General features: G+C 56.0%; 4 protein-coding genes across 8 annotated transcripts; 2 read left to right on the top strand and 2 right to left on the bottom strand.

Annotated features, from left to right (window-relative positions):
* Positions 1 to 3206: 3206 nt before the first annotated feature.
* Positions 3207 to 9277, bottom strand: USH1G (USH1 protein network component sans). Of its 2 annotated transcripts, XM_025362782.1 has the most exons (3): positions 8924 to 9277; positions 5459 to 6676; positions 3207 to 3747 (listed from the first exon to the last, which is right to left on the bottom strand). In XM_025362782.1, the coding sequence occupies exons 1-3, from the start codon at positions 9085 to 9087 to the stop codon at positions 3744 to 3746; spliced, it is 1386 nt and encodes a 461-aa protein (XP_025218567.1). In that variant the 5' UTR covers positions 9088 to 9277; the 3' UTR covers positions 3207 to 3743. The 2 variants fall into 2 exon arrangements, with proteins under 2 accessions (XP_025218567.1, XP_025218568.1); XM_025362783.1 differs by lacking the exon at positions 3207 to 3747 and having other exon boundaries at positions 5455 to 6676.
* Positions 9278 to 10297: 1020 nt separating this feature from the next.
* OTOP2 (otopetrin 2) lies at positions 10298 to 20835 on the top strand. Its single transcript, XM_025363194.1, has 7 exons — positions 10298 to 10356; positions 10629 to 10974; positions 11585 to 11721; positions 13539 to 13597; positions 13980 to 14113; positions 16609 to 17483; positions 20300 to 20835. Exons 2-7 carry the CDS (start codon positions 10662 to 10664, stop codon positions 20468 to 20470), a joined length of 1689 nt encoding a protein of 562 aa, XP_025218979.1. The 5' UTR covers positions 10298 to 10356; positions 10629 to 10661; the 3' UTR covers positions 20471 to 20835.
* A 1854-nt stretch (positions 20836 to 22689) lies between these two features.
* OTOP3 (otopetrin 3) lies at positions 22690 to 37489 on the top strand. Of its 2 annotated transcripts, none has more exons than XM_025363151.1 (7): positions 22690 to 22911; positions 28538 to 28954; positions 29045 to 29181; positions 30439 to 30497; positions 30758 to 30876; positions 34145 to 34959; positions 36761 to 37489. In XM_025363151.1, the coding sequence occupies exons 1-7, from the start codon at positions 22893 to 22895 to the stop codon at positions 36929 to 36931; spliced, it is 1737 nt and encodes a 578-aa protein (XP_025218936.1). In that variant the 5' UTR covers positions 22690 to 22892; the 3' UTR covers positions 36932 to 37489. The 2 variants fall into 2 exon arrangements, with proteins under 2 accessions (XP_025218936.1, XP_025218935.1); XM_025363150.1 differs by having other exon boundaries at positions 22773 to 22878; positions 28571 to 28954.
* Positions 37490 to 38252: 763 nt separating this feature from the next.
* Positions 38253 to 60330, bottom strand: HID1 (HID1 domain containing). Of its 3 annotated transcripts, none has more exons than XM_025362829.1 (19): positions 60121 to 60330; positions 52330 to 52479; positions 51614 to 51784; positions 50839 to 50952; positions 50100 to 50206; positions 49740 to 49856; positions 47575 to 47797; positions 47432 to 47488; positions 46465 to 46605; positions 46227 to 46317; positions 45882 to 46033; positions 45696 to 45774; positions 43339 to 43503; positions 41550 to 41777; positions 41048 to 41154; positions 40509 to 40589; positions 39775 to 39866; positions 39412 to 39570; positions 38253 to 39140 (listed from the first exon to the last, which is right to left on the bottom strand). In XM_025362829.1, the coding sequence occupies exons 1-19, from the start codon at positions 60184 to 60186 to the stop codon at positions 39077 to 39079; spliced, it is 2364 nt and encodes a 787-aa protein (XP_025218614.1). In that variant the 5' UTR covers positions 60187 to 60330; the 3' UTR covers positions 38253 to 39076. The 3 variants fall into 3 exon arrangements, with proteins under 3 accessions (XP_025218614.1, XP_025218613.1, XP_025218615.1); XM_025362828.1 differs by having other exon boundaries at positions 50839 to 50955; XM_025362830.1 differs by having other exon boundaries at positions 50839 to 50955; positions 51645 to 51784; positions 60121 to 60250.
* Positions 60331 to 63581: the final 3251 nt, after the last annotated feature.

The raw sequence follows: 63581 nt of genomic DNA on the forward strand, positions 1-63581 counted from the left end.
TTTGGAGACAGGGTTTCATTCTGTTGCCCAGATAGGAGTACAATGGTGCGATCATAGCTCACTGCAGCCTTGACCTCCCCAGCTCAAGCAATCCTCCCACCTCAGCCTCTTGAGTAGCTGGGACCACAGGCGCACACCACCAACCAGGTTAATTTTTAAATGTTTTGTAAAGATAGGGTCTTGCCATGTTGCCCAGGCTGGTCTGGAACTTCTGGGTTCAAACAATCCACTCACCTCTACCTCCCAAAGTGCTAAAATGTCCCTGTTCTTCTTTTTCTTTTTCTTTTTTTTTTTTTTTTTTTTGAGATGGAGTCTCACTGTCGCCCAGGCTGGAGTGCAGTGGCGCAATCTCGGCTCACTGCAAGCTCCGCCTCCCGGGTTCACGCCATTCTCCTGCCTCAGCCTCCCGAGTAGCTGGGACTACAGGCACCCGCCACCACAGCAGGCTAATTTTTTGTATTTTTAGTAGAGACAGGGTTTCACCATGTTAACCAGGATGGTCTCCATCTCCTGACCTCGTGAATGTCCCTATTCTTGATGTAAACTTTTAGGGAAACGAGTCACAAAAGTTGAGTCCCTACCATATAATGTTCTTCTCTTCGCTTGTGTTGAACATCCCCACAGGCTCCCTGGAGCAGCTCCTGCTCCTGGCACCCCAGGCTTCCGCCCTCGAGCCACACTGACCCACAGAGCCCCTCATCCTGCTGCCTCCAGTTCATCTCTGCCAGGATGGTGAAGTGCCCCTCGGCTCTCTGTCTTGTCATTCCTCACGCCTGTGTCTTCTTCTGGACCATCCCGGCAAGGACCAGTGAGTCTTTCATGAGGTGGGTGCAGTGACCAGGATGGCCAGCAGAGGCCACACGGAGATGCGCCCCCAGGGCATGGCAGGTGGAATCCTGTTGTGTTGGTGCGCTTGGCAGCCTGAGTGTGAGGACAGCATGGCGGCAGCCAGAGACTCGCATTTTGGGTCTGACTCTTCCCCTCTGTGGGCCTCAGTTTTTTCATCTGTAAAGTGGAGGGAGGTGGCTTGGAACCCCCGGATGGTTGCTAGGCAACTTTGCTGCATCAACATCCTGGGGACCTTTCTGATTGATGCTGGGGGAAGGGAACTGTCTTGAACTCCCTTTGGCAGAAAAAATTCGCCCAGCAGCCTTAGGCAATGGAGCAAGATTACTCCAGGCCCTTCCTCAGACGTGACTGAGAAAACAGAGCCCACTAGGCACCAGCTTACAGAGGGGACTCACCCCTGGGAGAAAGCAGGGCTTCAAATCAGGCTGCCCATGAGCTGCCTGTGGTGATGTGGGACATGGAGACCCCTCTGGAGGCCCAGAGCCCAGGTGATGGGCGGCAGCCTCCTGGAGTACGTTTCTGCCCATCTCTGGAAAAGCCCAGGCAGGCCTTGGTGGGAAGAGAGAACACGCACCCTCCTGCCCTCCACAGCTGCAGACCCTGGCAACAAGCCTGGAGGCTCAGTCATCCTCCTTGCTCAGGGGGACTCTCCTGCCCTAGTTCTCAGCCCTGCCTCTCCACCAGCTCCTCATTCTGGACTGAGCTAGGAGAGCAGGGTAAAGGCCTAGGGATCTCTTCAAAGATGCATAGCATGGGGGCTCGAAGACACTCCAGAGAACAGGACCCAGGACCCAGTCCTCACAAGCACAGAGAAGACCCCTCCCGCCCCACCCCCACCCCCCACTCTTCATACCCAAAGCATTAAAGGACAAGACACAGGCATGACACTGGTGGAGAACATTCTCTACAAAAGTGGTAATGAGCCTGCAGGAGGGATTCGGGCTACAGTGGTGGGCACACAGAGCCTGCTCCACCCCAGCACTGGCTAGAATCAGGAGGGGCTGCGGCAGTAAATGGACAAGGAATGGGAGAGAAGTACCTGGGCAGCACCTGGGGCTCTGGGAAAAACAAGTCGGCACTTGGGGGTGGCCCCAGGCTCAGGCCCAGAGAACAGGGAGAAGCGCTGCGGTGGGCTCCAGATAGCAGTGGCAGGCAGCCAAGCCCTCAGTGTCCTGCAATAGGACAGGGACCATCTCCTCCATGCCCCCGCTCTGGGCATGTATATGGGAATGGGAACCCCCGACAGACCGAAAAGAGGCCTTTGAGGGCTCTCTTTCCCCTACCCCAGCCAAGGGGGCCCCGGGAGGAGCTGGGGGCTGTGGCCATGCTCCCAGCAGGAGCTGCTTCCCAAGCTGAGGTCAGGGATGGGGGGCCATGGCTGAGAAAGGAGGAGAGCACCTCTGCATGGGGTGCGAAGGGGCACACACATGTCAGCGGGCTCCTGAGGGACTCTCCCATATCTGTGACCTCGGTCTGGCTGGAGAGCTCTGGGGGCACATGTCTGAGGACACATGCTCTGACCACCCTCTGAGCTGGCCTTTCCCCTGGTCTCACCATCACAGGGCTGGGACACAGGCGAGCTCTCCCTTAGCCCCGATCCAGCAGCCCAGCCCCTCTTTGGTAAAGAGGGAAACTTACCAAACAACACCCAAGGTGAGCGCGCACACACGCACGCATGCACACACACACGCATAAACACACACACGTGTGCACGCATGCACACACATGCATAAACACACACAAATGCGTGCACACATGCACACACGTGCATAAACACAAACATGTGCGCACATGCACACACACATGTACACACACATGCACGCACACACACATGCATGTGCATGCACACGTATGCAAGAACACACACACAAGCGCACACACACCACACACGTACACACACATGCACGCACACACATGCATACACGCACACACACAGCCCTGGTGACCTGGGGACAATCTGCAGTTTAGATTATCCACTTTCTCCAGTGTCCATATCGCAGGACTTACCCAACCCAGGCCCAACACCCAGCCACACCCTGTTCTGCCTGTCCCAGGCCTGGGAGACTGAGGAGGTTGGCAGACACCTTTCTCTGGCCCAGCGCATGCCTGCCAGGCCTGGGGGCTATAACACTGCAGCCTGTTGGTCTAGCACCTTGCATCTAGTGCCCTGGCCCTCTGGGGTCCCTGGCGGGGCCAGGCTGCACAATGAAAAAGCGGGAGGCTGGAGGAAGACAGGCCAGGCTTCATCCCTGGATGAGCTGGGAAGGGCGTCAGTACCCCCAGCCTGGCTCTCCAGCGCCGGGCCTTGGCCACTGGCTGAAGGAGGGGATGCTGGCTGTGCTTAGAATGGGTGCAGACTGAAAGTTGGGGCATTTGGCTGAAGAGTCTGGCTGAGAAACTTCCCCTCTGGGGTGGACTGGAAGAGGGGAGGCAGCCCAAACTCTTCCCTTCACAAAAATGCAGGAAGTGAGCAAGTCTCCGGCCTGAGCACAAGAGAACAAGACCATCAGGGGAGGGGTGGGAGAGGCCACGGCGCCCGGGACAGGCACGCCCTCCGGCATCCACCTCCCACACTCCCATTCAGTTCCATGCCCCTGCCCTCCCTCTGGGGTAAGCCTCCCCCAAGTCTACATGTCCTTTAGGGCTGCTCAGAATGGGTGGCTCAGGGCCTTTGAGACCCCTCAGAATTGGAGGGGACATTCTCTTGCCCCTCTGGTGCCTCCAGGCTACACCCTCTGCTTCAAGGTGTGGACAGCCTTTCAAAGGAGTCGACCCACGTGGTCCTTGCTCCTGGGGAAGGGGGCTGCAGGGCTGGCGACTGTGAGGACCTTGAGGCCCCACCACAGGTTGTGGCAACTTGCAATTCATTTTGGTCTGGGGAGAGGAGCCCCCCGTTATCTGTGGAGGAAGAGACAGAAAGAAACAGATTTCACGTGAGGTCCTTTAGAGGCATCATTTTCACCCAGGACAGCCATCTGGACAACTTAGCCTTCCCATCTGTCAGCAGGTTGATGGTCAGGGATGGAGGACGCCAGCCTACAGGTGACCTCCCCATCCCCAAAACTCTAAACCAGCCTGCCTCCCCACACCCTCCCTGCCCCAGCCACTCAGGATAAAGGCCATAGATACCTAAGAGGAAATGAGGACAGCGTTTGTTGGGCTTGTGGGATGCCGCAGGGGAGGGGCCAGGGCAGGGGCTGGCCACAGCATGACCATGGTGGCAGCGGCCTTGGCCAACTATGACGGGCTTTGGAACGTGAACTCTGTCTCCAGGGCTGCTGCTGGCCCTCTTGGGAGCATTTGCCCACGTTCCTGGTTCAGGAGTTCAGGAATAGCAGAGTTCAGGAATAGCAGGTAAAACATCTGCCTAAAGCCGGGCGCGGTGTCTCATGCCTGTAATCCCAGCACTTTGGGAGGCCGAAGTGGACAGATCACCTGAGGTCAGGAGTTCGAGATAAGCCTGGCCAACATGGCAAAACCACGTCTCTACTAAAAATACAAAAATTAGCTGGGCATGGTAGTGCACCCCTGTAATCTCAGCTACTCAGGAGGCTGAGGCAGGAGAATTGCATGAACCCGGGAGGTGGAGGTTGTAGTGAACTGAGATTGTGCCACTGCACTCCAGCCTGGGCAACAAGAGGGAAACTGTCTTAAAAAAAAAAAAAAAAAAAATCTGCCTGAGGTCTTGGGCAACTGAGAGGCCCTGCTGACTGCAAGCCCTGCATCCCATGGGAGCCACCTTGACCCCAGGCTCTAAAGCCACGCAGACCAGGGATCAAGCCCAGCTCCATGCTGAGCAGCAGCAGGACCTTGAGGTGAGCTATTCTAACTGTCTGAGCCTCCACTTGCTCATCCGCTATAAAATGGGAACGATATAATCCACCAATACAGTCCGGGCACACAGGCTTTTAGAGGGATTAGGCAAGAGAACTTGTTCAAGGGCACAACCCAGCACCTGGGAGGTGGGAGGGCTCAAAAACACCCCAACTGGCCGGGCGCGGTGGCTCAAGCCTGTAATCCCAGCACTTTGGGAGGCCGAGACGGGCGGATCACGAGGTCAGGAGATCGAGACCATCCTGGCTAATACGGTGAAACCCCGTCTCTACTAAAAAATACAAAAAACTAGCCGGGCGAGTTGGCGGGCGCCTGTAGTCCCAGCTACTCGGGAGGCTGAGGCCGGAGAATGGCGTAAACCCGGGAGGCGGAGCTTGCAGTGAGCTGAGATCCGGCCACTGCACTCCAGCCTGGGTGACAGAGCGAGACTCCGTCTCAAAAAAAAAAAAAAAACACCCCAACTGTGATTCCCGTGACTGTTGAAACTCGTTGACACTAAGACGACCATTTCCCCACATGTTGATGTCCCCAAAATCGAGGTGCACTTTACACTAGCTGTGATAAGAATGCCTTGGGTCATCATTAAATTGGCAACTTCTTTTTCTGAGCTGGTGGTAAATAAAATAAGGGGGCCTTTTATCATCGATGGCCCCATTTCGATTTTATGAAATACAGTAGCCCCCACCCCCTACTCCTGAATAGGCAGATCTGTACTCCCTCCCCAGGGGCCTTCCAACTCCTGTTCCTCCATCCCCCTACCAGGCTAGACACTCACAGCTCTGTGTCCTCCAGGGCCGGCGGGCGCTCCATCGCCTGCCGCCGCCTCCTCACGGCCCCCAAGATCTTCTTTCGGGGCCCCAGGGGGACGCTGATGCTGCGGAGGTCGAGGTCAGAGCACAGCATCAGAGCCTCGAGGTCAATCTTCTCCTGCCGCAGGAGGGCGGCAAAGTCCTCCATGTGCAGAGAGGCCAGAAAGGTCTCCAGCGGGCTGGTCTCGGGCTCCAGGTCCTCGTCCAAGCCTAAGTCCAGCTCGTCCCAGGGCAGCTCCTCCCCACAGCTGCGGTCCTGCAGGCTGTTGGCACTGCCCAGGCTGTCATCGTCCAGGCTGGGGGAGCTCTGCAGCCGACCCCGAGGCGCTCCCATCCCGTCCAGCCCCCCATCCTCGCGGCCCAGTCCGTGCAGCCCACTGCTCAAGTAATTTCTCCGGAACACCATGGTGCCCAGGCCGGGGCGGGTAAAGAGGGAGTCGTGGCCTGAGTCGGTGCTGACCTCCGAGTGGGCAGGCTCGGCTGCCAGCGTGGCACGGGAGACACTGTCCTCGTCCGAGAGGAACATGTCCCGGAGCGGGGCTCGGCCCCACTCCTTGGGATTGGCGTAGGTGCCCTGGCGCACGAACATCACGTCGTTGCCCAGCTGCAGGCCCGAGAGCGAGCGGGCGCTCTTGCGCCCATCCTCGGAGACTTTGAAAGTGCCTTCGCCGCCCTGCTTGCGCCGCTCCAGCTTCTTCTGTATCTTGGTCTTGCCCCTGGCCGTGCCGTGCAGCGTGGCCTGCGAGTACGGCAGGTGGCTGCCCAGCGCCAGGTGCTGCAGCCGGCGGCTCAGGGTGCTGGACGTGAGGCTGGAGAAACTGAGGGTGTCGGAGCGCTCGGCCAGCTCGCGCCGGTAGCGCCGCTCCATGCGTTCGTGGTGCTTGCGCTGCAGCTTGGCGCACTCGCGGATGCGTCGCTCTGCCTCGCGGAAGGCCTTGTCCTTCAGCTTACCCACTAGCTTGGGGTTGAGGCTGCTCTGCTTGGCCGCGATGGAGTCCAGGTAGCGCACGCATTCCATGTGGCCCTTCATGGCAGCCATGTCCAGCGGCGTGTGGTAGTCGTTGTCTAGGCACCAGATGTTGGCCCCGAAGGACACCAGGAAGGACAGGCAGTGCAAGTGGCCATTGGAAGCTGCCAGATGCAGGGGTGTGTTGCCCCAGATGTCACACTTGTCCGGGTCACCCCTGCAGGGAAAGCATCCAGGAGGGACTAGTGAGGAGTCCTGGCTGGGGATGGAGGTGGAGGGAGTGGAGGGGGGAAGGGAGCTCCCCCACTGTCACAGCAACCCCCAAAGGGACCCTGGGCCTGAGACCTCTTCGACTCCAGGAGACCTGCAGGCCTGAGCCACCCAACAGGTGAGCCCAGGGGTGAGCCCAGGGGAAAATGGCCCCAGGTGTGCAGGGGGTGGGGTGTCAGAGAAGGCGGGACTGGGGCGGGACCTTCCCCAAGCTAACTGAGGGCTGGGAATCTCAGGGGATAAATATTTGATGCCCTGAGAGAAGGGAGTAAATTATTCATGAGGCCCAGCACAGAGTTGGCCAGAGCACTGGGGGGCCAGGGCCGCGTCTGGGTCTCTAGGCAGGCATGGTGGTGAGTGTGGCTGCGTGTGCCGAGTAACCGTAAAAGAGAACAGACCAGAGGGAGGTGTGTACCGGGCCCCAGCCCCGGGTCAGCGTGTGTGAGGTGTGGGCTTGTGTGTCAGCAGGCAGGGCCCTGTCTGCAGGGAGCAGGGCCAGCCCTGGCAAGCCCGAGTGTGAGAGGAAGTGTCGGGCCTTGGCCCGGGCCAGGAGGGGAGTGCGGGGGCAGCCAGGACTGGAGGGGAGGAGGAGGGAAATCAGCTGCCTGCGCTCCGAAGCCCTCCCTTCCCCAGGCTGCCCCCTCTTTGTTATCCCTTCAAGGTTGTCTCACTTGAGCCTGTCCAGGGACCCCCGACAGCCCCCACAAGCACCCCTCACACCAGACTGTGTCCCTCAGGGCAAGCTCCCAAGACTCCTCCGGAGCTCTCCCTCCCTTGGGGGCCCAGCACAGCACCCCTGCCCTGCACTAATGAGGCCACGAGGCCAACCCCCAGGGCTGGGGGAAGAATCACTCCCTTGTCTCAACAGCTCCTCACACACTCCCTCCTGGGCCTCCCCTCCTGGCCACCAAGTCCTACAGGCCAGTGTGGGAAGGGCCTGCCAGCACCCGACCCACACCCCATCAAACACCAATCCTGGTCTCTGGAGGAGTTGGGGCTTGGCATACCCAAGGGGAGACCTCTTCCCCTTCTCCCTTCCTCCCATGAGCCTCTCTGAAGGGATGGCAGGGGACAGTGTCACTGTGTGCTCTCCTGGGATGAGGAGGGGCCAGTCAGCCTTGGCCTCCCAGGACATGGCTCAGCTGCCCAGGCTTCGAGGCTGCTCCCACCTGATGCTGGGCCCAAGGAGCAGCCCAAGGAGGGGGCAAGAGGGAGGGGTCTCCAGCACCCACTACATGATCAGGCCATAGGCCAGTGCCTGGGCCCCAGCCCTCTCTCCCATGACCTGAGACTTCATATCAATCCTCCTGGGGTGTCCTGTCCACCCCTCATCCTGTCCAGGCCGCCCTCGTGTTCAGACCAACCTGACTCCTCTTTATAAAGCCATTGGGGCTGAGGGAATTGGTCACAGTCATTTGACTTTAGCCCCATGTCAATGGCTCTAGTCCTGGAGGTGGCTTAACTGCCACCTCCAGGCCCCTTCCCTGGCGCTGACACCTGCACTCTATGCCCACCCCTTGCCCTAGGACAACTCCAAAGGGAGGGGGAGGGGAGAGAGGCCCCTTCAGGGTGACCACATCACAGTCTCCCCATTGCTTAGCTATGCCCGGCTGTGGGGGAGGGACTTGGAGAGAGTTAATGGGGTGGCTGAATCAGTGACATTTGGCGCTCTGGACAGTGTCCATAAATCCCCGAAATGAGCAGGGTGATGGCAAGCACTGTGTGACACCAGCCTGCCAGGGAAGGTGGGTGCTGGCTGGGAAAGCCCTTTGGATCCAAGGCTGTGGAGTGGGCAGTGAAGACCCCACCCTTTCTAGCCCCCACTGCTGGCCCCTCCAGACTTCCCAGCCTTCTCTCCGAGTCTCATTAAGCCCCTCACTCTTACTTTCAGGGGGACCCCAGCCAGGGGATCTTTCCCACCTTCCCCTCACTCTGCAGCAACCCCCCATAATCAGGAACCCCCAAATCCCGGTTTCTCCCCCTCCTAGCCCCAGATCGAGGTCACAAGTGTTACAAGTGTCAGATGCTTCTGCTTGGGTCCCCCTCCACGTGTGTCTCTCCCACAAACGCCAGGGTCTAAGGGTCCACCTGTCTGCAGGGGAAGGAGGCAGCTCAGAGGAGGGGTGGACGATGGATCCCAGGGAGTCTGGGGTGGTCTCAGGGGTCTCAAGGGCGCTGGGTGGGGAGTACTCACCCGCGGCTCACAATGAGGCGCAGCGACTCCAGGTTGCCGTGGTAGGCAGCCCAGAGAGTTGGGGTCATGCCATCCTCGTCGGGGGCATTCAGCTCCTTCCGGGTGGCCTCCTTGAGGAGCTCCAGGTAGCCATCCCGGGCTGCCCGGTGGTACTGGTCGTTCATGGCGCCCGAAGTGGACGGAGTGGGCGGGGGACACGGAGAAAGGCCCCCCGCAGGGGAGGGCGGTGGGGTTAGGGCTGAGGCATGAGGTTGGGGGAGGGGGCCGGGCAGGGGCCAGGGCCGCCAGCCCCCGCTGCCGCAGACGGAGGGTGCGGAGCGCCAGAGCCGCGACTACCGGGACATCTGAGCCGCTCACCCGGCGGCGGAGGGAGGCGGCGGGGGGAGCCGAAATCTCCCTCTGTCCAGGGAGCCGCCCCCGGTCTTCCCCTGGGTCCTAAACACCCTGCATGCACCTCAACGCACGAGGGTGACCCACGCAAGGCCCTGCCCTCCTCTTCAAAAGTGCCCATCCCGGGGCCCCGCCCTGTGACGCCCAGTCCGGGGACAGTCAGGGGTCTGTCCTCACTAGAGCCTGGGGCGCTGTGGCTTCCTATTTCTCCACCTGTCAGTGGAACGAGCCGAGAGCTGGGGAGGGGTGCTGGAGGGCGGGGTGGGTGAGCCGTCCTGAGCCCCAGGACAGTGGACCTAAGAAGGGGCACCAGCACCGACCGCAGTATGGTCAGCGAGTGGGACAGGCCGGGCGGCCGCCGCCCGCACGGAGTCCCTCGACCGCGCTCCAGCAGAGGGCGCTAGAGGACAGGCAGCGGCTCCGTGCGCCGCGTGGAACTTCGCACCCAAGCCCCGGACTTCGCAGCATCCAGCAGAGCGCGGGCCGGCGGGGGCGCGGGCAGGGCGGTGGGATAGAGGAAAAAAGAGCTTGGATCACTGCGAGAACTGCGGGGGAGAGGGGGGCTGGGGTTCCCACCCCGAGCAGGAGCAGAGGAGCACAGGATTCAGGGTGCGTCGCGGCTGGAGGGCGTCAGGGTGCCCGCGGGATTTTGGGACGTCTCTTGAGCTTAGCTCTCGGGGCTCTGGGCGCCTGGAATGCTGCACGCCAGGGCGCGGTGGGCACCGGGGGCGGGGTGCCCTCTGGGTGCCTCAGTACGGGGCCGCGCCCGAGCCTGGCCGCACCGGGGTGACGGAGTGGGGTCGCCTCTCAAAGGGTAAATATGAATCTTGCCTTATCTGGCTCCTGCGGGCTCTTCCCTAAATTCACCTTGGAGAAAGATGGATCATGTGAGCGGGACTGAGAGCTTTATGGAGCCGAACTCCCGCAGCTGTAAATCACCCTGTCCGCCTGGGTATAAAGTGCCTGTCCATCCCGGCGTGGGAGAGAGGAGACGTTCACCGTCCCCTGACCCCCAGCTCAGTGCCGGCTCCAGGCCCAGCCAGGTGGGTGCCCCGGGCCAAAGGGCAGTCGGACTTGGGGAGTGGGGACCTTGGAGGGGTCCAGCCGGGTGCTGCCTGCCGCTTCTCCTTTCTTTCTTCCTGTCCAGCGAGAGGGGCAGATTCCGTGTTTTCTCTTCCCCTTTCCCAGCGCTTCCTCCAGCACCTGAAGCCCCCACCCTGCGGGTCGGGAACTCCCTAGTCCCCAAATCTAGGGATGAGATGGGGAAGGAGAGCTGTCGGGTTGACCTGGAGTTTTATCCGCTCCTCCCCGACAGTAATCCCTCTAGCCTTCTCCAGTCGCCCCCGTCATGTCCGAGGAGCTGGCCCCGGGCCCCCAGGAGAGCCCCCCGGCGCCGCGGGCGGGCCCCAGGGAGGTGTGGAAGAAGGGCGGCCGCCTGCTGTCTGTGCTGCTGGCCGCGAACGTGCTGCTCCTCGCCTGCACGCTCATCAGCGGCGGAGCCTTCAACAAGGTGGCCGTGTACGACACAGACGTGTTCGCGCTACTCACTACGATGATGCTGCTGGCAATGCTCTGGATCCTCTTCTACCTCCTCCGAACCGTGCGCTGCTCCTGCGCGGTACCCTACCGGGACGCGCACGCTGGCCCCATCTGGCTCCGAGGTGCCAGGGGAGGTGGGGGCGAGGTGGGGTGGGCACAGCAGGGAGCTGCAGGCTAGGGCTCTCACAGGAGTTGCAGAGCCCAGGGTGACATATAAGGGTGAGAGTTTGCCTAGAGAGGACCAGGAGGACCGGAGGGTGAGGTGGGCTGCAGTTAAGGATAAAGAGGAAGGGAAGGGGTCCTGGGGAAGGGATAAATAGAGGGATGGGGTGGGACCTCTTTGTCCCCTGGTCCGAAGATTGGAGAAGGCTGGCTAAGGGAGGGCCTTTGATGGACAGCAGGAACCAGAAGACAGCAGTCACTGAAAGAGCCCAGCCAGGGCCCTTTGCGGTATCCACACAGCCCCAAAGAGACGGGGGCTTGGTAGCAGGTCCATCCATCCACCCACTCAGTCATACACTCACCCTTCCATCCACCCATTCACCTTTCAGTCTGTCTATACCCCTATCCACCTATCCTCCCACCCTCCCCACTGATCCATCCAACAGTGCACTCACTCACTTGTCCACCCACCCATCTAGCTTCCCATCCTCAGGGCCTGTCCTCAGCTGGGCAGGCCCTCTCTCCTGCCTCTCTGATCTACCACCACCACCCACTCGCCCTGGTTCTCAGGTGGACTGGTGCTGTTTGGTATCTGCACCCTCATCATGGATATCTTCAAGACCGGCTACTACTCCAGTTTCTTTGAGTGCCAGTCAGCCATAAAGATCCTGCACCCTGTCATCCAGGCTGTGTTTGTCATCATCCAGGTGGGTGGAGGAGTGTCGCTGTGTGGAAGAAAGGAGCTAACACTTGGCCATTGGAAAGGACCCAACAAGGGGTCGGAGACCTGAGCTCCACCCGCCTCGTATCCTGAGCTATTAAGTAAACTGGGGACAGGGCTGTAGAGAGCATCACAGGAGTCCATCAATGCGGAAACACCTCATAATGAAGTAATATCCCAATGTGAGCTCCCACTTGGAGCTCTGCAATGTTATTTCAACTTAAGCAGTGCCAGTAGTTAACACCTAGGAGGTGTGAGCTGTGACAGCCAGCCCTGTCTCCTAGAACCTGGCCTGCCCTCCTTAGGTACCTGTAGGGGGCTTCTGTGTCAGTCCAGGCTCCTGCCAGCTTGGTCCCTCTGTTCTGTATTTGTTTGGAAAGTAGGGTAGCCTGTAACTGGGATTTCTCAAACATTTGTTTTGTAGTTGTTGTTGCATAAACAATACTTTGAAAGATCTTCTGATTGAGCTGAGACGGGACTGGGCTTAGATGGGATCAGAACAGCCCCCAGCCCTCTATCATGACCAAAATGGCATCATGGATGATGTCCTCCCCAGAAACATCACCCCTGCTGCCCAGGTTTTCACAGTTCAGCACACGTGTGGTTGTGGCATTTATGTAGCTTTAGTCTTTCATATTTTATGGGTTTGAAGAATACTCAGGTAAAATGAAAATATAGATATCCCCACATCACCAAATGCCATAGCAGGGATTCACAGGCAGCCAGACGGTAGCAAGGCCTGGTATGGCGACAGAGGAAGAAGATGAGCAGGGGATGTTGTCAAAAGAAGGTGAGAAGTCTACAGAGGCTCCTTCCACCCTGAGCAAGACCTAACCTGAGGCTGGCCTTGCTCCCAGAAAAAAAAAAACAAAAAAAAAACTAGGTAGTCAGAAATCTACTTGACCCCCACCTCCACACAAAATAAACCCCACCACGGGCAGGGTTTTACATGTGATGTTTTGTAAACCTTTAAAGAATGGAGAACCACTATTTTATACAAACTGTGTCAGAATAGAAAGAGACAGTGTTCCCCACCTCATTTTTTTTCTTTTTCTTTTTTTTTTTTTTTTTTGAGACGGAGTCTCGCTCTGTAGCCCAGGCTGGAGTGCAGTGGCCGGATCTCAGCTCACTGCAAGCTCCGCCTCCCGGGTTCACGCCATTCTCCGGCCTCAGCCTCCCGAGTAGCTGGGACTACAGGCGCCCGCCATCTCGCCCGGCTATTTTTTGTATTTCTTAGTAGAGACGGGGTTTCACTGTGTTCGCCAGGATGGTCTCGATCTCCTGACCTCGTGATCCGCCCATCTCGGCCTCCCAAAGTGCTGGGATTACAGGCTTGAGCCACCGCGCCCGGCCTCTTTTTCCTTTTTTTTTCGAGATGGAGTCTCACTCTGTCGCCCAGGCTGGAGTGCAGTGGCACAATCTTGGCTCACTGCAAACTCCACCTCCCGGGTTCAAGCGATTCTCCTGCCTCAGCCTCCCGAGTAGCTGGGATTACAGGTGCATACCACCACACCCAGATAATTTTTTTGTTTTTTTAGTAGAGATGGGGTTTTACCATGTTGGCCAGGCTGGTCTCAAGCTCCTGACCTCAAATGATCCACCTGCCTCGGCCTCCTAAAGTGCTGGGATTACAGGTGTGAGCCACCGCACCCAGCCCCCGCCTCATTTTGTGAAGCTAAAATGAACCTGATGACTCGGTGTAAGGTTCCTCAGGTGGAGAGAACAAGATGGCATGGACATGGGTGCACTGGAGTTTTGTCCATCTATAGAGTGAATGACTCTCACCAATGTCTCTCAATACAGACCTACTTCCTCTGGGTCTCCGCTAAAGACTGCGTTCACGTCCACCTGAATCTGACCCGGTGAGAGCTGCGGCTCCATGCCTGTGCCCAGTATGCTGGTATTCACCTTGCAGGAGAGATTCGGGCTTTCCACCCCGGAGCAGGGCCTCTCTTTATGTCCCCTGGGTGGGGTTGCAGCCAAGGCCTCCTTGCTTTGTCAGGCTGACTTCCACTACTTTGTGGGGCCCTTTCTCCCAGGGGAGGGAGTGGTGGTGGCCCCCGGGAAAATCTCCTAGCCCTGTCTTGGGTGGCATACCAGCCAGGCTGTGTTCCTAGCAAAATCAGCTTCCCTGTTCACACAGGCCTGGCTGCTTTCTCATTTCTCAACACCAGCTTTCAGTATTGCTCCCCAACCTGCCAAAGGGTCACAGGCTTCTTTGTCCCTGCCCCCAACCCCAAACAGGTGTGGTCTCATGTTCACACTCACCACCAACCTGGCCATCTGGATGGCAGCCGTGGTGGATGAATCTGTGCACCAATCCCACTCCTACAGCAGTTCTCACAGCAACGCCAGCCACGCCCATCTCGCCTCTGACCGTGAGTTTCCCCTTAATGCTGGCCCTGTGGCTACCAGGCCTTGGGCTGGGTGCTTTATGAGTTTGTAACGTCAGTCTCCCATGAGGGCATGGAGGCAAAGGAGAGCGCCAGGGACCTCCTCCTGCTGCAGGATCTACCTCTGCAGGATAGGTGTAGGTGACCCCAGAAGGGAAGTATCGGGGCACCCTTTTATCCTTGAAGCTGCAGCCCAGGCCCCCCATCCAGTCTCCATCCCACCAGGAAGGACCCAGGACCAGGAGCAGTGGTTCATGCTTGTATTCTCAGCACTTTGGGAGGCCAAGGCAGGTGAATTGCTTGAGCTCAGGAGTTCGAGACCAGCCTAGGCAAGATGATGAAACCCCATCTCTACAAAAAATTAGCTGGGTGTGGTGGTGCATGCCTGTGGTCCCAGCTACTGTGGGAGGCTGAGGTGGGAGGATCGCTTGAGCCTGGGAGGTCGAGACTGCAGTGAGCTGTGATTGCGCCACTGCACTCCAACCTCGGTGACAGAGTGAGACCCTGTTTCAAAAAAAAAAAAAAAAGAGAGAGAGACCCAGACCCAGAATCCAGGAAGAAAGGGCAAGAGTGATCAAGCTGGGAAAGGCAGAAGGGAGGCAGAGTGGTTCTTTGGTGCAAGCATGGATCAGATGGGAGAGCCCGGGGAGGAGGAGAAGGTGAAAAATAATCATGGCCCTGTGGCTACCAGGCCTTGGGCTGGGTGCTTTGTGAGTTAATGTTAATGGTGACAATTTACTGAGGTCTGTATGTCAGGCACTGTGCTGAGTGTTTTAAACACCGCGTTTAACCATCAAGACTTCCCTGTGAAATGGGTACTCTCCCCATTCCCATGCATAGGTGCAGAAACTAGGGCAGAGAGAGCTTAAGTAACTCACCCAAGGTCTAGCACTAGCGTTCATATCCATCTTTGTTTTTAACCAATATGCTAAACTAGGGAGGAATGGGATCCAGTCTCCAGTCTTCATTCTCTGGACTTCTCTAGGGTCCCCCAATAGCCAGGACCAGACAAGATAACTAAGACATGCATGCTCCTAGCATGGGAAGGTCCAGCAACAAAAAGCATGGCCCCCACCCTCAGGGAGACCCCAGCCCAGCGAGCCTTACAAAGGACCACCCTGAACAAAGAGGACTCCTGAGGGTGCAAAACCAAACCAGGGAGATGATGGACTTCACGTGGGGGCCTGCAGACTGGAGAGAGAGGCCTGCCGGAGAAGTACCTGTCCCAGGGTCAGAAGTCAGGCAGTTTGCATCCACTCTGCATTTACAAGTCACGTCACCACGTTGAGCTTCAGTTTCTTCATCTGCAAAACCAGCAGGGCTAGTTCTTAGGATGAAAAGAGACATTTGCCAAAGCCCAGAGTATCCTACAAATACATTCTGGAGTCAAGACTCCCTTCCATGTGGTACAAACAAAAGTAATGGGAGGTCATGGTGGAGACTTGGGCACAGCAGCTGGCTTTCTGGGCTGATTCAGATGGTGGGGAGAGCCGTGAGGAAGCTTGAACTTTAGAGGTTCCCAAGAGCCACTTTCTCTCTCAGGGAGCCAGAGCAGGAAGGGATGGAAGGAATGGAGTGAGGTAAAGTGAGCAGCCCTGGGGTTCAGACTGTTTTTTTGTTTTGTTTTGTTTTGTTTTGTTTTGTTTTTGAGACAGAGTCTTGCTTTGTTGCCCAGGCTGGAGTGCAGTGGCGCGATCTCGGCTCACTGCAACCTCTGCCACCTGGGTTCAAGCAATTCTCCTGCCTCAGCCTACCATATAGCTGGGACTACAGGTGCATGCCACCACGCCTAGCTCATTTTTGTATTTTTGGTAGAGACGGGATTTCACCATGTTGGTGAGGCTGGTCTCAAACCCCTGACCTCAGGTGATCCGCCCACCTTGGCCTCCCAAAGTGTTGGGATTACAGGTGTGAGCCACTGCACCTGGCCTAGACTGTTCTTACTGAGCACTGATATATCCCAGTCTCTGGCACACAGTAGGTGCTCAAGAAATGTTTGTGAAGTGAAGAAGTGTGCCATGCCCTGTGAAGGCATGAGGGATACCATGGTGAATATAGCAGGCGTGAAAGACAGGGACCCTGCCCTTAACAAAGGTCACAGGCTAGGTTGGGCGTGGTGGCTCACACCTGTAATCCCAGCATTTTGGGAGGCTGAGGCAAGTGGATCACTTGAGGTCAGGAGTTCGAGACCAGCCTGGCCAACATGGCAAAACCCTGTCTCTACTAAAAATACAAAAATTAGCAGGGCGTGGTGGCAGGCGCCTATAATCCCAGCTACTTGGGAGGCTGAGGCAGGAGAATGGCTTGAACCCAGGAGGCGGAGCTTGCAGTGAGCCAAGATCGCGTCATTGCACTCCAACCCGAGCAACAAGAGTGAAACTCCATCTCAAAACAAAACAAAAAGGGTCACTGGCTAGGGGTGAGACCTCTCTAGGAAGGTGGGAGGGCAGTCCAGCCCTGTGTCTCTCTCTCCACGACAGAGCGTGCGGGCAACCCAGTCGGAGGAGACTCCTGCCTCTGCAGCACGGCTGTCTGCCAGATCTTCCAGCAGGGGTACTTCTACCTCTATCCCTTCAACATCGAGTACAGCCTCTTCGCCTCCACCATGCTGTACGTCATGTGGAAGAATGTGGGCAGATTCCTGGCCTCCGCCCCTGGCCACAGCCACACCCCATCCCCTCTCAGCCTCTTCCGGGAGACCTTTTTTGCTGGCCCGGTTCTGGGCCTGCTGCTCTTCGTGATAGGACTGGCTGTCTTCATCATCTATGAGGTTCAAGTGAGCGGGGGCGGGGGCCGCACCCGGCAGGCCCTGGTCATCTACTACAGCTTCAACATTGTCTGCTTGGGACTTACGACCTTGGTCAGCCTGAGTGGCTCCATCATCTACCGTTTTGACCGCCGGGCCATGGACCACCATAAGAACCCCACGCGCACCCTGGACGTGGCCCTGCTGATGGGTGCCGCCCTGGGTCAGTACGCCATCTCCTACTACTCCATCGTGGCCGTGGTGGCGGGCACACCCCAGGACCTGCTGGCAGGGCTCGACCTCACCCATGCGCTGCTCATGATTGCCCAGCACACCTTCCAGAACATATTTATCATCGAGAGCCTTCACCGAGGACCGCCCGGGGCTGAGCCTCACAGTACCCCCACCAAGGAACCTTGCCAAAACCTCACCTTCACCAACCTGGATGCCTTCCACACCTTGCCTGCCTGCCCACCCACCCCTAGGCTGGTTAGCCCCAGCCCCGCAGACCAGCGAGAAGCAGTGGCCATCATCTCAGCCCCCAGAAGCCAATGGAGACGCCGGTGCCTAAGAGACATTGCTCTGTTTCTCCTGCTCTGCAATGTCATCGTGAGTAGCTGGGGCAAGAAAGGGTGGGCTTGGGAGACAAGGCTGAGGAAGGATGCTCTTGCAGGCTTAAGCCCTTAGCCTCCTCTGTCTTGCCCCCAGCCCGCCTGAGAATCTTACAGCTCTCTAGGAAAGGAGCAGGTTCAGAGGAGGCCAGCTGTAGCTTTGGGGCAAATGGCATCTCAGGGCACACAGAGGAAATGAAATCCTAACATTCTGGCATCTAGGCAGCAGGTGGAGCTGGAGGGGGTCACAAGGAAGGTTGACACAGGGGCTGGGCAGAGGTGAGAGGGAGCTGAGAGCTGATGTGGAAGGCGGGGTCCTCACCCCCCAGTGGGAGGTGTGACTGCTCCTGGGAACTTGTGACCTGCCTGCTTCTCAGAATAATTGGAGCAGCCTCAGGAAGTAGCGGAGACCAGTGTAAGTGTGAGCAGTCTGTTAGCAGAGTGAAGTGGGAAGGAGGGTGTCTACAACAGCCACCCCCTCCCCAGTGACTCAGCGAAGATTAAGAGCAACAGACTTGGCCGGGCACAGTGGCTCACGCCAGTAATCTCAGCACTTTGGGAGGCTGAGACAGGCAGATGACTTGAGGTCAGGAGTTCGAGACTAGCCTGGCCAACATGGTAAAACCCCATCTCCACTAAAAATACAAAAATTAGCCAGGCATGGTGGTGTGCGTGCCTATAATCTCAGCTACTCGGGAGGCTGAGGCAAGGAAATTGCTTGAACCCAGGAGGCGGAGGTTGCAGTGAGTTGAGATTGCACCACTGCACTCTAGCCTGGGCAACAGAGTGAGACTTTGTCAAAAAAAGAAAAGCAACAGACTTCACCCAATACAAATATGTTCTTTGTATAGAAGTACCCCAGGGCAGAAACACTGGTAATGAAAGTACATCCCAACAGGGAAGTGCTCCTGGTGTTTCTAGTACAACCCAAGACAGAAGTGGCCCAGTGGGGGCTTATTATTACCTCTGATATAGAAACATGTACCTATGTGGGTACATCTCAAAGAGAAAAAAAAAATTTTTTTTTTTGAGACGGAGTCTTGCTGTGTCGCCCAGGCTGGTGTGCAGTGGTGTGATCTCAGCTCACTGCAAGCCCCGCATCCTGGGTTCACACCATTCTCCTGTCTCAGTTTCCCGAGTAGCTGGGACTACAGGTGCCCACCACCACACCCAGCTAATTTTTTGTATTTTTAGTGGAGACAGGGGGGTTCACCGTGTTAGCCAGGATGGCCTCGATCTCCTGACCTCGAGATCTGCCTGCCTCAGCCTCCCAAGGTGCTGGGATTACAGGCGTGAGCCACCGCACCCGGCCGAGAAAAAAACACTTCTAATGAAGTTTCACTCAATAGAAAAACAATCCTTTCAGCTATAACCTCCAATAGAAAAATATCCCTAATACAGAAAATTACTTAATGTGGGTATATCCCAGTACAGAGCAAGAGCACCACAGTGAATTGTACCCCATGAAATCCTACCTGCATGGGGTACACCAGCGGCCCTAAGAGTCATTCTTAGTGAGGTCCCACTCTGAAGGACCATCCACCAGGTCATGGGCCCCACAGGTGTGGGATGTTGCCATGCAGGAGCCTTCCAACACAATCAATTTCACTTCAAAAAAAACGTGGTCATCAGTTTCTGACCCTACCAGTAGAATCATTAAGGCCCAGGCCGGGCGCGGTGGCTCAAGCCTGTAATCCCAGCACTTTGGGAGGCCGAGACGGGCGGATCACGAGGTCAGGAGATCGAGACCATCCTGGCTAACACGGTGAAACCCTGTCTCTACTAAAAAATACAAAAAACTAGCCGGGCGAGGTGGCGGGCGCCTGTAGTCCCAGCTACTCGGGAGGCTGAGGCAGGAGAATGGCGGGAACCCGGGAGGCGGAGCTTGCAGTGAGCTGAGACCCGGCCACAGCACTCCAGCCTGGGTGACAGAGCAAGACTCCGTCTCAAAAAAAAAAAAAAAAAAAAAAAAGAATCATTAAGGCCCAGACCTCACCATGTCTTGGACCGGCTTTGGTGCCTGCCCCCTGCCCTCTGGCCCCACCCCCACCTTCCACCCAGGCCTGGCTTATAGGCTAGGGGCCACCTTCTGGGAGGCTATTCTTGGTCCAGGTATCTGAGCCTAAATCACCTCCAGTAGCAGCTTCTCCATCTCCTTCATTTTATAGGACGGAACAGGCTCAGAGGGGACTGTGATGTGCCCAAGGATGAAGTTAATCAGGGGTAGGGGTGGGGCTAGCCTAGAAACCTTTGTTCTTTGCTTCTTACCCACACCTGAACCTTCTGAGCTCATAGCCAGAGAGGAAGCAGGATTCCAACTTCCACCTTCTCCCACTCCTAGGAAGGGAGAAGGGGATAAGGGGAGAGCTGGAGGGCAGAGCTCAGGGAGGGCTGGGGTGGGGTGGCCTTTTGTCTGAACCTCAAACTCCCTGCCCTGAGCCTATCTGATTCTGCCACCCCCACCCGTGTGCACACAACCCCCCAGGACAGAGCTGCTGATTTTGCTGCTTGTACCTCTTCTTCTAGTGAAACCTCTTCTCCCCTCCCTGATCGCACACTGAGGCCCTGCTAAAATTTTGGAAGAGGCGATCACAGGTGGACTCCTAGCCTGGGGATGGCAAATTCAGTTGGGCTTACTTCCTGAGCCCCTTAGAGAGTGCCAGGTCCTGTCCAAAATGCTAGAGCTGCCCATTCATGGACACCTAGCCCTCCCTGTCCACCAAGCTAGAAAGATGGGCCCCCATCTAGCCACGGCCCAGCAAAGCCCACAGCATCATCCAGACCAGCTCCTGAAATGCTCCTCTCTCCACACAGCTGTGGATCATGCCTGCCTTCGGGGCCCGCCCTCACTTCAGCAACACAGTGGAGGTGGATTTCTACGGTTACTCCCTCTGGGCAGCCATCGTCAACATCTGCCTCCCTTTCGGCATCTTCTACCGCATGCACGCCGTCTCCAGCCTGCTGGAGGTCTACGTGCTGTCCTGAGGCCTGCAACAGACGTGGGGGGCAGGAAGAGGGGGCTCAGCTCATGTGCCCACTCAGATACCCTCTGGAAATGAATCCCAGCTGGTGCCATATGACAGTCCATTTCCTGCTGGTCCCAGAGTGGAATTTTCACAAAAGTTATTTTTCCAGGTTCAATTTTTAAATCACAATCAGGACAGGCCCATCCACCCCAGTATGACCGTGGGGCATGAGGTGACTGGGGAAGGGAGACCTCTCTTGGCAGCATTGCTAGGACCCAATGAGATCTGGAAGTGCCGGCTCTGGCTCCCTCTCTAATCCCATCCTGTGGCCTGGCCAGTGCACTGCCTGGAGCTGGAAACCAATAAACCTGTGATTTGGCCCCATCCCCACTGTTTGTCTCTGTTGTCCCATCTGAGGTGGTCACAGGAGAGGATCTTGGGAGTCAGAGCGGGAAGGGCCCCTGGAGATTTTCAGATCTCAAGCTTTGCAGTGTAGTGAGCAAACTCCAAGTGACAGACTAGCTACAGAGTGGGTGACTGGAGTTCCGAAACTGTCATCTTCCTCTTCCCTTTATCTCCAAGCGACATACATTTTTTTTTTTTTTTTTTTTTGAGACAGTATCTCATTTTTTTGCCCAGGCTGGAGTGCAGAAAGCCCACTGCAACCTTGACCTCCTGGATTCAAGAGACCCTCCCACCTCAGCCTCCTGAGTAGCTGGAACTACAGCTACTACTGCCACCACGCCTGGCTAAATTTTCTGTGTGTGTGTGTGTGTGTGTGTGTAGATGGGAGTCTCATTGTGTTGCACAGTCTGGTCTTGAACTCCTGGGCTCAAGTGATCCTCCTGCCTCAGCCTCCCAAAGTGCTGGGATTTCAGGCATGAGCCACAGCACCCAACCTAATCATTCTTTTCGTGTGTGTGTCCCGTGACACAAGAAAGTTTAGCAAGCAGCGACATAGTCGCTGCTGCATTTTACCAAGAAGGAAGCTAAGGCCCAGAGAGGTAAAGTGACTTCCCCAAGGTCACACAGCTACAAAAAATCCAGAGCCTTTCTGCTAAGAACAATAATTTTCAAACTTTGTTTTCAAGCAGAACATTTTTTCCCTTCAAATAAAATATTACAGGAACCTAACTTTATAACATAGATATAGGCCGGGTGCGATGCCTCATGCCTGTAATCCCAGCACTTTGGGAGGCCGAGGCAGGCAGATCACTTCAGGTCAGGAGTTCGAGACTAGCCTGGCCAACATGGCAAAACCCTGTTTCTACTAAAAATTACAAAAATTAGCCAGGCATGGTGGCATGTGCCTGTAATCCCAGCTACTCAGAAGGCTGAGGCAGGAGAATCTCTTGAACCCAGGAGGCAAAAGTTGCAGTGAGCCAAGATCATGCCACTGCACTCTAGCCTGGGAGTCAGAGCAAGACTTTGTCTCAAAAAAAAAAAAAAAAAAAAAAAAAAAAAAAAAAAAAAAAAAATATATATATATATATATATAGAGAGAGAGAGAGAGACAGGGCAGTTCTAGTTTAAAAGGAGTTGGGATTCTCAGATCCTCACCACGTGGGCCTCCCCTGACCTCCCCCTGCCCCGGAGGTCCCCTGGGAGCTTCCCCTAAGCCTTAGGGTTTCTACTCTACAAAGGGTACAGAGATGCTTAGGAGGGAAGACAGAAGAGAGATGGGAAGGAGGCTCCACAGTTAGAAGAAGAGTGAAAGGTGGTGGTGAGCATACAGAGGCAGAGGGAGGGGGAGTGCTGGGCGTGACCCATGGAGCAGATGGCGTTTGGGGGAGATATAGGAACAGCAGCACCGGGAGTTCAGGGGACTTTGAGGAAATTGTGCCTGGACGCTGTCAGCAGAAGGAGGTGAGTAGTTCTCAGAGGCCGCAGGTGCAGCTGAGGAGGCCTCCACCCCTGTCAGAATGGCGCTGTGCTCCAACTCTTCCCCACCAAGTTTAGGTTTGACTTAAGGAAAACACAGGGTCCTGCGAGGGTGCCTCCAGGCCTGGGGCTAGGTAGGGTACAGGAAAAAGCAACTCCAGGCCTGGAGGGAGGGCGTCCATTCCCAGCTTTATCACTAAAGGAAAGCGAGGCCTGAATTCCGCAAGCTCTTTACTGCGGGCCTAAGAACACTGCACCCCTCTCCACCCCACCTAAGGGCGGGCTGCGAGTCGGAGACCCTGCAGGTCCGCGCCTGCAAAGCCCTCGGCCCCGCCCGCTCGTCCAGCTGCCTCGCAATTGGCTGCACCCTCTGGGTCCGAGCCCCCGGCAGGGTAATTAACGAGGGATTAATGAGATTTCCAAAGTCAACAGAAAAATCGATGGGCCGCGGAGCCCGAGCGGCGGCTGCGCAGTCCCGCTGGGGGAGGGCGTCGCGGGCATCGGTCTCACTTGGACGGACGATCCGCTCAGCGCCCGCAGTCGGTGGTTAGCCCGCGGCGATGCCTGCCCCGGCCTCAGGTAAGCCGGGAGCGCCGGCAGAACTTTCCCAGCTTGCGCACCCCAGACACTGGCACATACTACACCCCCAAAAGCGGGGTTCACGAGCAGGAGATGCAGGGATTGGAACGGGAAAGTGGGGTGACTGTGGAGAGGTCAACTCCCTTTGATCCGAGGCCGGCCCCTCTACCCGCCCCTCAACCCGGGCTCCGCGTCCCTACTCCTTTCCGTGGACCCGGGGGGCACAGAGGGCCGCAGGGCGCGGCTCCTCCTGGCGGGGCCCACACAGCAGAAAGCGGGCGCGGAGGCCTGGGGTGTGGGGTTGGTTGGGGCTGTCTGGACGCCGGGTCTGGGGCACGCACGAAGCGTCTACCCCCGGCCCCGCAGTCCCTAAAATGGCTCGGAAGGAAATCCCGAAGGCGTCTGCACTAGCAGCCTCCTCCGAGCCGGCCCTGCGTTTCTGGGCCGGGCGCCGGGCCTGACGGCTCCGCGGCTTTCATCACCGCTCCAACCGAGACCCACAAACCAGTCCGGTGTTCCTACCCTCCCTTGGACTGGCGTCGCGCCCAGGGGCATGACAGGGGGCGGCAGAGTCCTGCTTGTCAGTTCCAGGCGCCCTTGCCCTAGCTCTCTGCCCGAGACCCCTACGTGCCCACTCCAGCCCCCTGCCCAGCCCAGGACGAAATTTGCTCCTTTGAAGGCTCACTCCAGCGGCCTTTGGAGGGTTGGACCCCAGGGTGGGAGACGGGGAGGCTGTCAGGGCAAAGACCCCAGAGGGAGAGAACCTGGAACCTTGTCCACCAGTGTCCCCTCCAGGCCTCCAGTCTGAATAAAATCCACCCTTGAAATTCACCAGTAATCCCAACCCTTCCCAGCTCTCCAGGACCTCAAAAGAACTGGAAGGAAATGCAGAGATAACCAACACTGAGCTTTCTGGGCGCCAGGCATTACTCTCTACCTGTGCTTCTTGCATGTATTAAATCATGTCATTCTGACAAAGCCCCTATTCGGCATTAATCCCTTTTTTTTTCTTTTTCTTTTCTTTTTTTTTTTTTTTTTTTTTTTTTTTTGAGACAGGGTCTAACTCTGTCCCTCAGGCTGGAGTTCAATGTCACCATCACAGCTCACTGCAGCCTCAGCCTCCCAGGCTGAAGCAATCCTCCCACATCAGCTTCCCGAGTAGCTGGGACCACAGGTGCATGCCACTACACCTGGCTAATTGTTCGGTATTTTTTGTAGAGATGGGGTTTTGCCATGTTCCCCAGGCTGGTCTCCAACTCCTGGGCTCAAGGGATCCGCTCACCTCAGCCTCCCAAAGTGCTGGAATTACAGGCGTGAGCCATTGCAGTCAGCCTCATTCAGGAAGTCTTTATTGAGCATCTACTATGCACCAGCTACTATTCCATAGTTGTGTATCCGTTTTGCAGATGACAACACTGAGGCACAGAGTCTAAGTAGCTCTCTGTAGTAGTCTCAGTAGTCTAAGATGACAGAGGTAATAAGTGCTGGAATCTGAGCTCTTGATCATTAATCTACCCCGCTTCAGGGCCGGAGGAGAGGGGGCAGGTTTGGGGGAAGGGGAAGTAAAGCAGTTAGAATTGGGAGATGAGGAGCAGGGAGGCATTCCGGTGAGACCCAGCCTTGCTCAATTTGGGTGGAGGAGCTTAGGAGGGAAAGCTAAAGATAATCTGGAGTCTCCTCCCCAGCCAGCTTGGAAAGAGTTTAATGGGAAGGGTCTCTGTCCACAACTCTGGTGCTGAAAATTCCGCAAAAGATGCCAGAGTCAGCTGGCAAACACTGGGTGAATGTCACGTCTGCGCTAGGTTTGGGGGGTCCAAGTTAAGCAGGACCTAGTCTCTGTCCTGGAGGAGTTCCAGGACTTAATGGGAGCTAGCCACACCCACAGCACACCAAACAGGGCACACCTACTCTCAATAGAGGGGAGTGGCCCCAGCAAAGTAGCACCAGAAGGTTTAGGCAGAGACAAAGCCTTTCCAGGTGGGTGGGGAGGATGGGTGAGTGGCCGGGGGTGGGAGGGGCAGAAAGAAGAGCAGTGTCCAGGAGGGATGGCAGGAGGCAGGAGACCACGGGAGAAACAGAGAACTCTCTACCTGGGCCTGGGTGGATGTCGGAGGCAGGTGCCTTGAGTACGGCAGTGGAGGTGGGTGGGGACAGGGAGGAGACAGAACTTGGGCAAGGATGACAGAGTGGACTGGGAAAGAGGAGAAAATAATTTATAGAATCTTGAAAAGGGGCTCAAGTTTTAGTGCTCCATCTGCCCCAGAAGAGAACAGCAGAAAGTATAAATATGGAGCAGGTGGAAAATGGGAGAATACGCCCAAGGGAGAATGGGAGCCTGGAGAGGTTGCATTTTCAAGCCAGATATGGTGAGGGTCTTCTGCTGTTGCATAGAGGGCACGTCTGAAGCTCCTGAAGCCCAGGGTCTCAAGGGAGAGACAGAGCAAAGCACAGCTAATGGAAGCAGAGGACAATGGGTGGTCAGTGTGGGATGAGGTGGGAGTGCTGACGAGGGAAGGCCACAGAGAGGAGGCGGGGTCTGTGCCAAGTCCTGAAGCACAAGCTAGAGTTACCCAAGGGGCAAAAGGGGTAGGCATTAAAGGCAAAGGATAGGGTGTGAGCAAAGACTGGGTGCATTCCAGGAAGTGCAGCAAGATGGTGTAGCCCAAGGAGAGGGGAGTCAGGTCTGAAGACAATGCTAGAGGGGTAAGTTGAAGCCAGACGAGGAGGCAGCAGCAGCTACTCTGCCTTGGGCAGAGAACCTGGAACCTTGTCCAGGCCCATACTAATCATATACCTCTCATTTTGAGAGGCCACGCAGGCTGTGTCAGCCGTTTGGACTTTATACTGAGGGCAATTAGTTGCCTTTGCAGGACTTTCAGTAGGGGAGAGGCACTCTGGGCAAGGAGACCAGTCCAAGAGAGCGAGGATGGGGGCCCAGACTAGGCAGTGGTTGAGGTCAAGAAAAATTCGTGCCAGTCATGGTGGCTCACACCTGTAATCCCAACACTTTGGGAACCTGAGACAGGAGGATCACTTGAGGCGAGGAGTTCAAGACCAGCCTAGGCAACATAACGCGACAGTGTCTCTGCAAAAAAAAAAAAATAGCCGAGCTTGGTGGCACACGTCTGTAGTCCCAGCTACTCATGAGGCTGAATCGAGAGGATCACTTGAACCCAGGAGTTCAAGGTTGCAGTGAGCTATGATGGTGCCACTGCACTCCAGCTGGGTTGCAGAGCGAGACCCCAGCTCTAAAAATAAATAAATAAAAATCTAAGAGCAACTTTTGAGCTGGAATGAACAAGCTTGGGGCCTAAGAGAATGCAAGGGATGAGGGGAGAGGCAAAGAGGGCGCCTAGTTCTCCGCTAGGAGGTGTGGAGATGGAGATGTCACTCTGAGATTGTGACATTAGGAAGCAAGAGAATGGGAGTAGCGAGCACCTAGAACCCTGAGCCCAGAGCGCAAGGCAGCGGCAGGACAAAGGAAGAGCCTGGGCAGAACAGGGGGTCTCTAGGGAGCCTTGTGGGTCAGCTCAGCCTCTCCACCAGGAGAGCACCCAGAAGCAGCAGAACCGCCCCCACTCTCAACAGTATCCCAGTCCCACCAGGAAGAAGGAGTGTCCAGTGGAGAGCGTATGCTGGACTCAGAGCTGCAGTCATTGGATGCTCCAAAATCTGGTCTAAGCAAGTGGTGACAAAGTGGTTGGCCTACGTGAATGCTTGGGAGAGGTGAGGAAATGGCAGGAGACATTCAGGAAAAGAGGAGGGTAAAAGATCGTGTTTCCTACATTATGTCAGGCATTCGTGGGACTTCCAGGAGTGCGGGGAGGGGCAGAGAAATGGAAGTCAGTTCCTTCAAAGTTAAGGGCATGGCCGCGGTGCTGATCCAGGCCTGTCCCATGCTCTCAGCAGACATTGTAAATCAACCCCAGAACCTTTTCCCTAAACCTTTAATGTACTTTAAAATTATTTCATTTATTTATTTATTTATGTTTAAACGCAGAGTCGTGCTCTGTCAGTTAGCTTGGAGTGCAGTGGCCCAATCATAGCTCACTGCAACCTTGATTTCCTGGGTTCAAGCCATCCTCAGCCTCCTGAATAGTTAGGACTATAGGCATAAACCATCATACCTGGCTAATACATATATTATACACACACACACACACACACATATATATATGTATGTATTTTTTTTGTAGAGATGGTGTCTTCCTATGTTGGCCAGGCTGGTCTTGAATGCCTGGGTTCAAGCAATCCTCCCATCTGAGCCTCCCAAAGTGCTGAGATTACAGGCATCAGCCACCATGCCCAGCCTAAAATTACTTTTAATTACATAAGTACTGTGCTAATTAAAAAAAAAAAAAAAAAAAACTAGAACAGTAAAGCCAAAAAGTCTGCTACCCCCAATCCCAGTACCCTCATCCCAGAAGAAACTCCTACTGTGAAATCGATGGGTAGCATCTAGACCAGGAGTCCCCAGTCCCCAGGCTGCAGACCAGTACTGGTCCATGGCCTGTTAGGAACCAGGCCGCACAGCAGGAGGTAAGTGATGGGGAGGGAGCATGACGCCCTGAGCTCCGCCTCCTGTCAGATCAGCAGTGGCAACAGATTCTCACAGAAGCACGAACCCCATCGTGAACTGCGCATGCGAGGGATCGAAGGGTTGCCCACTCCTTATGAGAATCTAATACCCAATGATCTGAAGTGTAACAGTTTCATCCCCAAACCATCCCTCCACCTTCCATCCATGGAAAAATTGTCTTCCACGAAACTGGTCCCTGGTGCCAAAAAAGCTGGGGAGGGGACTGCTGGTCTAGACCTTTTAAAAGTAATTGTATTCTTCTGCCTCAGCCTCCCGAGTAGCTGGGACTACAGGCGCCAGCCACCACACCTGGCTAATTTTTTTGTATTTTTAGTAGAGACGGGGTTTCACCATGTTAGCCAGGATGGTCTCGATCTCCTGACCTCGTGATCTGCCAGGAGGCAGAGCTTGCAGTGAGCTGAGATAGCGCCACTGGACTCCAGCCTGGGCGACAGAGCGAGACTCCGTCTCAGGAAAAAAAAAAAAAAAAAAAAAAAAGTAATTGTATAGGTTCTTGTACGTTCCCGTAATACAGTATTGTTTCAGATCACACCATTCTTTCTTACCAAGCCCAGACACAGCCTCAGGATGCTTCTCTGCAAAACATTTTAGGCAATCATTTCCCAACCAATCAGGGTCAGAATAAGAGAGGCCACGAACTTGCCCTCCCTGGTGTCGGAAGTGAAATTCCTCCCAGAAGGCGGAAGGACACCGCTGCCTTTCGATGGCAAAAAATCACAGCCCTGGAAACTGACCAGGCACTAGGCAGACGCTCGCTTTAGGATCAGGCACAAGTCAGGAAGTGGGGTGGACAGGGAGGACGTGATCCTCACGCCAGTCAAACTAATTCTCCATGTTTATGTGCAGCACAGGGGCCTTCCATAGGGTCTCCTGGTCTGTTTGAACCTCCTCAGGTCCTGTAAAGTAGGTGGGGCAGCTGCTATTAGTTCCAGTGTCCCAACCAGAGAGGCCGCATAGCTGACCCTGGGTCACATAGCGGTTAGGGGCGGGGTGGACTTGAACCCAGGACCCTTTCTCCATCTCCAGGCCCTGCTGAGGCTACACCCATGCCTTCTTCAGAAGCACGGGAGACTGAAGCAGCCCCACATAAGGAGAACCGAGTGGATATGGGGGCCAAGGAGAGAGCGGCCACCGACCCGCTCCAGCAGAAGTCCTGGCTGGTGCGGCATTTCTCCCTGCTACTGCGGCGGGACCGACAAGCCCAGAAGGCCGGGCAACTCTTCTCGGGGCTCCTGGCCCTGAACGTGGTGTTCCTGGGCGGGGCCTTCATCTGCAGCATGATCTTCAACAAGGTGGCCGTCACTCTGGGCGACGTGTGGATCCTGCTGGCCACGCTGAAGGTCCTCTCCCTGCTCTGGCTTCTCTACTACGTGGCAAGCACCACCCGCCGACCACACGCCGTGCTCTACCAAGATCCCCACGCGGGGCCCCTCTGGGTGCGGGGTGAGTGTCAGGGTGCTGGGGTGCTGGGCAGGGTGGGAAGGGAGAGCCGGTTCCGGGCAGGTGCCAACGCCCGCCCGCACCTCCGGCCAGGTTCCCTAGTGCTCTTCGGCACCTGCACCTTCTGCCTCAACATCTTTCGAGTGGGCTACGATGCGAGCCACATCCGCTGCAAGTCACAGCTGGAGCTTGTCTTCCCTGTCATCGAGATGGTCTTCATCGGCGTCCAGGTGACAGGCTTCTCCCGTCCCCACACCACCGGGGACATACACTATCTACCCATGGTGTGCACACACCTCCCACTACCTGTGCCTAGAAGCAGCCACATAGGCAAATACCTAATGCCGCAGGGTCTTTGCGCACACACCACGCCCCTCACACAAGTGTCCACGTCCACACATACCCATGGGTTCCTGCATCAACACACACACCGTGGCACCAAATGTAGACACTTAGAAGTCCAGCTGCCTATGTGTATGTAGGTGTATCCCTGAATATACACTCCCTAGATGCACAAACCTCGTCTTAAGAATACAATCTCAGGGCTGGGTGCGGTGGCTCAAGCCTGTAATCCCAGCGTTTTAGGAGGCCGAGATAGGCGGATCATGAGGTCAGGAGATCGAGACCATCCTGGCTAACACGGTGAAACCTTGTCTCTACTAAAAAAAAAAAAATATACAAAAAAGTAGCTGGGCCAGGTGGCAGGTGCCTGTAGTCCCAGCTACTCGGCAGGCTGAGGCAGGAGAATGGCGTAAACCCGGGAGGCAGAGCTTGCAGTGAGCTGAGATTGGGCCACTGCACTCCAGCCTGGGTGACAGAGCGAGACTCCGTCTCAAAAAACAGAACAAAACAAAAAGAATACAATCTCGGTCGGTCGCGTTGGCTCATGCCTGTAATCCCAGCACTTTGGGAGGCCGAGGCAGGTGGATTACCTGAGGTCAGGAGTTTGAGACCAGCCTGGTCAACATGGTAAAACCCTGTCTCTACTAAAAATATAAAAATTAGCCAGGTGCAGCATACGCCTGTAGACCCAGCTACTTGTGAGGCTGAGGCACGAGAATCACTTGAACCCAGGAGGCAGAGAGTTTGCAGTGAGCCAAGATCGTGCCACTGCGCTCCAGCCTGGGCGACAGAGTGAGACTCTGTCTCAAAAAAAATAAGAATACAATCTCCAGCTTCCTCTTAGGTTTCTCTTGTCGCCAGGCATTGTGTTGGCTGTTTTGTTCCCACCGTCTTATTTCCCCAACAAGAAGGCATTTACACAAAGGGTGGGGTTTTTTGTCCCTTTTCACAGTTGAGGCAACTAAGGCTCAGAGATGGTTTGCCACTGACTCAATACCACACAGCAAGAAGCAGTAGAGCCAAGATTCCGACCCAGTCTTTCTCCTTGTGTCTTTCACTGTAAATACATGCATGCGCCCCAGGAACTCGCACTGTGGTCCCACCACCTCCACCAGCCCCTGGGCTCAAGGCCCTGTCTCTTTCAGACCTGGGTGCTCTGGAAACACTGCAAAGACTGTGTTCAGGTCCAGACCAACTTCACTAGGTAAGACTTCTCTCCCTCCCAAACCCTCTGGCCTCTCTGTCCTCCCCACCACTTCCCTGGTCAGGGTGGCCCTGGGGCTATAGGTTAGTCTGGGATGTGTCCTAGGTGGCCCCAGGGCTGCCTCTTGTGTCCTAGTGCCAGCGTGACACTAGGGAGTGAGTGGTTGGGAGTGAGTGGTTGCCCAACAACAGCGGATGGTGAGGGTTTGGCGCCTGGAGAGCCGGCCAGGGTGTGTGAGAAGAGTGTGGCACTTCCCCCAGATGTGGCCTGATGCTGACCCTGGCCACGAACCTGCTGCTGTGGGTTCTGGCCGTTACCAATGACTCCATGCACCGAGAGATCGAAGCTGAGCTTGGCATCCTCATGGAAAAATACACAGGTATGGAAAGGAGACCAGGTCTTCCTTGCCCTGAAACACACACACACACACACACACACACACACACACACACACACGCTACATTCCCTAAAACAGGTGAGGCTCAGTAAGTCTTTAGTTGGGAGTAAACTCTAGAGGCCAGATTAGGAATCAACAGAAAACTGAAGTTTGCCAGTGGTCCCCATCCCACCCCATCAGGTGCTGACGCCCTGCACCCCACTCCAGTCGTCAGCAAGCCAGCCACTGATCCCGGCTGAGCTAGCCACTAAGTCCTTCAGGTATGCACCCCACCCATGGTATTTGCATTTTACTTGCAAGCAACTCAACAGCCTCCAGGGTTGAAAGGAATGTCTTCCCAATACAATTTTAGGTGCCTGGCTTTATCAATCAGGTGGGACAGAAGATTTCTGGGCAGAAAAATACTCCCAAGATTGTCCCATATGCCTCACCTCCTATCTTAGAGGCTGCATCCCATACCCAACATGGGAACACTGCTCTGTAGGATTGAGCCACACCTGTATGTACATGCCCCACCCCACCCCGGGCGGCATCACCATCACGCCCTGCAGCCCAGCCCTCCCAGCACATCCACACATTCACATACCCGCTGCATCAGTCACGACACGCCTGTGTACTGTGGGCATTCTGTATACTCTGCTTGCGTTTCTCAGAAAAGCAGTGCAAAGAGAGAATTTTTGCCAAGTGACATCATGGATTTTGATATTATAAAATAATTCAAGGCTGGGCGCGGTGGCTCACGCCTATAATCCCAGCACTTTGGGAGGCCGAGGCAGGCGGATCACCTGAGGTCAGGAGTTTGAAACCAGCCTAGCCAACATAGTGAAACCCTGTCTCTACTAAAAATACAAAAATTAGCCAGGCATGGTGGTGGGTGCCTGTGATCCCCGCTACTTGGGAGAATCTACCCAGCTATTGAGGCATGCAAATCACTTGAACCCGGAAGGCGGAGGTTGCAGTGAGCTGAGATCGCGCCATTGCACTCCAGCCTGGGTGACAAGACTGAAACTGTCATAAAATAAAATAATAAAATAAAGCAAAATAAAATAATTCAAGCATTACAAATGAGTAGAAGAACAAGACATACCCATCACCTAGGCATAATATTTATTAACATTTGGCCATATTTACTTATTTTTACTTTTTGCTAAAGTACTTAAATTACAGAAATCATAACATTATATCTCAAAATAGTTCAGTATGCATCTTTTTTTTTTTTTTTTTTTTGAGACAGGGTCTCACTCTGTCACCCAGGCTGGAGTGCAGTGGTGCAGTCATAGCTCACTACAGTTTCAAACTTTTGGGCTCAAGCTATCCTCCCACCTCAGCTTCCTGAGTAGCTGGGACCACAGGCACATGCCAGCATGCCCAGCTCATTTTTAAAATTTTTGCAGAGATGGGGTCCCACAAAAAAATTCTGAGCCCAGACTTGTCTCAAACTACTGGGCTCAAGTGATCCTCCCTCCTCAGCCTCCTGAAGTGCTGGGATTATAGGCATGAGCCACCATGCCGGGCTAAGTGTGCATCTCTTTAAAAACAGATATATTCCCCCACATGACCACAATGCTATTATGGTTGTTAACAAAATCCTTCAACTTCGTTCTATCCTCTGAATCAATCTATATCCCACTTTCTCCAGTTAATCCCAGAAATGTCTTTTGTTTGGTTTGGTTTTTTTGTTTTGTTTTTTGTTGTTTTGTTTCGTTTTTTTTTGAGACGGAGTCTCGCTCTGTTGCTCAGGCTGGAATGCAGTGGTGCTATCTCAGCTTACTGCAAGCTCCGCCTCCCGGGTTCACGCCATTCTCCTGCCTCAGCCTTCTGAGTAGCTGGGACTACAAGCGCCCGCCACCACGTCCAGCTCATATTTTGTATTTTTAGTAGAGACGGGATTTCACTGTGTTAGCCAGGATGGTCTCGATCTCCTGATCTCATGATCTGCCCGCCTTGGCCTCCCAAAGTGCTGGGATTACAGGCGTGAGCCACCTAGAAATGTCTTTTACAGACATTTTGTTCAAACATGCAATGCATTTGGTTAAATCTAAATTGGTATTTTCCCACTGACCTTGAGACTTGTCAGGTTTCTTCCTCCTGGCAGTGTTTAACTCGCTTCCCTCACTCTTACCTTTCCTTGGAATGGGAAGTATGGACAAAATCTTGATTAGATTCAGGTTAGATATTTTTGGCCCCAGCTTCTTCCAGGTGATGCTGTGTGCTTTGAAGGACAGCGATGCCAAGGTACTAATGACTGATGGCCAGACACTGAGTGCTGCTAAGGCCGATCGCTGGGTTCAGCTGTCACAGCCACGGGTTTTCCCTTGAGCCCAGGAAGTCATCTGTGGAGGTGACCTTTGGCACCAGAGACATCACGTGAGGGTTTTGGGGGTTTCGGTTTTTGGTTTATTTGAGACACGGTCTCACTCTGTCACCCAGACTGGAATGCAGTCATGGGAACACGGCTCACTGCAGCCTCAACTTCCCAGGCTCAAGTGATCCTCCCACCTCAGCCTCCCACATAGCTGGTACTACAGGTGTGTGCCACCCGGCTAATTTTTTTGTTTGTTTGTTTTTGTTTTTTTGTTTGTTTGTTTTTGAGATGGAGTTTCGCTCTGTCGCCCAGGCTGAAATGCAATGGCACATTCTTGGCTGACTGCAACCTCCGCTTCCCGGGCTCAAGCCATTCTTCCGCCTCAGCCTCCCAGGTAGCTGGGATTACAGGCATGTGCCACCATGCCCAGTTAATTTTTGTATTTTTAGTAGAGACGGGGTTTCACCATGTTGCCCAGGCTGGTCTTGAACTCCTGACCTCAGGTGATCCACCTGCCTCAGCCTCCCAAACTGTTGGGATTACAGGCGTGAGCCAGCGCACCTGGCCATGTTTTTTATTTTTAGTAGAGACGAGGTCTCACCATGTTACCCAAGTCGATCTTCAACTCCTGAGCTCAAGCAGTCTTCCTGCCTTGGTCTCTCAAAGGGCTGGGATTAGAGGCATGAGCCACTGCGCCTGGCATGTTTTTAATGCTTTACATAAGCTTGGCATCTCAAGTCTTCAATTCCTCTGAAAAAGAATGGCCATTCTGTGGGATTTCTGATCTCTTTTCTGATCTCCTCAGTTTCCACATCCATAAAATGAGCGACTGGGTCTCTTTCAGCTCTGGTGTATTCCAGGGAATGGGAGGGATCTGTGTAGCCAGTCTCCTCAGAGCAGGGCCTGCCTGAATGTCTGCCCCTCCCACCCTGCCCCCTGCACCAGGCAATGAGACCAACACCTGTCTGTGCCTCAATGCCACCGCGTGTGAAGCTTTCCGGAGGGGCTTCCTGATGCTGTACCCCTTCAGCACTGAGTACTGCCTCATCTGCTGTGCCGTGCTGTTTGTTATGTGGAAGAATGTGGGCCGCAGTGTGGCACCCCACATGGGTGCCCACCCTGGCACTGTGCCCTTCCACCTGCACGGGGCCATCTTCGGGCTGCTGCTGGGCCTGCTGGTGCTGTTGGCAGGCGTCTGCGTCTTTGTGCTCTTCCAAATCGAGGCCAGTGGCTCTGCCATTGCTTACCAGTACTTCACTCTCTACTATGCCTTCTATGTGGCTGTGCTGCCCGCCATGAGCCTGGCATGCCTGGCAGGCACAGCCATACACGGGCTGGAGGAGCGAGAGCTGGACACGGTCAAGAACCCTACCCGCAGCCTGGATGTGGTGCTGCTGATGGGTGCTGCACTGGGCCAGATGGGCATCGCCTATTTCTCCATTGTGGCCATTGTGGCCAAGCACCCGCATGAGCTGCTCAACCGCCTCATCCTGGCCTACTCGCTGCTGCTCATCCTGCAGCACATCGCTCAGAACCTCTTCATCATCGAGGGCCTGCACCGGCGCCCACTCTGGGAGGCAGTTCCCGAGGGCCTGGCAAGAAAGCAGGAGGCTGAGCCTCCCCGCAGAGGCTCCCTGCTGGAGCTGGGCCAGGGCCTGCAGCGGGCCTCACTGGCCTACATCCACTCCTACAGCCACCTCAACTGGAAGCGGCGGGCCCTCAAGGAGATCTCACTCTTCCTCATCCTCTGCAATATCACAGTAAGTGACTGGGCTAAGGGGTCTGGGGGATAGAGGCGCCAGGCAGACCCAGAAAGCCTCACTCAGGAAGGGATGGATCAAGGACACATCTTTTTCCAACTAGCTTGATGCTGCTTAAGCGTGTCCCCCCAGTTCCCTACAAGGTGCCTGGCATGAATGAATGTGCCAAGCATTTGGCTAAGTGCTCTTCACAAACAAGTACGTAAGACTTCTACCTTCCAGTGACTTCCCATCTAGTTGGGAAGACACCACTGAATTCATCATCCCTGGATTCAGTCAAAGGAAGAAATCAGGAAGTACCTGATTTTCTAAGACATTCCTAGTGGAAGATGTTGATAATGGTTGCCCAGTTTCTGGTGGATATCCCAGGTACACCTTTCTATGCAATATCTCCATACCTCATTGAATCATCACAGTAACTCCATGCAACAGACACTATTGCTGTCCCTTTTCACAGAGGAGGAAACTAAGGCTTAGGTTATTGGACCTGCCCAAGTACCCACAGCCTGTAAGTAGCAGGGCTGGGACAACTCAGGGTTGTTTGACCCCAAGCACTCAATGCACTGAAAACATACCCCAGAAATGAAACCTCTGGTCCAGGCAGAGGATAAATTGGCTCTAAAGTGCATTAGGAGCTCAGCAAAGGAACTGCGGGTCTGTATAGCCAAGGAAGGCTTCATGAAGGTTTGATTTGAGCCTTGAGGAATGGGTAGAATTTGGACAGGAAGGTAGGAGGGGGCAGGGGGTCATAACTAGCAGAAATGACGGGGCACAGTGGTTCACACCTGTAATCCCAGCACTTTGGGAGGCCGAGGCAGGAGGATCCCCTGAGCCCAGGAGTTTAAGACCAACCTGGACAACACAGGGAGACCCTGCCTCTACAAAAAAAATTTAAAATTAGTCTGGACACGGTGGCTCACTGGACACAGTGGCTCACAGTGGCTCACGGTGACTCCCAGCACTTTGGGAGGCTGAGGTGGGTGGGTCACTTGAGGCCAGGAGTTGGAGACCAGCCTGGGCAACATGGTAAAACCTCATCTCTACTAAAAATACAAAAATTAGCCAGGCATGGTGGTGCACACCTGTAATTCCAGCTACTCGGGAGGCTGAGGCACAAGAATCGCTCGAACCCAGGAGGCAGAGGTTGCAGTGAGCCAAGACTGTGCCACTGCACTCCAGCCTGGGTGACAGAGTGAGACTCTGTCTCTTAAAAAATAATAATAATAAAAATAAAAATTAGCCAGGCATGATAGTGCATGCCTGCAGTCCCAGCTACTTGGGAGGCTGAGATGGGAGGATCACTTGAGCCCGGGAGGTTGAGGCTGCATTGAGCTGTGATCCTGCCACTGCACTCCAGCCTGAGTGACAGAGTGAGACCTTACCTCAAATAAATAAATAAATAAATAAATAATAAAAATAAAAAGTAGCTAGCTGAGGAGTGAAGCCTGAGCTCAGGGTACAGGGTGGGGTTGCCCAGCTTGACAGAGCAGGTGGCACGCTGGGAATTCCTGCTTCTCCCCACACATGGCGGCAGCCCGGGGTCTCCTGACCCATCTGAAGTCCAGGCTGGCCACAGGCAAGCTCATGGAGATGGCTGGGGATGGCTGAGGCCTTCTGCAGTAGAGTGAGAAAGATCCGGGGAAAGAAGAGCTCATGCTGAAAGCCCAAGGGTTGGAGGAAGATTGAGTGGGAGGTGGGGGTGGCACTGAAGGGGCTGCAGGTTTGGGGGCTGCATCCCCTGAACTGAGTGCCTTAGGGCACAGGAGAGCCCTTCCCTAACTCAGCACATCCTCTCCCCCAGCTGTGGATGATGCCTGCATTTGGCATACACCCGGAGTTTGAGAATGGGCTAGAAAAGGATTTCTACGGCTACCAGATATGGTTCACCATCGTCAACTTCGGCCTGCCTCTGGGGGTCTTCTACCGCATGCACTCTGTGGGAGGCCTGGTGGAGGTCTACCTGGGGGCCTGAGGCTGCCCACCCCCGGCAGAACCTTGAAGTGCCAAGGCAGGGAAGATGGTAGCCCAGATGCCTCATTCTGAGGTACAGAGACCAGCCTGAGGCTCCCAAAGCCTCCTGCCCCCCAGAGCCTCACTGAAGGGGAGGGCACGGCCTATAGTCAGAGGCCAAGGGCAGGGGCCTGGACACTGAGCTTCTGATGCTCATGGCCAGGCCTGGGCACATGCCTGCCCCTGCCTTTCCACCACAATCAGCGAGCCAACGGTGCACCCCAGGAGGCTGACAGGGGCCCCCTCACGGCTACTCTCTGGGAGGGTCAGACCTACATGACCGAGTCTGGGGAGCTTAGCGAGGGGCGCCCCTCTCCAGCCAGGCCTCAGGGGTCTGCCCCCTACTGCAAGAAGAGCACCTGGTCCTAGTGTGGCTCTGGACATCCTCAGAGCTCAGAGCTCCGAGCTGGGAGGCCAGCTCCTTTCCCCACACACCTATCTCCTAATGAGCTCATTCATTAGGTGCCAGGCAGGGTTCAACAGCTCTCTCCTGCGGCATAAACCCTATTTGTTTGATCGATTTTTTGCATTCAGGCTTGTGGCATTTGTTCCCAGGAACAGAACTGCTCCTTCGGGCATGGTGGGAAGGAATGGTCCTTTTGGGTAGGGCTGTGGGCCTGGGATAGTCCTGCTCCTGGGACTGTCCTCCTGGGCCAGGAGGGTCACCCAGTTCTTCCTTGGTCTGATCCAGGGGAGGAGGTGGGAGAGACAGGTCGGGGCTCGTGTCTCTCCACCCCCACCCCTCCCCAGCACACCCTCTGTCTAGGACAGAGCCCCCAGTGACATTCTGCAGCTGGCTCTCCATGCAGGCTGTGGCCCCTGGCTGATCTCCTGAGCCATCAGGTGGGGCAGGAATGGAAGGGAAAGGGCAGGTGTGGCAGGCCATCCATCTCCCTGAGCCCAGTGCAAACAGCGGGCTCTGCCTGGGGCGAGGCCAGAGAGGGCAGCCCTGGCCCTGCAGATGAGGCTCTGCCCTCCTCCTCATGCCCCCCCGCCGCCCCCTGCCACCGAAGTGAATCATTAGCAAGCACAGCCCTGCCCGCGCTGTCTCAGTAGCTGCCTGGGGTGGCCCCATGGCCTCTCCTGTGGGCTCTTTCTCTGGGTGGCAACAGCCCAGGGGCCCCAAACCCTAGGTGACAGGGTCTAATCCTGCTTTCCCACCCAAGAAAATAACAAATGCTGGTTCCCAGTCATGCACTGGGGGCCCTCTGAGGTGCAGAGTCCCCAGCTCCAATGAAGACAAGAGCCACACCTGGCCCCTCGCCTCAACCACACAGTCAGAATGTGGAGCAGGAGGTTTTATTGTAAAGAGGCTGATTGTACACAGCAAAGATTGTTCTGACACAGGGGGTTGGGGGGCGGGACCCAGGGGCCAGAGCTGGGGGAAGGATGAGGGGGTGACATCGCCCCATCCAGGCAGTGGGCAGGGAGGACTAAATGGCTCCCCCCGGTTCCCTTCCCTACCCCTCATTACTGGGTAAGAGGGAGCCAGGCTATTTCCACAGACCAGGAGAATACAGCGGGAGACCCTCACCACCCCACACCATGCCCAAGTATACAGGAGGTGCCCCAGCCTGGCTTTTGCAGTCAGCCAGCTCCCAGCCTCCTTGAGGAGCAGCCTGGCCACACCTATTTCCCTGGAGCCTGGAACAGCTGGCTTCGGGTTAGGAGCCTGGAAGCACCCCCTCACCCTGCCCAGGCACCTCAAGGGACAGCCCGTGGTTCCTTGGTCAAACCCCTTAGGGCACAGTGACCTGATGGCTTCTGCCTCTGGCACTGGGCAGGACAGGAGTGGGTGGGCACTGAGGGGACAGCACTGAGCCAGGTCTTAAAGGGGGAGTCTGACTACTGGGGGCAGTGGTCTCTGGTGGGGGCTTAGCCCCGGAGATGAGGCTCCTGTGAGTCCAGCCTAGGGGTTGAGGGAGATCAGAGTCGGTCCACATTGTCCTGGCCACAGGGGTCTCTGGGGCCTGACACTCAGGACTTGGCCACTCTGCCTGTCCCAGGCCCTGATCGTGGTAATTTAAAGCCAGAATGGTGGGTCAGGGAAGCCTCAGGGACCAGGGCCCTGCCTTCCCCTAGACTGAGTCCCTCGTTGGCTTCATCCTCACACCCGCTGTATCTCAAACAGCTTCACATCAGTGTCGTACCAGACAGGGGGGTCCACATTCCTGTGAAGGAAGTGGGGGGTTACCCAGGTGCTGGGGCACCTTGCAGACAAGGCACCAGGAGGAGCTGGGTGGCAGGAATGGCCAAGCCAACCCTTTCCATCGCGATGTCCCACCCTGGGCTGCAGGTGCCACCCTCAACCAGGCAAGGCTGCCTTAGTTGACTGTCTTGACATGAAGTCCACCATGGGTGGTGGGGCCCAGAGCTGAGGTCCCTGCTGAGCCCTGCTGGGCAGGCTCTCAGGCGGACACCACCCCACCCCCCGGGGCCCACCTCAGATAGATGACGCCCCACATGTAGGTGCGGAACCACATGGCAGTGCCCGAGTTGGCCTGGTACTTGCGGATGAGGATGGGGTGGGGCACGGGCAGCAGCCCCACCAGGGTGCCATGCTGCAGGAACCGTAGGATCTCAGACTCATCCGTCAGGCCCCTGCAGGGAGAGGGTTGTCTCCAGCACACTCACGTGGTCTAGAGGAGCACAGGGCTCACTCTGGACTCCCAAGACCCATGCTTCCCATCATACACCCACCTAAGCCTAGGCTGGCCCCGCCCAGAGTCCACCTGCCCACACCCCTGGCCCCGCCCACACCCCGGCCCCGCCCACACCCCCTGGCCCTGCTGGCGCCCGACTCACTTGTCGATGCAGATCTTCTCCACCTGCGGAACCAGCACCTGCAGCAGCCTCATGATGGTCTGCAGCGGCAGCTTTGACTTCCAGGAGAGGACCTGGGGAGGGATGGGGTTCCTGGGGCTGAGAAAGCAACCCCTGGAGGCTGCAGGGCAAGCCTGACCCTGACCCAGAACCACAGGCTCCCCAAGGCAGAAAGCACCCCTGCTCCCTGCAGCACGAGCCTGGCACCAAGCAGGACCCCGGAACAGTTCATTGTTATTGATGGCAAGCGCCATGGCTCCGCATTAAGCCATGGCTGTGCCACGTGCCTTTCGGGAGACTGTCGCCTTTAGCCCTCACAACAGCGTGGTCAGGCAGGAACGGCAGTTATCCCTGTTCCAGTGCAACTGGCGTGATCTCAGGAGACACAGGGCGTGGGGATGAGATTCAGGGAAGGAAGTCGGAAAGAGTGATTTATTAAGGAAGAGAGCACTGAGGGCGCCTGGGGCTTAATCCTGCTGGGGACTCTGGCAACAGTGGAGACAAAGGAAGCAACCGAGCCAGACAGGCCGAACACGTGGGATGTCACCAGCTGGAAGGACCGAGCCGGAGCCAGGCTGCTACACCAGGGTCCTTCGATTCGGACTCATTGCCATCCTCACTGAGCTTCCCTGGGCCAGGGAACCCCAACCCAGCTCCCGCCCCTGTACCATCTGCCCAAACCCCAGCCCCTGCTCGCCTGGCATGGGGTCCCTCACCCACTCCGGCGTTGGGCTCCACTGCCCACTGGCTGATGAACTGGATGGTCGCCGCTGCTCCCTCCATGCCTGGCTGGGCTCCTGGCCCCCAGAAAAGAACAGGGGTGAGGGATGGCAGGGTTGGGTGAGGGGTAGAGTGGGGGGCAATGAGCCCTCTCCACTGGCAGCTGGAAATCCCACAAAGGGGAAGGCCCAGCCCAGCAGCCTTTGCCCCAGGCCCCAGGCCCAGCCCAACCTAGTGACAGGTTTAGGGCCAGCGGCTGACAGGGCAGGCTGGGTAAAGGCCAGCTCAGATAAGGCGGAGGGATGAGAAGTCTGAAGGCCAAGGGCTTCGCCGGGACCAGTAAACAAGGGAGGGATCTGTGAAAGGCCCCCACCCCCAAGGGAGTCAGCAGCGCTGGCCCTAATGTCCTGGGCACTGGGTGTCTGCCCCTCTGCTGCAGGTGACCCCAGAGTGCCCCGGCCCAGCCCCCACTGCAGAGGCCAGGGGAGAAGGGAAGGGCCAGCCACGCCTGGCTCCAGGAGTCCCCATCACCCACCCCCTTGGCCGGGCTGCCGTCCTCTGAGCTCTGCTGGGGCTCAGGCTCCAGGGACCGCAAGGTGCCATCCTCTGACACCTGGGACTTCTCCGTCAGCTTGTCAATGCCTGGGCAGGGCAGAGGTGGGAGTGAGGACCCCCCTCCACAGTGCCCCTTCTAGCCCTTCCTCCACCCACTTTACTTTTTATTTGTGTTTGTTTTACTCCTGCTTCTCTCTGGAACCTCCGCTGGCTCTAGAGGCAGTGTCTGATCATTGCAACACCCTCTCCTGTGCTCATCCCTCCAGAGTCTACACTCGCCCTGAGGCTCTGCCCCTAACACCAAGCTACACATGCTAAGCCCACCCAGTACCCTCCCCCCATCCCTGTTGCCCAGCCCCATCCCCTCGGATTCCATACACAAGCCACGCTATTTGCCAGAGATGGGGGTGACACCCTGAGACCGTGTCCCTCCCCCAGCCACACCGGTATCCACGCTCCTCTCCCTTCCACTAGCACTAGACCTGGAGTAGCCACCAGGCTGGTCTTGAGGGTGCCTGGCTCTGCAGGGGCGGCGGGGCGGGAGCCCTCCATGGAGGTGCCCTCCTGGGAGCCGGTGCGAGACAAGGGCTCGGGTGTCCGCCGGCGCCGCTGCAGGGCCTTGTGAATGGTGGGTGGGTCCGTGGGCAGGTTGGCCAGCTGATGGAAGACGCTGCGCTTGCGGATGATGGCGTAGACCAGGTTGGAGTTGCCTATGGGCAGGGAGCATGCCTCACCTCAGGGAGGCCCCCTCCAGCTCCCCCGGTCCAATCTGGGTGGGCTTCCTGGAAGGGGGAGTTTGGAGGACAGGAGTGTGTCTGCCCAAGGGGTTGGAGATGGTACAGGGAGCCCAAGAGAGAGTGCTGGGGCAGGGCTGCTGGCACTGGCTATGTGTGCCCACTATGGCTATCCCAGCATGTCAGACCAGAGCACCCCACAACACCCCTGCCCCAGTGCCTTTGAGTCCCCCTCCACAACCCAGCACTAAAGGGCTAACACCTGGCAAGGAGGACAGGCCCCAGCATGGCAGCGTCCACAGCAGGCCAGCTGTTAAGTATTCTGACTCTCCCCGAGCATGGTGGCCAGGAGGAGTCACGGAGGATAACGTGGCGTGTGCCTGCCGTCCATCCCCCACTGCTGACTTCTCCCAGCTCTCAGGCCCCAGTCCCCATCTCTGGTCCGCCTCATGCCATACTCTTCACTTTCAGTTCCACATCCCACCCCAGGGCCTTTGCATGTGCTGTCTCGTGCCCCACCTTACCCCTATTTCTCCCTCAGAGATCACTGCAAATTTGACCGACTTTGGACCTAGCAATAATAAAAATTGATCATTTTTCAGTTGCCAGGCACTGTGCTAAGTGCCTTCTGGGGCTTATTTTGCTCAATCTTCCCAATACCTTCTGAGACCAGGACTCTTAGAACCATTGTTATGAGCAACTTACAGATGAGGGCACTGAGGCTCGGAGAGGTCAGGTGACGTGCCCCAGTCACAGGGCTAACGAGTGGCAAGGCTTGAAGTGACAGCAGGCAGCCGGGTGTCTGCGACACTGGGCAGACAGGCTGCTAAGATGCCCATCAGGGTCTTACTACTCTGCACTTCCCTTTTATCACACTGCAGGCCAGGTGTGGCAGCTCACGCCTATTATCCCAGCACTTTGGGAGGCCGAGGCAGGTGGATCATTTGAGGTCGGGAGTTTGAGACCAGCCTGGCTGACATGGTGAAATCCCACAAAGGGGAAAGCCCAGCCCAACAGCTCATGCCTGTAACTCTGGTGCTTTGGGAGGCCGAGGCAGGCAGATTGCTTGTCTCTACTAAAAGTACAAAAAGTTAGCTAGGTATATTGGGGGGCGCCTGTAATCCCAGCTACTTAGGAAGCTGAGGCAGGCGAATTGCATGAACCTGGGAGAAGGAGATTGCAGTGAACCAAGATCACGCCACTGCAGTCCAGCCTGGGTGACAGAGTGAGATGCCATCGGAAAAAAAAAATTCAGATGTCCATTAGAGGGTAATCATCTGTTTGAAGCCTCCCTCCCTGCCTCCAGCCCCAGCTGTGAGCTCCACAGGGCAAGAAGCAAAGCTTTGTTCCCCACTGTATCCCCTGCACCCAGGTACACTATAGATGCTCAATAAATGTACACTGAATGAATGAACGGGGGGCAGAAGGCAAGCAGTCCAGCACCTCCCAGAGGCCACCTCCTGGGCTGTGCCCTCCTTAGGTAGGAAGGAGGCCCACTGGCCACCCTGATCACCAGGGCCTCAGGCTGGTGCCTCACCGTCAAACTGGTACTGGATGATGTTGTTGAAGACCTCCAGGAGGAAGAAGACCAGGTGGTGGTTCTGGGCGGCAGAGAAGAGGAACCAGGTGGTGGAGAAGGCCTCCAGCAGGTGCAGCAACTTGTTGGCAGTCACCATGGACAGGCTCTTGAGGTAGGGGGACACTGTAGGGGAGGGGCCAGCTCACTCCTGGGCCCCCCGCCCCACCAAGCCATCCCTGCACATCCTGGGCCTGGGTGGAACAACAGGCTCCTGCTCCCAATCCCTCCCTGACCCCTGCAGAGCCAGGAAGTCCAAGGCCCAAGAGGCCGAGTCCACACTGGCCATACTGCGTGCAGAGTCCTGGGAGGCAGTTAGGCCTCACCCTCACCCCTCGACTATGAAGACAGCTTGTCCTGCTTACACAGCCACACGCACCTCACCCATGCCAGTCCCTCCATACCATGAGGGAGGCAGGACACAGACAAGATCATCCCCATTTTACAGATAGGTAAACTGAGGCTCAAAGAAGATTGTAAACTTGGCCCAAGTTCCCCAGTAATGAAATGATCGTGCAAGGATACAAACTCAGGACTTTAAATCTTTCTAGAACGTCAAGCTGTCATGTCACTAGAGATGTATTTTGGGGCCCCACCCTGGGGGCACACCCAGCCTGACATTCCACGCTGATCTATCTGCACACTTCCTTATCTTGTGTCATTTTCCCTCCCTAGGCTGAGGGCTCCGCAGGGCAGGGACCGGCGCTGTCTTGTTCACAAATGTGTTCTCGGAACTGCCTCAGTTGAGATTTGTGAGATGGAGCCAGAGGGTGAACCAGGAGGGAAAGGGACAGTCCTGGCCCCAGAGATCACAGCCCAGCTAGAGGCCTCTACCACCCCACACTACCCACCCTGCAGTCTAAACCAGGCCACAGACAGGCCAGCCAGCCCTAGCCACGACCATCCTCTCCAAAAGATGTTCACATTGAAGGCATTTTGCCCCAGCCCTTGGCCACCTGCCTTGCTAGGTCCTGAACCCCAGGGAGCCTGACTCCTTCTGCTTCCTCTCCCCAGCAGCTGTGTGCAGTCCTTGCTGGGTGAGGGTGGGGACTGGACACGGATGGCAAAGGCAGAAAGGGTGGGGCTTCCACATCCCCATATTGTGTGACTCCAATTATCCAAACCTGCACTGCCCAACACAGTGGACATCAGCCATGTATGGCCGCTTCGTGCTTGAAACACAGCTAGTCCTAATGCGTATTCTGCACAAATGAAACACACAAGAGGCCAGACACAGTGGTTCATGCCTATATAATCCCAGCACTTTGGGAGGCTGAGGCAGGAGGATCATTTGAGCTCAAGAGTTCAAGATGAGCCTGGGAAACATAGTGAGATCCCATCACTATAATTAGAAATAAAATGAAATATGGCCGGGTGTGGTGGTTCACGCCTGTAACCCCAGAACTTTGGGAGGCCAAGGCAGGCAGATTGCTTGAGGCCAGGACTTCGAGACCAGGCTGGCCAACATGGCAAAACCCTGTCTCTACTAAAAAAAAAAAAAAAAAAAATTAGCCAGGCATGGTGGCACATGCTGTGATCCCAGCTACTTGGGAGGCTGAGGCATGAGAATCACTTGAACCCGGGAGGTTGCAGTGAATGGAGACTGTACCACTGCACTCCAGCCTGGGCAACAGAGAGTAAGACTCTGTCTCAAACATAAAAAAATAAAATTAAATAAATAAAGTAAAAGTGTTATTGGACTACCAATGGCTCCAATAAACAGGGCTAAACTCCTTCAGATGTCAAAGAAATGGTTAAAATTTAAAAAAGAAAAAAGGCCAGATGCAGTGGCTCATGCCTGTAATCCCAGCACTTTGGGAGGCTGAGGTGGACGAATCATCTGAGGTCAGGAGTTTGAGACCAGCCTGGACAACATGGCAAAACCCTGACTCTACTAAAGACACAAAACTTAGCCAGGTGTGGTGGCACACGCCTGTAATCCCACCTACTCAGGAGGCTGAGGCATGAGAATAGCTTGAACCCAGGAGGAGAAGGTTGCAGTGAGCTGAGATGACGCCACTGCACTCTAGCCTGGGCGACAAGACTGAGTGTGAGAAGGGAATATTAAATATCTCATTAGTAATTTTTACATAGGCTACATGTTGAGATGATGGTGTTTGGGATATAGTGGAATAGATAAAACATATTATTAAATTGTTGTCACCCTTTTTTTCTAATGTGGCTACTATGAACGGCACACAAGTTTGCTTTCTTTCTGTGGGCTGGAGGGGCTTGAACCCCGGAGCAGGTGGCAGGTTGGCCTGTGGCCTGGCACCACCTGGTGGTGAGTGCAGGGAGTGCGAGCTCCGGGTCCCTACCGTTGACCACGATGGTGAGCAGGCAGTCGAAGAGGGGCTGCAGCCGTTGGTGCCCGCTGGTGATGATTTTGTGGAACACCTGTGCCGGGAGGGACAGGGGCACTGTGGGCTCCCCGCTGCCTCCAGACTCAGCCAAGAGGACGCCGCCCCTGCACCAGCTGGGCCCAGCCACACGAGCCCCCTCACCACAATGAGCAGGTCGGCGTGGGTCCCCGTGAAGACTGGGATGTCCATGGGCACGCGAACCGAGTAAGGCTTGTTCAGCCGCACCCCAAAGTTCCGCTCCCCGCTCAGAAGCAGCAGGATGAAGACACCAATGTGCATCAGGCCCACCCGAGCTGCGGCAGGTGACGTGGGAGGGGTCACTCGGGTGGGAGGGGGAGGGAGGGGCCCAGACAGGGACCATTTTGGGGGCCTCCCTCCCGGGAGGTTAGAGTGCCAGGCCTGAGCTCCTGGGAGGCAGGGCAGATGGCGGGCCCTCCACCTCGCCACCAGGAAAGCCCCCAGCATCCCACCCCACCCTGGTCTTACATTGATCGGCCCGGGCATCGTTGAGGAAGAAGAGGATGGGGACAAGGATGTCTAGGACGTCACTGCTCTTCAGTACGAAGAAGAGGAATTTCTGGGGGTATGGGGAGGGACCAAGTGGGCTGAGTTCGAGGGAGGGGCAGCTCTGCCCCACCCCCCTCAGTCTGACACTGTCCCCGCCCCTGGGCTATTGGAGCAGCTGCTCTCCATCTTCCTGCAGGGCCCCTCGAGGCTGGCCCACCTTGTTGAAGTCGCAGAGCTTCCAGAAGAGAACTAGCAGCTCCTGGTGGAACTGGATCTTCTTGGTGGAGTTGGGCAGGTAGGTCTGGAGCAGGGGGTTGGACAGCAGCCGGGCTATACCCTTGAGGATGAACTGGAAGTCCTGGGGGTGAGGACAGAGCAGCGGGCCTGTCCAGCATGATCCCCACAGCTCCAACTTCCCAGCCCAGGCCCCCCACAAATGCCTCCTCCTTCCCCTAGAGCCAGATCCCACCTCCAGAGACCGAGGGCCCTGATGCTATCATCCATAGCTGTCCTGAGGCGATGCCTCAGGAAACGGAGTCCCTCATAGGTGTGGACAGCCCTGGCCCCTCCACCAGACTGCAGACTCTCTGTCCTTGGGCTGTGCACCCCTTGAGCAAGGCTGCCGCTCCCAGTGAGCTCCCACACATGCACACCCTCAACCTCGTCCCTGCCCACCTTAGACTCATGGTTGACAGATTCCATCCTTCTACCCCTCCCCAAAATACTCCCCCATCACCCCATCACACTCGAGGGGCATTCCACTGTTGTGTCATTTACTGAGACCTGCCACCAGCTGGGGTGAGAAGGCAGCTAGTGTCCTGTGTTTTAGCTGCAGAAGTTAGAACTCTGGGAGTTCAAGCACCTTCCCACCAAGATCACAAGACACGTGAACTGGGACTGCCTGGCCTGAAGCCCTTGTCCACTGTCATTCCCCTCTCTCCCCACCACCTCTGAAATGACATCAGCCGCCTCCTCCTAGAAGCCTTCCCAGTTACTTCTACCCAGGTGAGGCCATCAGCCCTTCCTGCACCTTGAAACCCTCACAGCCCTGCCAATATTTCATCTGGGGTGGCCCCAGCCCACAGAGAGCATGGTTCCTTCATGGAGGGGTCAGGATCCCCCATATCCCTGTCTCACTTGCATCCCCCCGCCCCCTGCAAAGCCACTGTGGGGAATGGACTTGCCTCCTCACGATGGATGCGGGACAAGTAGTTCACAAACAGATTCTCGGGGCCTGGAGGCTGCCAAGAGGAGAAGCCTGTGGTAAGCAGGCGTCCTCCCGGCCACCCGCAGCCCCAGCAGCTGCCCTTCATGCTCCCATCCTTACATCGGCATCATCCATGGCGGTGCCAGTGGTGGTGCCGTCCACAGTGGGGCTGGCACTGCTGGCGCTGTCGTGGTCCAAGGTGACAATGAGCACCTGGGCAGCCTCCTCCACCAGGGGCTCCCGGTAGTCAGAGAAGAGCAGGTGGTTGTAGGGGATCCCGTAGCCCACAGGGTCATAGGCACACACGGTATTGAGGAGGGAGGTGAAGAGGGGCAGGGCATGTCTGCAGCAGAAGAGGGGACAAGGCTGCAGAGGCTCCACCGGGGCCCAGCCCCCTGGCCACACCCCTCTGGCCACATGGGAGGGTCAGCCTCATTCAACAAGCATTTTAGCGCCAGGCCAGGGAGTGGCTTGGAAAGAGTGGGTGGGGGAAGCCCAGAACCATGAGTAGGGCACATTCATACCCCTTAGGGTCTAAAGGGGCAGATACCCTCCCTCAGGGCCTCAGAGATGGGATTGGAGGCCCATGGAGAAGGCGGGCTTCCCCTCGGGGAGCAGAGCCCAGGCTCAGCCAACCAGTTCCCAGGCCACAGAATGATTCCACTCAGACTCAAGAGATGTCAGAGTTCAAGCTGCTCGTCTTACAGATGAGGAAGCTGAGACCCAGAGAGGTTAAGTGAGGGACAAAGGGTGGCAGTTTGCCTGATAAGGCTGGTGAGAAAGAAAGCTCTGGCCAGCCTCTGACCATGGCTGGTGGAGGGGACTGCCTAGCTGCCTTCTCTTCTGGAGTAGGGTAGAAGGTTGAGCAGAAGACTAGGAAACCTGAATAAGGCGTGTCATGTAGGGACCAGAGTCTGAAAGGCGGAGGTTGACCGCCACCTGCTGGGCACTGACCCTATGCGGCCAACGCAGCTCCCCGTGGGAGCTACCTGCTCAAATACTCAACCCTGCCATGTGACACGTGTGACAGCCCCCCACCCCGTGCTCACGTGTCCCCCACAGTCCATGAGAGCCTCATGTGGGCTGGGCCTTCGTGCCCTTCGGGGTATTTGTCACACATACACCCCAACCCGGTCTCTAAACTGCAGGATCCCAAACAGCAGCCTCAAGCCACAAGGAGCTGTCGAGCCCTTGGAATGTGGCTGATTGGAACTGAGACCTGCTATAAGTGCAGAATACACACTGGATTCTGAAAACTTAGTATGAAAAGGGGGATGTGCCAGCCGGGCGCGGTGGCTCACGCCTGTAATCCCAGCACTTTGGGAGGTCGAGGCAGGTGGATCACGAGGTCAGGAGATTGAGACCATCATGGCTAACATGGTGAAACCCTGTCTCTACTAAAAATACAAAAAAATTAGCCGGGCGTGGTGGCGGGCGCCTATAGTCCCAGTTGCTGGGGTGGCTGAGGCAGGAGAATGGCGTGAACCCGGGAGGTGGAGCTTGCAGCGAGCTGAGATCGCACCACTGCACTCCAGCCTGGGAGACAGAGCGAGACTCCATCTCAAAAAAAAAAAGGGGGGATGTAAAACAGCTCAATAATGTTGTATACTGATTCCATGTTAAATGCTAAAGTTTGGGGTATATCGGGTTATATGAAATATATTATTAATTAATTTTATTTATTTATTTATTTTTTGAAACGGAGTCTCACTTTGTCACCCAGGCTGGAGTGCAGTAGCGCAATCTCGGCTCACTGCAACCTCTGCCTCCCCGGGTCAAGTGATTCTCGTGCCTCAGCCTCCTTAGTAGCTGGGATTACAGGCGCCCACCACCAAGTCCAGCTAATTTTTGTATTTTTAGTAGAGACAGGGTTTCACCATGTTGGCCAGGCTGGTCTCGAACTCCTGACCTCAGGTGATCTGCCCACCTTGGACTCCCAAAGTGCTGGGCTTACAGGTGTGAGCCACCGCGCCTGGCCCAATTTTACTTTTTAACGTTTTTTAATTTTAAAATTGCACTCGTGGTTTGCATCCTATTTCAACTGGACAGGCGGCTCTTGATGGAGAACCCAGGGAGGGATCACTGAGGGGCCCCCAGATTCTGTCCTGTCCAGGACTCCAAAGAGAGACTGAAGGGGTTGGTGTAAGATGTTGCTGGTAAATTAAAGTTTATCACCACCAGGGGGCAGCACCTCCCCTCAAACGAGACCCGGGGCTGGCGAGTGGACTCAGTTCTGGGTTGCCTGGAATAAGAGGGAGGAGAGCGGCAGAAAGGCGGGACCTCACCTGTTCTCCGTGGAACAAAAGAACTGAACCCATGGGTTGGTGCTGCCACTTTCCGGAGCTGGGGGCAGGTACATGGCCTCGGAGAAGCATGTCAGCAGCAGTTTCAGCAGCTCCATCCTTGGAGGGGGGAGGGGGGGACCTTAGGATCCCAGTTCCCTCTTGGAGGTGCCGCCCACCCAGCCTAGCGCCCCAGTCCAGGTCCATGGAAGGAAGTGACCCCTGCTGACCCCTGTGAGGCCAAGGTCGGGTCACAGGTGAGGACGGTCTTCTGGGGAGAGCCCATGGGCTCTCTCTGAGCTATGTGGGGGCCCGGCCCGGGGCCCAGCTGCAAAGAGGGCTCTGGGCCTGGACAAAGCTCACCGGTTCATATCGTGGATGTAGTTAGGCTGGGGGGAGTGAGCGAAGCCCACACCAGCCTCCCAGATGTATTCACAGCTGTCCAGGGAGTGGACGTCCTCCGCCGAGTCCTCGGGACAGGGCCAGGAAGAGGCCAGGTTAGGGGTCGAGAGGTGAACAGCAGCCTGGGTCAGAACCCTACCACCTAGCGCCTCGCACAGTCCCATGGGGCAGAGACCCCCCATTCTCTTAAAGACAGGTCCTCAAAATGGCCCGGTCCTCATGCACAAGGGCAGGAATGAGTATTCTTAGGCCTCTTGAAAGCTCGTTTTTCTTCCATCTCACACTGGTTCTTTCACTTGCTCAGTCCAGCATGGGACAGGGAGAGAGGGAGGGAGGGGCAGGGGATTGGGTGCCGCGGGTTTGGGGGTGGGCAGAGAACTCAAGGTGAAGTCCATGCCGCCACAGGAAGCAAGAGGGCCAGGCCTCCTGTGTCCGAGCCCTGCACCCCACCCACCCTGGGCAGGCAAAGACAATGGGTGTCTGTGCCCAGCCATCCGAATGCAGCAGGCAGGGCCAGCCCCAGCTGGCTTCCCTCCAGCTGTACCAGTCACCACCCAGGCCTACACGTGCCAGGCAGCTCAGCTCTCCTGGAGCCCCCTGGCCCCCAGTGCAATCTGCCCAAGGGAACTTCAACTGGCCCGGCCCCAACCCAGGACCGGAGCCTGCTCTGCCTGGGGGTGGGGGGCTGGGGGACCCTCACCACAGTGCTCCTCCGGTGGCTCTGGACTGTGAAGTCCGGGCAGAAGAGCAGGTCAGCAATGGCCAGGAGCAGGGACTCGGCCAGGGGCCTGGCATTCTCATCATCCTCTTCTCCCTGCTGGGGACACAGCACCCACAGGCTGCCTCAGTGATAGCTGGCCAGGGAGAGGTGGCCCAGGGCTTACGGGGTGGTGGAGGACAGGGGCTGAGCCCAGGCAGGCACCCATGGGCAGAGGATTGAAAGGACAGGAAGTGGACTCCTGGTTGCCCCAAACCTCCCAAGGCAGAAGTGGGGCAGAGCAGGGAGCCTGGCCGGGAACAGCAAGGGAAACTCCCCTACCGACTGGTGGGGACTGGGCAGCGACCCCCAACATCAAGAGTCTCAGCCCTGCTAGGAATCGCTGTGTTGCATCCCTTGGCACCTCACCCAGAGATAAACCCAGGGCAGGTGGTGTGGGGGAGAGAGGACAGTACGGTCCCTCTCCGGCCCTCAGCGGGCCCAGTTCCTCTGCCCCCACCTCTGCCCGGTGACCCTTGGCTCTCAGCTTCTCTCCACACCCTACTTATTCCGGACTGTGGACACAGAAACCCCCACGGGAGGGGAACTGAGGGCCCAAGGAGGTGGTGTGAACACCATCCCTCACAGCACCCACTGGCCCCACCCCCGCACTTCCCAAATCCCAGAAGAGGCTTGGAGGAGCATGGCCGGCCCTGAAGGGCGCTCTCCCTGTGACGCCAACTCTGCCTCCCACCCAGCCCTGGCCAGGCCCACAGACCCCTCCTCGCCCTGCCCCGGGCACTGTGGACCAGAAGAAGCCCCTCCAGTCGGGATCCTCAAAGATGTAGGGCAGCACGCGGGTGAGCAGCCGGCTGCAGTTCAGGACAATCTGCTTCTCCTTCTCCGAGTGGCAGCCACTCTCAGCTCCCTGTACCAGCTTCTCAACAGCCTGTGGGGGCAGGCAGGAGCAGAGGGCAGGCTGGAAGGTGGGGAGGGGACCCTGGCACTTGGGGTCAGGTGGGCATCCAGGCTGCAGAGGAGAGACAGTGCGGCCACAGGCGGAGGAGCCACCTGGAGTCGGGGTCAGCCAGCCTGGGGGGACGAGGACACAGGCCAGAGCAGCTTGAAGCATCAGGACAGCCAGGGCCCAGGTCGTCACTGGATGGCTGAGGCCTTGCTAAGTGAGTCTCCCAGCCTCAGTTTCCCTATCTGTAAACTGGCGACACTAGCAGTACCCACCCCACAGGGGGAGCTGAATGAACCGATCTATAGAAGGTGCTCACTTAGATGTGGCCCGGAGGATTCCCCCATAAATGGCGGCTGCCATGGTCCCTCTGCCCAGTGAGGAGACCCACAGAGAGAGAAGTGGGAGAGCTGGGTGAAGCCACAGGGCTGCCCGGACCTGGGGGTCGGGAGGTCCTGGATATGCCTGCCTTCTCCTGCTGTGGGTTGGGAGGGTAGAAGAGTGGCAGCGAGGGACTGGGCAGCCCTCACCTTGTAGCACAGGGTGGCCAAGTTGGAGGGTGACTCTTCCCGCACGGCCCGGATCTCTGCTGCTGGCACCAGTGCAAACACATCCTGCACCGAGGTGGCTGTGTCTGCCCAGAACTGGTCCCAAAAGGCATCATCGGTGGCTTCCACAGGCTGTCGGGGGACCAAGGGTCCAGAGTTACACAACTCCTGGCCAGACAGCCCACAGTTTGCCCAACCTGTGACCAGGAGAGACCCCGAGAGGGAAGCCAGAGTCCCCCTACCAGCTGGGGTCCCAGAGCCTTCCCACATGGGTGGGGGACATCCTTCAGCCACCACAACCCCTGGATAGCACAGTCAGGCTGGAGACACTGGGCGTGCATGGTCGGGGTCAGCTAGGCACAGTCAGCCAAAGCCCAGCGCCACCCCTGAGGGGCTGTGTGACCCTGGTTAAGTCACCATCCTCCCCTGACAAGGCAGGCTGACCTCGCACCTCGGCACAGCCCCAGGCCACACCATTAGGTCAAATGCCCGGGGATCCAGGTCAAGACTGTGCCCTCTCTCCATGGGAAGAAGACCAAAGGCAACTTGTACTCCGTTCCCAGTCACCCAGGCTGCCCGCCACAGGCCTCCAGTCTCTACCCTCTCGCAGCACACCCAAAATAGCTGCCACATCTGGTGAATTCACCTCTGCGGCTCTCAGACCCCAACTCGCCCCTCTCAGCGCCCACCTCCAGTGCTGCAGCTCAGGCTGCCCTCGCCAGGGCTCCCGCCTTCACATCCACCTCCTTCAATCCTGCCTCTACGTTGCTGCCCACCCATGCACCGAGGTGGCATCCTGCATGTACCACTGCCACAGGCACTGCTTCCTCACCCAGAGCCCTTCAAAGGCTCCCCACTGCCTGCTGGGACAAGTCCAAATCTCAGCCCAGCACTCAACCAAGATCTCACAGAAACATGCCTTACCCACATGCACACAGACACACATGCATACACATGTGTATGTTATACACACACACACCTGCATTTACTACCCCAGGACTCCACCCTGCCATCTCTTCTCTTTACCTTCACCTGAGCTGTTCTCTCTTCTCCTCTTTCCCTTTTCCCCACAACAATGTATTCCAAAATCCATTCCCACAGAGGCAACAGGCCTTAAAAACACACACGCCCAGCCGGGCACAGTGGCTCATGTCTGTAATCCCAGCACTTTGGGAGGCCAAGGCAGGTGGACCCCCTGAGGTCAGGAGTTCGAGACCAGCCTGGCCAACATGGTGAAACCCTGTCTTTACTAAAAATACAAAAATTAGCCGGGCGTGGTGGCAGGCACCTATAATCTCTGCTACTCAGGAGGATGAGGCAGGAGAATTGTGTGAACCTGGGAGGCGAAGGTTTCTTTATGTTTGTCTGTAAGAACACGTTACTACTTTTCTCCTCTTGAATGTTCAGGGACCAGAGTGTCCAAGGCACGTGCACCTCCTCAGGCCCATCCCTTTACGGCTCCTTCCAAGTATCACTTTCGGCAAGACCCCTTCCTGCTTTCTCCAACACGGCTTTCTTCCTTCTCTGAAATCCTACAGCCAATAAAACCTGAGGTTGCTGCTACCACCACACGTCTGCACTTCATACACGTTACTCTTATCATCAGAAAACAATATATATCTTGTTTAAAAATAATTCTGGGGCCGGGCATGGTGGCTCATGTCTGTAATCCCAGCACTTTGGGAGGCCAAGGTGGGAGAATTGCTTGAGCCCAGGAGTTCACGACCAGCCTGGGCAACATGGTCATTGTAGGGACCCTGTCTCTACAAAAAATAAAAACAAATTCGCCAGGTGGGCCCGCCCAACCTCTAAGGAGGCTGAGGTGGGAGGATCCCATGAGTCCCAAAGGTCAAGACTACAGGGAGCTGTGATGGCACCACTGCCCTCAGGCCTGGGCAACAGAGCAAGACTCTGTTAAAAAAAAATAATAATGGCCAGGCGCAGTGGTTCACGCCTGTAATCCCAGCACTTAGGGAGGCCAAGGCAGGCGGATCACAAGGTCAGGAGTTTGAGATCACCCTGGCCAATATGGTGAAACCCCGTCTCTATTAAAAATACAAAAATTAGCTGGGTGTGGTGGTACATGCTGTAATCCCAGCTACTCAGGAGGCTGAGGCAGAAGAATCGCTTGAACTCGGGAGGCGGAGACTGCAATGAGCCAAGATCACGCCACTGCACTCCAGCCTGGGCGACAGAGTGAGACTCTATTTCAAAAATAATAATAGTAATAACAATAATAATAATAGGCCAGGCGTGGTGGCTCACACCTATAATCCCAGCACTTTGGGAGACCGAGGTGGGCGGATCACAAGGTCAGGAGTTTGAGACCAGCCTGGCCAATATGGTAAAACTCCTCTCTACTAAAAATACAAAAATTAGCTGGGCATGGTGGCGTATGCCTGTAATCCCAGCTACCGGGGGAGGCTGAGGCAGGAGAATCACTTGAACCCGGGACGCGGAAGTTGCAGTGAGCTGAGATCACACCGCTGCACTCCAGCCTGGGCGACAGAGTGAGACTCCATCTCGAAAAAATAAAAAATGTAATAATAATAATGACTGGGCACGGTGGCTTACACCTGTAACCCCAACACTTTGGAAGGCTGAGGCAGATGGATTGCTTGAGCCCAGGAGTTTGAGACCAGCCTGAACAACATGGCAAAATACCATCTCTACCAAAAAAAAATCAAAAAAAATTAGCTGGGCATGGTGGCACACACCTGTCATCTCAGCTACTTGGGAGGCTGAGGTGGGAGGACTGCCTAAGCCCAAGGAGGTTGAAGCTGCAGTGAACCAGGATCGTACCACGGCACTCCAGCCTCGGTGACAGAGTGGCTCACACCTGTAATCCCAGTGCTTTGGGAGGCTGAGGCGAGAGGATCACTTGAGCGCAGAAGTTGGAGACCAGCCTGGGTAACAGACCCTATCTCTACAAAAAAAAAAGAAGAAGAAGAAGAAGAAAAAGAAAAAGAAAAAATTAGCCACGTGTAGTGGCACGCACTTGTAGTCCCAGCCACTCAGGAGGCTGAGGCAGGAAGATCGCTTGAGCCCAGGAGTTCAAGGCTGCAGTGAGCTGTGATTATGCCACTGTACCCCAGCGTACATGACTGAGACCCTGTCTCTAAATATTTAATAATAATAATTCTGTTCTCTGAAGCTACTTCTTCTAAGAAGCCTCCCAGAGCCCCAGACTTGCTTGCTCCCACCTGGGAACCTCCGGCCCCACCCCTCCCCCCACCCTGCGTAGTTCCTGCCTCCACAGTCTGGGTGCACGTGCTTTGAAGCCCTGTCAATCCCTGACCTTGCCGGTAAAGCATATGGCAGATGTTCAGCCAATGTTTGTTCCACCGAAGCTGCGCTCAGTCCTGGGGACCCCTTCAGCCTGACCACAGAGCAGGGCTGAGCACCAGTGGACCTCTCCAAACTCAGAGTTGGGGTCGCATGCCTCACCAAGGTCCAGGCATACCCCAGCCCACTCCCCGAGCAGACACCCCCACCCCACCCCAGGGAGCTGCAGGGTAACATGTGGCCATGATTCTCAGTCCCAGAACTGGTAGAGCCAGTTCTTCACTGGGGGAGAGGAACAAAGGCTAAAGGAGGGCCGTGGGGCTGGGGTTTGTTGGCCCTTGGGCCCTCAGCCAGGACAGCCCTCTGGCACTCCCTGGAGTGCAGGGACATGGCACCCCAATGCCATGGTGGGGTAAGGAAGGCCATCCCAGGAAACCCACAGAGCCATCTGGGAGCGCCTCTGGGAAGCTGCCGTCCCTGACACTTTTCCCACCTCCCAGGCAGCTACTACCCCCTTCAAAGGGCAGCAACTAAGCACAAGCAGGCAAGACCTCTGACCTAGCTCATCAGGCAGTATCACTGGGGGACTAAATCCAAAATGAAGAAAGAGACTTAATAGCCCATTCTGGAAGCAGAGGAGAGATTCCAGCCACGACAGATCCCAGCCTTGAACTTTAGGAACAGAACTTTGCCTCCCTCTTTCCTCAGCTTGGGCCTCCTCTCCTGGTCCCACTGTGGCTTGGACATTCAGATTTGGTGATCACCTGCCCAGGCCAAGTTGATGCTACAGGCATTAGTCAGGGTCACGGAGGCCCCTTAGGCTTCTAATGCAAGATACATGGCTCGGTGCCTACCTTAATGACCCCAGTTGGCCTCCACCCAGCCCAAGGAAGCTTCTAATACCTGATCTTCGAAGGAAGTGTTTTTGCTGGAGGTAGGCAGGCCCCTGCTTCTAGGGTCACAGAAACTGAGCTACTCTGGTGGAAAACCAGGTATCCTTCTTCCCTTATTCTTTTTCTTTTGTTTGTTTTTGAGTCAGGGTCTTGCTCCGTTGCCCAGACTGGAGTACAGTGGCGCAATCATAGCTCACTGTAACCTCGAACTCCTGGGCTCAAGCAATCCTCCCACCTCAGCCTCTGAGTTGCTGGTACGATAGGTGCACCCCACCCAGTCCAGCTAATTTATTTTATTTTATTTTTTAGAGATAGGGTCTTGCTGTGTTGCCCAGACTGGTCTCAAACTCCTGGGCTCAAGCAATCCTCCTGCCTCCACCTCCTAAAGTGCTAGGATTACAGCCATGAGCCACCACGCCTGGCCAAAATCAGATTTTTTTTTTTTTTTTTTTTTTTTTGAGACGGAGTCTCGCTCTATTGCCCAGGCTGGAGTGCAGTGGCCAGATCTCGGCTCACTGCAAGCTCTGCCTCCTGGGTTTACGCCATACTCCTGCCTCAGCCTCCCGAGTAGCTGGGACTACAGATGCCTGCCACCTCACCCGGCTAGTTTTTTTGTATTTTTTAGTAGAGACGGGGTTTCACCGTGTTAGCCAGGATGGTCTCGATCTCCTGACCTCGTGATCCGCCTGTCTCAGCCTCCTGAAGTGCTGGGATTACAGGCTTGAGCCACCGCGCCCGGCCAAATTTTTATATTTTTAGTAAAGGTGGGGTTTCTCCACATTGGTCAGGCTGGTCTCAAACTCCTGACCTCAGGTGATTCGCCCACCTCAGCCTCCCAAAGTGCTGGGATTACAGGCGTGAGCCACTGTGCCTGGCCCAAAATTAGATGTTTTTGTTTTGAGACAGTGTCTTGCTCTGTCACCCAGACTGGAGTACAGTGGCACGATCTTGGCTCACTACAAGCTCTGCCTCCTGGGTTCACGCCATTCTCCTGCCTCAGCCTCCCGAGTAGCTGGGACTACAGGTGCCCGCCACCAAGTCTGGCTAATTTTTTGTATTTTTTTTAGTGGAGATGGGGTTTTACCGTGTTAGCCAGGATGGTCTCAATTTCCTGACCTCGTGATTCGCTGCCTCGGCCTTCCAAAGTATTGGGATTACAGGCGTGAGCCACTGAGCCCAGCCCCCCAAAATCAGATATTCTTAACCCAGCTTTTCCAGGCCCCTGCTCAGACCAGACCCCCACTCAGACCTGGGGAGCAGTTGTATCTTTTGACTCTCAAGTGTGCAGGGGGAAGGTACCCTAGTACTCGAGCCTGCTAAGCCTGCCCTGGAGGACTGTGTCACCATGCATTTCCACGCACATACATGTATACACGTGTAAATATTCACCCGCCAGGTTCATCCGGCCTGCAGCAGAGAATTCCAAACACGCGGGATCTGGGAGAAGGTTCCAAGTCTGGGAATGTCTCCCTCCAGAGCCCCACCTACTATGAGGAAGGACCAGGAAACAGCCAAAGCGGCTGGCTCTCAGGACCAGGGTCAGGCCTGACCCAGGACTGGACGGTGGGGCAGGAAGAAAACAGGATGCAGGGCAGGAAGGCGAGGAAGGTGGAGCAGCAGGGACACAGGCCCAGGCCACGGGAAGAGGTGCTAGGTCGGCCTGTCTGCTGCCCAAGCCACACCCTGTAAGAGCCTGGAACCACATATCATCCTATGGACAACTGGCCTGAATCTCCTTGGGGACTCCAAGTGGTAAGGTCAGTGATGACCGTCTGGGTTCTGGTCCTCACACCCAAGCCACTCAAGCCACCCAAGCCAGGTCACTTACACAGAGTCCAAGGCTTCAGCCGCTGAGGGCCTCTCCCTCCGGGCATCCCAGGCCCCCGCCCGCCTACAGGACCTAGTGCTCTCCGGAAGGCTGGTCTGATCTCCAGCCTAACCAGGTTCTATTCCAAGGCCACTCACTGTCCTCAGCTGGGAAACAGAACAGCACCATCTCAAGTGGCCCATCATAGGGCCGTAGCCAGGGAAAGAAAGAGGGACACAGTATTTTGGGGAAAAGCACAGTATTTTGGGGAAAAGGCCTGAGCAGGTAGGAATCTAGGCCACTCCAGAGCCTTTGGTACCCTGCTGAGCTGGCCCCACTGGCCTGGCAAGGCACCCCAGCTGCCGAGCCCAAAGCGCAATCCTCCAGCAAGGTGCTTCTTCTCCAGGCAGTTAAACATGGGAGCCTCCCTTCCTCCCTGCCTCCCCGCTCCTCTCCCTGCAGCCCTACACTGAGGGGCTAGCCCACTTGCCACCTTCCCTGCCACCCACAGAACGAAAACCCCATCCTAAAAAAGCCAAGCTCCAGAACGACCCAGGAGCTGTGGGGAGTGAAGTGCAGTCTGGTTTCTATCAAGAGTCTTTCAGCCCAGGTTGGACTCTCCAAAGGCCCTGGGCATTTGCTACGCACTTGACCCTTCCAGGGTGGGGAAGCGGGTGAGGGAGCAAGGTCTGGCCCCTGGAGCTGTGACCAGCTGGCCGTGGGAGCTGGCTTCCTCCATCCCACTCTGCCTGCAGCAAGAGAGAACTCCGGAGAGCAGGAGGTGGGGAACCAGGAAAGAGGAAGGTCCCAGATGGCAGCAGGTCCTGAGTCCCCTGAATATGGGGGACATGGGGAGTCAGGGCTGAGCATCTCTGTGGCCAGAGTGGCCTGGTTCAAAAACCCAGGAGAGAAGGGGTGGGCAGACAAGAAGTCTTGCTGGGGCCAGGTGATGTGTGTTGGGGACAAGGAGGTGGCCATTGGGCCACTTGTGGACTCACCAGAGAGTTAAGAGCACGGACTAGGCTGGAGGGTCCCTAGGCCCCTCACCAGCTGCCTGAGGGCCATCCTGCGGGTTCCCACCCCTGAGCCAGAGAACAGAGCACACAGGCTAACAGCCTTTCCCTCGCAGGGCCTCGCGGGGAGCCCCCTGGAGAGGTCCCCAGCTGGGAGGCTGTGCTCAATAGGCCTGGGGACAGGGCCCCTCGCCACGCTGCCTCGCTGCCCGCCACTCTTTGCGTGTTCCCAGGAAGACCTGGGCCTTCCCTGCCCACGGGCATCCACCAGGGCCCAGCGAGGCCGCTGCCGCGCACACCAGCTGTTTTTCTGACCCGGGGCGGGCGCCAGCCAGGCTTTGTTTGTATTGAGTCAACCGGGACTGTGCGTCCGGGACCCGCGGGCAATGAGGGACAGGGAGGGGAGCGGACGGTGGATGGGTGGGTGGGGGCGGCAGGAGGCTGGAGACGCGAAGCTGGGGACGCCGGGGGGCGGGACAGGAGGCGGACAGCTGTGTCGCCGGCTCGGGGAGTAGGCACACGTCAGCCTAAGGTGGCAGCAGCGGCTTCGGGGAGAGGGGTGTTCCCAGGAGAGGAGACTGAGGGTGGGGGACTAGCGCCAGGGAATGGAGCTTCGAGGTACAGGCCGCAGGGTCCCGTTCCGGCGCTGGCCTTGGCGTCATGCTCGGGGCCCGCCCGTCCCCCATCTCCCGGCGAGCCAAGTTCGCGTACCCCCGGCCCTGCCCAGCCCCCAGCCCGGCAGGTGGATGGGGAGGCCGGGGCCCCCGTGGCGCACCTGCGTCTTGGTGGTGAGCTGGATCACCGCCTTCCGGAAGTTCAGCTTGGAGTCGGACGACCCCATGGCGCTGGAGCCCGCTCCGGCCCGGCCCCCGCCCCGACTCCAGCCCGGCTCCGGCTTCAGCTCCGGCTCCAGCTCCGCGGCCCCCGCGGCTCTGGCAGGAGACTAGCGGCGCGCCCCGCCCACGGCCCGCGTCGGCCCCGCCCCTCGCTGCCCCGCCCCGACAGGCCCCGCCCCCGCGTGGGTCCGCCTCCTGCACCTGCCGCGCCCGCCGCTGAAGACCCGCGGAGTCCGCGGTTCCAACCCAGCGCCGCCGCACGCTGGGTGCCTTCTCAGCTCCCACCCGGAGCCTCGGCGCTCTTCCTTCTGCGTCGGAGCATTGTACCCGCCTCCGCTTCCATCTCCTTCGCTGCCACGCAGTCCCCAGGGCCCAAAACCCCCCTCGCAGCTCGTCACCCGCCAAGGTCCTCACCCTTCATCCCTGCTCTGGCCCCGGGCCCGCGTCTCAGCTGGCCCTCTCCACCCCACTTTCCTCCTTCTCAGTCTGTCTTGCCCATTAATGTTTTCTGAGCATCCACTCTCCTGGTTCCCCCTTTTTATGACCTGTCAAACCCACGTGTTCAGACAGTCCCGCAGGCCCTCGGTTATGAGGGAGGGAGGCGCTGACTCAGTTTCCCTCCTCCGAGAAAGCAGCTCCTCGCCTTGATGAGAGCGGGAGTCCCTCGTGGTCCCGACTCCTCTAGCCACCAGATTCCCAGAGAATCCTTTGAGATTCATCCATTTCAACAAATGTGCTGAGGGTCTGGTATTTGTCAACTCTGTGTCAGGGACGGGGCGCAGCGGACATAAATCATACAGCCTGCTCTTTATGAGTGAGCAGCTAGGGAGAGGGACAAGGAAAGAAGCGGCCAGGGCCCAGCCAAGTAAGACTGTAATAGAGGCAGATTCATCATCAAAACAAGGCCGGATGCTGTGGCTAACGCCTGTAATCCCAGCATTTTGGGAGGCCGAGAAAGGGGGATCACGAGGTCAGGAGTTCGAGACCAGCCTGGCCAACGTGGTGAAACCCCATCTCTACTAAAAATACAAAACTTAGCTGGGCGTAGCACGCCTGTAGTCCCAGCTACTCAGGAGGCTGAAGTAGGAGAACTGCTTAAACCTGGGAGGCAGAGGTTGCAGTGAGCCGAGATCGCACCACTGCACTCCAGCCTGGGCGACAGAGCAAGACTCCATCTCGGGGGAAAAAAAAAATCAGAACAAGATGACGACGACGATATCTCTAATAGCTACTTCTGAGGTATTATTGTATCCCCATTTTACACTTGGGGAAAGTGAGGCTTAAAGCAGTTACTTGCCCAAAGTCACACAGGTAGTAAGGAGCTCATCCAAATGAGGCTGCACTTTTTCCACAACATAATTTTGCAAGCTATGTCTGGAAGCTTCTGGAAATCTTGGATGCTTTTTTATTTTTATTTATTTATTTATTATTTTTTGAGATGGAGTTTCGCTCTGTCGCCCACCCAGGCTGGAGTGCAGTGTCACAATCTCAGCTCACTGCAGCCTACACCTCTTGGGTTCAAGCAATTCTCTTGCCTCAGCCTCCTGAGTAGCTGGGACTACAGGTGCCCGCCACCACCCCCAGCTAATTTTTTTGTATTTTTAGTAGAGACAGGTTTTCACCATGTTGTCCAGGCTAGTCTTGAACTCCTGACCTCAAATGATCCGCCTGCCTCGGCCTCCCAAAATGCTGGGATTACAGGTATGAGCCACCACGCCCAGCCCTATTATTTATTTATTCATTAATTCATGCATTCATTTTAGAGATGAGGTTTCACTCTGTTGCCCGGGCTGGAGTGCAGTGGTGCAAACATAGCTCATTGCAGCCTCAAATGCTGGGGCTCAGGCAATCCTCCTGCCTTAGCCTGCTGAGTAGTTAGGACTATGAGTGCACACCACCATGCCCAGCTAATTTTTTTTCATTTTTTGTATAGACAGGATCTTGCTACATTGCTCAAGCTAATCCTGAACTCCTGGTCTCAAGGGATCCTCCCACCTCAGCCTCCCAAAGTGCTGGGATTACAGATGTAAGCCACCATGCCTGTATCTTAGATGCTTCAAAAGGATGTGACATTCACTTAAAGAGGAATTCTACAGGTGAAAAATGAGGGGTGCGCCATCTGGGAGCAAAAGTGTGGCAGGGTGGAGAGGGTGTGGAGGGAGAGAGGAGTGCGAAGGGTGTCGCCATTTCCCTGAACAAACAAACTCCAATCATAGGGTAACTCTAGCCTTTCTCCAGAGGTGAGTTTTCCCCGCCCTGGGCAAAATCCTTGGCAGGTTTCATGGTTTTTCTAATCATTTCAAGATAATGAATGAATAGTTCCTTTATTTGGCATTTAAAAAAATCCAGTCTATTCTACAAATCACTCAACCACATTCCAGGCCAGAGTAACCTTAAAAACTCTCAATCATAATCATTAGGGAAAAGCAAATTGAAACCACAATATGATAACACTACATAGCTAGCACAATGACTTTCAAAAACTGGCAATATGCTGACAGTTTCTTTCTTTCTTTCTTTCTTTCTTTCTTTCTTTCTTTCTTTCTTTCTTTCTTTCTTTCTTTCTTTCTTTCTGTCTCTCTCTCTCTCTCTCTCTCTCTCTCTCTCTCTTTCTTTCTTTCTTTCTTTCTTTCATTTTTTTGAGATAGGGTCTCCCTCTGTCACCCAGGCTGTGTGCAGTGGCACGATCACAGCTCACTGCACCCTCTACCTCCCAGGCTCAAGCAATCCTCCCACCTCAGCCTTCCAAGTAGCTGGCACTACAGGTGCACACCATGACGCCCCCCCTAATTTTGTATTTTTTATAGAGATGTGGTTTTGCCATGTGGCCCAGGCTGGTCTCAAACTCCTGAGCTCAAGTGATCCTCCCGCCTGGGCCTCCCAAAGTATTGGAATTACAGGCAGGAGCCACTGTGCTCAGCCTTTAAAAAGAAGAAAAAATAAGGCCGGGCGCGGTGGCTCAAGCCTGTAATCCCAGCACTTTGGGAGGCCAAGACGGGCGGATCACGAGGTCAGGAGATCGAGACCATCCTGGCTAACACGGTGAAACCCCGTCTCTACTAAAAAAATACAAAAAATTAGCCGGGTGTGGCGGCAGGCCCTTATAGTCCCAGCTACTCGGGAGGCTGAGGCAGGAGAATGGTGTAAACCCGGGAGGCGGAGTTTGCAGTGAGCTGAGAGCCGGCCACTGCACTCCAGCCTGGGCGACAGAGCGAGACTCCGTCTCAAAAAAAAAAAGAAGAAAAAATAATAAAGGCAAGTGAAGGTATGAAGAAGGAGGAGGAGGAGAAGGAGAAGAAAAGAATTGAGAACTCTTGCTAACCAGCCACTCCAGGTGAAATTTTGACCCCTTTGGTCTTGCCCATCACTCAGAGCCATTTCTTTTTTTTTTTTTTTTTTT

Source organism: Theropithecus gelada, chromosome 16 (genome assembly GCF_003255815.1).
Source record: "Theropithecus gelada isolate Dixy chromosome 16, Tgel_1.0, whole genome shotgun sequence".
Lineage (NCBI taxonomy): Eukaryota > Metazoa > Chordata > Mammalia > Primates > Cercopithecidae > Theropithecus > Theropithecus gelada.

What these genes read in the sequence shown, in the direction of transcription:
- USH1G (XM_025362782.1), bottom strand. Translation starts at nt 9,087, where the DNA reads ATGAACGACCAGTACCACCGGGCAGCCCGGGATGGCTACCTGGAGCTC. An exon ending in CGCCTCATTGTGAGCCGCGG is followed by an intron (nt 6,677 to 8,923) that starts GTGAGTACTCCC and finishes CTTTCCCTGCAG; the next exon opens with GGGTGACCCGGACAAGTGTG.
- OTOP2 (XM_025363194.1), top strand. Translation starts at nt 10,662, where the DNA reads ATGTCCGAGGAGCTGGCCCCGGGCCCCCAGGAGAGCCCCCCGGCGCCG. An exon ending in CTGTGTTTGTCATCATCCAG is followed by an intron (nt 11,722 to 13,538) that starts GTGGGTGGAGGA and finishes CTCTCAATACAG; the next exon opens with ACCTACTTCCTCTGGGTCTC. An exon ending in CGCCCATCTCGCCTCTGACC is followed by an intron (nt 14,114 to 16,608) that starts GTGAGTTTCCCC and finishes TCTCCACGACAG; the next exon opens with AGCGTGCGGGCAACCCAGTC.
- OTOP3 (XM_025363150.1), top strand. Translation starts at nt 22,773, where the DNA reads ATGGGCCGCGGAGCCCGAGCGGCGGCTGCGCAGTCCCGCTGGGGGAGG. An exon ending in CTCAGCGCCCGCAGTCGGTG is followed by an intron (nt 22,879 to 28,570) that starts GTTAGCCCGCGG and finishes TGCCTTCTTCAG; the next exon opens with AAGCACGGGAGACTGAAGCA. An exon ending in GTCCAGACCAACTTCACTAG is followed by an intron (nt 30,498 to 30,757) that starts GTAAGACTTCTC and finishes CACTTCCCCCAG; the next exon opens with ATGTGGCCTGATGCTGACCC.
- HID1 (XM_025362828.1), bottom strand. Translation starts at nt 60,186, where the DNA reads ATGGGGTCGTCCGACTCCAAGCTGAACTTCCGGAAGGCGGTGATCCAG. An exon ending in CCGGGGCAGGGCGAGGAGGG is followed by an intron (nt 50,956 to 51,613) that starts GTCTGTGGGCCT and finishes CTGTGTCCCCAG; the next exon opens with CAGGGAGAAGAGGATGATGA. An exon ending in GCCACCGGAGGAGCACTGTG is followed by an intron (nt 50,207 to 50,838) that starts GTGAGGGTCCCC and finishes CCCTGTCCCGAG; the next exon opens with GACTCGGCGGAGGACGTCCA.